The sequence below is a fragment of the Urtica dioica genome, chromosome 2 (assembly GCF_054948205.1).
Source record: "Urtica dioica subsp. dioica isolate 48M chromosome 2, U.dioica_male_clone48M_v1_H2, whole genome shotgun sequence".
In the NCBI taxonomy this organism is placed as follows: Eukaryota; Viridiplantae; Streptophyta; class Magnoliopsida; order Rosales; family Urticaceae; genus Urtica; species Urtica dioica.
In genome coordinates, this window is record NC_142757.1 from 55,110,931 (window position 1) to 55,165,305 (window position 54,375).

Here is a 54,375-nt window from a genome sequence, read left to right on the forward strand (position 1 = left end):
TGAACTCTACATGGCAAAATTTGATTGCACCAGGATTTTTTAGAGTTGGTTTTTTTGTCGAACACTCGGAAAAATGTATAATAGTGCTTTTCTTATATTGACGTGGTGAACGATCTTATTGGTATATTTTGATAAAAATACGTATAATATATAATCATACATATTTCGGACAAGCTTTCGCAATTATGAATAAAGAGGCAAATACAACGCATCTCTTGAAATTCGATTGTTTCAGAAGTAAAACACATTGAGAAAGAGAGAAACGAGAGAGAGAGAGAGAGAGAGAGAGAGAGAGAGAGAGAGAGAGAGAGAGTGAAAAAATTATGTTGTTTCTTTAAGTTATTTTTCTCTTTTTTTAATAATAGTTGGTATGTAGTAAATTATGGTAGTTATGTAAAATACATCTCAATATTTTGATTAGTGGCTATATTAGAATATATATATATATATATATATATATATATATTAGAATATATATATATATATAATAATAGTTGGTATATATATATATATATATATATATATATATATATATATATATATATCAAACGTTGATTATTTTAACGAAACTCAAGTTTTAACTTTTGAGTTAGTTAACTACAAAATCCATCTTTTAATTAGTGTGTATATTATTTAAATATGAGATTGTTTATGCGAAAAGGTGTACTTCATAAAAAACAAATTAAATCGGATGATGAACTTGCTATTCTTTATTTTATTATAACTAGAGAATGAGTTGTTGATCCATCAAAGAGATATTCGAGATACAATATCTCGAAGTCTAATAATCATAATGAGAGAAGATTCCCAAACATAAGGGTCATGTTTGTTTCTCCTCTCAAAAACTGTTTTTTAATTTTTGAGTTGAAAAAATTGAAAACATGTTTGGTTTAAGTTTTTGGAAAAAAAATTCAAATAATTTTGAAGTTGTTTTGGAAAAAAGTAAAGAAAACTGAAAACAAATAAAAGGTGTTTTTGAAAAAAAAATTCTTCTCTTCTCTCCTCTTTCTCCTCATCTTCTCTTTTCATTCTTTCAAAAACAAAAATGAAAACTATACCAAACACTTTTTTCAGTTTTTTCACTTTCTCAAAAACAAAAATGAAAACTGTACCAAACACCTTTTTGAAAACAACTACAAAACAGTTTTTCAGTACAACTACAAAAATTAGAAAACAGAAAACAAAAACTTTTTGAGTTAACTACCAAACACAACCAAGGCTTCTCTCTTATTTAGGCCTTAGGCCAATGTGGCCTCTAAGCCTAATTAAAACACGGTCATTGTCTTCACCTTTATTCTAATCCTTAGAAATTTCATTATCGTTTTTCTTAAAGAGTTAGAGCACGTTAACTCTTTGAGAATTACAACACACATGTTCGTGTGAGAATTAAAGACAATATGTCGCTGATAGATTCAATAAATTTTTTGTACTTGTAAGTCTCACGTTACATATGGTTATTAAATAAGCGCGTTGTTTTAAACTTCACGAATATGGAGCCGGGAAAAATGAGAATCTTGGTCGCATATACTAAACTTCACGACTATGGAGTCGAGAAAAATAGGAATGTGACAAGCTCAATGACTAATCCTTCACGACATCGCTCATATGCGTTTTTAGGTATCGGTTGAGATTCTAGTCAAATCGCTACTTTCGAAATCAAACACCATCAAGTTTCAACTTTTGGGTCCAATTTTTTTTTATTGCTTGTAAAAGTAAAAAAAAAAGTAATAACAATAATGAATTTTTTCCCAAATGTATCAATTATTGTCAAATGTAACAAAAGATGACACTTTTAGTAAGTCAAAGGACTCAACTGCCAAAAGTATCTATTTGCCCGCAACTCGGTAAATATAAGAAAGCTGGGGCTTGTAATTTAACTTCCCGGTGATTTTTATTTTTATTTTATTTTATTTTATATTTATTTATGAACTTTTATCAATGTTACTCTTACACAATCACAATATATCCCTCACTCTCACTGAAACACAACATCCCTGAGCTTTTCTCGGTCTCTCAATCTCGACTTTCTCCGTGAAGAAAAGGTACGATTTCTTTGCTATCTCTCTCTCTATCTCTCGCTTTTCAATCTTCTGTTACTCTTGAAACTTTCGTTTTAGTGCTTTTTCGCGTTCGAACAGTGTAGGTTTTTCCTGTGATATTAGACCGAGAAAAGCTTTGCGAATCGTAATTATTGTGGAAATAATCGAAACTTCAATGCCGAAATTGGCGAGTGATGAACTCGGAGGAACAATTTGTATTTCGTTTTTTGTTGCCACGCATTTCTTTTAATGTATCACTCGAACTCGTTATTTGTTCGCGAATCGCCACCATTACAGTAATTGACAGAAATGAGTTAAAAGAATTGATACGATATAGTCCTTTTTCTCTCCAATAGTTTTGTTCTGTGCGCATTGAATTCATCAGAGGAAAGAACTTGGGGTAAAAATCTTGAATGTTAGAGATAATGTTGGAACTCGAACGCCAAAAAAATTGAATGATTTGGCTGTATATGACTCTCCGTTTGTTGTAATCTAGCATTTTAAGAGAGAATTCAAACTTCGTGGAATGAATTTTACAAACGGATTTATTTTATTTCCAATAAAAATAAATAAATGCATACAAATTAGCTTGAGCCTTTTCGTTGCTCATGATTTCTTGCTTATGTGGTTGGTTACTAGGATAATGTCTAGTGATACGGCAAAGGAAGATGCTTCGGTTGTTGATTCATCGGCCACAGAGTGGAAACAGGACATGGGTAATCAAACTATTCTATGATCAATCAATCAATCAATATGCTTTTATAGTTTCGTAATCTTCGAATTGTTAGCGTTGAATAATTGTTCGAAAAGTTTGATTTACCAATGGTTTAAATGTTAGTACAATGGAAGAGTGGGCTTCTTATTAAGATCAGATTACTGGAACGGACATTCTTCAACAATTACTGTTATTGGCATGTCATGAACAATGAGTTGAATATAAAGAGTGTATATATTTTTTTATAGCAATTATGCGACTGAAATCTGTTGGTCACGACTAAAGCTTTTGTTATTTAGGATTCCGTAATTCAGTGTGTGTTCATTTGCTTTTTCCCTACACTGTTAGTTTTTGTTGTTCAAAGGTACGCTGAGAACATCACTCAAGGTTACTCGTTAATCTTCAAACTGAGTAATTTTATTTTGTGGTATACATTTGAAGTAATTAACGATGCTGGTTTTTGGATTTTGTATCCTGTTACTTATGCTACATTTGGCACTCCAAGACTTGAATCTATGATGTGTGAATTATGAATATTTTCTTGTAGAGAGCCCAAGTTATAAGGGTAACCAGAATGGGGAACCTTGTAGGGTAAAAGACATGGGTGAAACTCGTGAAAGGGGTAGATTGTGTGACACTAGATATTTTATCATAAAGAGTTTGAACCACCAGAATATCCAACTATCAATTGAGAAAGGAATTTGGGCAACACAGGTGATGAACGAACCGATTCTGGAAGATGCCTTTCACGTAAGATTTTTCGTGTCTTTTTTACCTAATTGTATAGATCAGGATTTTTCACGGGCAGAGCGTGTACTTTGTTTTTTTGCAGAACTCGGGGAGAGTGATATTGATATTCAGCGTGAACATGAGCGGCTTCTTCCAAGGGTACGCCCAAATGATATCCACTGTTGGGTGGCGGAGAGATAATGTTTGGAGCCAAGGAAACGGCAAATGCAATCCTTGGGGGCGAAGTTTTAAGGTCAAATGGCTGCGACTAAACGACTTGCCTTTTCAAAAGACTCTTCATCTCAAGAATCCACTGAATGACTATAAACCGGTCAAAATCAGCCGAGACTGCCAGGTATGTTTTGTAATCTATTAAGTGCATGTGCTCTCTTATCCTCCATTTGCGCCACGGCTATTTGTTAAAACTATGCGATAGAGTTTTGGTGACCCAGACGGCCCGCGATGTGACAGAATTTGATATTCACGGGGCATCGTTAGGATTTGAACCCAAAATCCGACCTAACCATAAAACAATCAAATAAACAAAGAATAAAGCATACACACGCAGATTTATAATGGTTCACTCTCAATGAGAGAACTACATCCTTTTTGGCTGCAGATTTTACTAATAAAAAATCAGGTATTTGTGTACATTTCTTAAATCGGCGCCCATGGAAAGTTAGCGTGAACACGAAACAAGCCTGAAATTCCCAAAATAACCTCCACTAAACAGCCTTACAAAATAAAATTCGATATGCGTGAATTATTGTCTTAAGGTCTTGTAGTGTCGGAGAGACTCTACACCTCAGCAATAGTTGTTTGATGAGAGATTGGGCCTATAGGAATTTATGCCTAGGGTTTCATCACCTTTTCGCCCCTTTTTTTTCGAAAACTTTTCCATGATAACCCATTTTCGATATGTGAATTTCTCTCCTCTACCCATAGTGTTATCACTCTTGGGTTTTTCACATACATCTATTTTTGTGTGTTCTGTTTTTTTATCCTTCGTATTCTTAACATTTTATGGTCATCTAAATATAACAATATGATTTGGTATCGTGGTTTTTTTTTTTTTTTATCAGGAGTTATCTCCAGATATCGGAGAAGCCCTCTGCGAGCTTATTGACGTGCAGAGTAACGTCGATGGCTTGCAGATGATGAGGTAGTTCTATTTATGCAGATCTGAAAGGTGTCACTACCCTTTATATTTTTGTTTTGATTTTTTTTTTCTTTCTAAAACTATTTTCGCAGGGATAATTTTCCTTCGAAAAGACCCTGCGCAGAAACACCATGCTCATTGGGAGACGAAGACTATAATATGCCGTCGGGTCATCCTTCGTGGTCTCAGTCTCAGACACATGTGCCTTATTCTTCATTAGCTTACCAGCAACAGAGCGAAGCTATCGGATATCAATTGGGCTACGGAAGAGCAAACGGGGCTGCTTTCTCGGAGAGCTTCAACGTAAACTATGTAGCCCCAAAAGGTACCGAGGACAAGAAACTCTTGCGATAGTGTTTATCCACCTGAAATATACACGTGGAGTGGGTTTTTTGTCTCCTCGATTTGATTTTGTGGGGCCCAACTGCAGAAAGTCCGCGGGCGAGTGTGCTGACCGACGATGACTTTCTCGAAATGGTATTTCTATTCTGGTTCTAATTTCAGTCTTTTTTTTTTTATTGATAATCTAACCAACTCCCATGTTGTTCCTTTGACTCGTGAGTTTGCAACATACATCTATGGCAAATTTTCTGCTAGGACCGTAAGGGTAGTATCGTTATTAGAAACTAATAGTTAATTAAAGAAATTACTTAGTATAAAAAAGAGGGTAGTGAAGGAGAAAGTTATGCGAATTATAGGTGGAAAAGTTGGGATGTTTCCGAGGGAAAAGAACAAGAAAGCTTGCAATATCTTATCTTGTACGCCTTATTTTGTGAGCAATGAAAGATTCAGGTTCTTATCATCTTCTTGCAATATTTAAAGAGATGCTCTGTAAAGTCATATAACTAGAAGTTTCAAACACAACTTTTTCCTGCGGCAAGAATCTTCTTATAGTGTCAGTAATACTGGTTGTGAATGAGTTAGAACTCTCCGTCGTTTCTTGATCTTTCATTGCAGTCTTACGAGGAATACCTTGAGGCTCATAGCAGAAGCAACAGACAGTTATGTCGTCAGGTTAGAATATATTATGTGCCTGTTATATATATATATATATATATATATATATATATATCTGATGGGTATAGGCAGATCAAGTATATCAATCTATGTTACCAATGAATTCAAGTCCATCTCTATGTTAATTAGGAGTGTTTCTTTTGGCTCAAGTTAGGTTTTGTAGAGCATGCTCAGATAACATGAACGAAGTATTTTTTTTGCTTAACTTCACTCAGATTAGCTCAAACTTTGGCCTTACAAAAGATTTTGAAATTGTATGTTATTTATGTAGATTTAGAGAGAGCTATAACGTAATGGTGAAAATACACGAGCCAAGAGAATGGTGAAAGACTAATCTACCCTTTACGCCACAATAATAACAGTTGAATGCTAATAATTTACTTATTTTATGAATAAACTTTTCAGATGAATGCTAATAATTTACTTATTTTATGAGTCAACTTTTCAGACTAAAGATGGGTTAAACCATTAACCGGTATAAATTTTCTGGCTAACCGAATTTTGAGTGGTTTAAAAACCGATTTTCCCGGTCAATTAAAAATACATTTGCTTCTCTTTTGGTCAGGCTTCTTCTGGGCCGCCGCAAATGAAACAAGACTCGGCGAGAAGTAAAAGACACTGTGAAGATCAGTAAGTTCACGGCTCTTTTCCAAAACGAAGATCTAAATCCAGTAATTAAATTTACCTTTTACCGATGATGGATGGTATGTTCGGCAGAAACCCTAGTTTCGGAAGCGACCGAGGTGGCTCAAGGAAGAGGGCTCACAGTTTGTCGAGGCAGCAGCTATAATATACTTTGAACTTTTTCATGATAATCTTAATTAGTGTTGCTCTAATCTCTCCAATGTTGAGACTTAATTTTATCCTCAATGTTGTACAATATATGTACTATGATGGTGATATCTAAACCTTTACTAGTTAACGGAATTGTACAGAAGTTTTAGAATTGGCTTCATTGCTTGTTCTTATTCTTATTAATTGCTTGAATTTGATCAGATAAAATGATTGAGAAATTACAATACTAGTCTGTCCGTCTGTCTTACATCTCAAATTTTTATAATATATTTTATGTTTGGTTTTTGGAAGCCAATTACATTATAATTATCTAGAATCTTGTTAAATTTTTATTATAAATTCAGTCTATTCGTTAGAAATTATTAAGCTTCCAAATTAAACTCTTAATTTCCTTCCGAATCTACCATTTTTTCAATATAAGAAAAAAATTATATTATATGAATGGAAACGACATTTTTTTTATAAATAAAGTAATTAAATGAAAAGTGACAAAAAAGTGGATAGAGTTTGGGGAAACTATATATAACTCAGAAGCGAAATAAGCAAAGCAAAGCGAGCTATAGCTCAAATGGCGGAATTGAAAACGAAGATAACCAAAGACGACGTCGTTGCGAAGCTCAAAGACGACGGCGATTTCGACAGGCTTCGTCTCAGCATCATACGCAAGCTCAAAGACCATGTATTGATTCTCTCTCTCTTTCAGTAATTTTTTTTTTTTTTTTTTTTAGGGTTCAAAGTTCGCCAATCGTGCTGTTAGTGAAAGATGTGATTTTCGGAACCGGATTCGAATCCCTTAACCATTGAATTATCTCTTGAACAAGCCGATTGATTCTTTTTCTTCCTCTTCTTCTCAGGAAGAGCTTAGGGAAAGTCTGAGGACAATGGTGAGGCAATCGGCGGCGATTAACCGTCCTGGAGCCGAGATTATGAAACCTAGACAGCTTTCCGACGCAATTTATCAAGAAATCGGGTATGTATGTATGAATGTATGTATGTATGTATGTAATGTAATGTATGCCTCGTGGCCTTAATCTTCCGATCGGAATTTGTGTCTCATAGTGTGTTTGTGTTGCGTGGTCAGTGAGAGACTGACCGGAAAACTTTCCGACGGCGTTTGGGGAATCATCCGATCGAGCGATGGCGTGAAGAGCGATATTGCAGAGACCGTGGAGTCGGTCTACAACAGGATGATCGGCGGCGGCGGCGCTGATGGCGTGGCGGCTCGGGTTTCCGACGGGATTGACTGTGCGTTGAGCGAGGTCTCGGTCAACGAGCCGGTAGAACAGCCGGCGAACAGTGGTGATCGGAAGAGGAAGATCGATGATCCGACGCAGCCCTTGACCTCGCCGGAGAAGAAGATCTCCGGCGGCGAACATAGGGGCGAAGAAGAGGACCCGGATTTGCCTCCTGGTTTCGGATAATAAGGTGCTACATGAAAATTTTCTTGTAGAAATTTCTTAAACTAGAGCTTCTAACAGGTCTTGATTAGAACTTTAGGTCTTGCTTAGAACTTTACCAGGAATTTTTGGACCATTTTTTACCCTTAGAATAGAACGCTCTACGAATATTTTTTAGTTTGAACTTTGAACGGTATATTTGTCTAAATGAATGACAAAAGTCTAGTTTGGATGAAGCTCAAGTACTGAGGCTAGTCATGAATTAAGACCCTTGAGAAGGTCTATATTCTATGAAATTTTCGAATGATGTGTATAGATATAGTGTTTTAAGATAGGATAGTATGTGGAGACTTAAATTCTACGGTGAAGAAAATGTTGCAAACCAGAGAATCGAAAGCCGAGAAAAGCTGTAAGATCACGGTGAAACGGAATGAACTTGCAGTTGATTTCAAATTCCGAAATCCCGGTCGAATTTACGAGCCTAACCTCGGGAAATTCGAGAGTCTCTTAGCTTGGCTCTCCCAAGGATCAGAATTTCTTCACCGTCTTTTTTTTCCTGACCAAATTCTCTGCTAATTCCCCTTTGTTTATAGTCCAATTAGTATTATATATTTGACCCTTTACGTGTCTACTAATTATCAGATCATACTCTCTAATATCAATAGAGTCCTAACTAAAAAAAACCAGTGGATTCAAATGTATGGAAATTGTGTGTTGAGCTCTGTATCTCTTTAATATGCTTTGCTTGATGACTGTGAAGCGTAAATCACTACGAATAGGAAAGAAAAAAAAAGTGTGAATTGGTGTTTTTCAGATGGGATAGTATATGAAATAGGAAACAGAACTAGTGTTTTGAAGAGTCAAGTGATTATCTTCGTCTCGTATGAACCAATATATCAATAAAAAACCATTGTTATTGCTTGTGTCATTCTTTTCAAAAGCTAAGATTCTTTGCTTCTTTCTTTTTGTTTCCTAATTTCTAAACCCCCAAAACCTTCACTTTCTATTGCATAAAGATAAACCAACGGTTAAATTTACTAATAGCCAGATCTTACTTTGTCATATGAGAAAAATAAAAATCATTTAATTTAAAGCTTTTGTTATCATATGCGCTAATCCAAAGTTTGATGCTGATTCGGTTTTCTTTATTTGGTTCTTACTTTTTACCGGCACTGTGAAGATGCTCTCTTTCCTGAGCTTCTTTCTGATAGTAGGTTGGGAATGTTGACTCTTCTTTAGATTTAACTTGTTGAATTTGTAATTTTCATTTTAATGAAATAACAACTTTACAATAATGAGTTGTTGCTACTTCCAAAAAAAAAAAAAAAATTGTACCTTCAATAATTGGTTTGATGGAATAACTTATTAGATGAATTTGTTACGATATTTTTTGATGCGATGCTAGATATTATTAGATGACATGAAATTCAGTAATAGTCATATATTAGGGAAATATTCTTACTATTAGTAGTATTATTATTATGTGTTAAACTATGGACTGAATAATTTTTGGTTTTTTAATTTTACTACACCTTCTGTCGGATGTAAAATGAAATTCAGATCTTATTCGTCGTAAAATGAAATTCAGATCTTATTCGTCGTATTTTTGCAGTTCTTAGCATAGTTTAGTTGATAATTTTGCACCAGAGATCGTGCCACTCGCAATAAAATTGCCTTAAAAAAATATCTTATTTTGTTTTTTATTAAAAAAGTATATATATATATATATATATATATATATGTTATGTATATCATTACACTTTTTAAATTTTTAATGTTTCTTTTATTTGGGTCGTAAAGCGTCGTGGGACTCGCGATTTTTAAGGCCATGTTTTTATGATTATTAAAATAGATATTAATATTTTGAAAGCACGTAAATAAAATTATCCCACATGATGCCAAGAATCTGGAACAGCACTACGCCACGAGTTTACTCGAATGAAATGAAAACACGATAAGTTAATCCGATCCATTTGTTTGACGTGAAATTCAATTTCTGTGAGGATATCGAAAGTGACAATATAAAAGATATATTTGTGTTGTGTGATTATTTTGAGCATATACCGAAAGTGACAGTCTTTTGATTGAAGACAAATATTAGAAGAGGCTGTTTCTTTATTAATTTATTTCGCTTGTCGTTTTTGTTTCTTTTCGAACAAAGGGCCTACGATGATAAAGTTGTATTGGGAAGGTAGTTGGAGAGTAGTTGTTACAATATAGTGTTTACCAACCAAATCCCACTATATTTTATCTAATTTAAAATTATTTTTTATATTTAGAGTTCTATATACTTATAGTTAAACACAAATCATTAAATTGTCAATATATAAATATTTACGATGATTTTTTTTTATTTTTTTTTTACAATGTGTTAATCAACAAATAATCTGGTCATTCTAATCAAATCGTCAATAAGGTTTGAGCAATTACAAGTTCAAGCTCTCAAAAGAAGAGAAGAATGACTAATCCATAATTTGTTGATGAGAAGTGAGAAACCTAGAAGAACCTAATCCAAAAGTAAGAATAAGCTCAAAACCCTGCAAGTTGAAGATTGAAACGCAAATATAGACCGCGGACACTTATTCGATTTTTACCGCTTGAAATAACGAAAAAAAATCGTGAGTCTAATCAATCCACAATCCAAAAATAAATATACCTTACAGATGAAAACTCGGGGAAGGAAAAACATAAGCTCTCAAGCAAATATTCGAACTCATCAAATCTTCTCTATCACACAATATCCTTGATACCTACACTTTTTTTATCTCTCTCTTTGTAAAAATTTGAATATTTCCAAATGCATTTAAAACTAGATGATTGATGGTCACATTTAAATCAGGTGAGGAAAACAAAATATTTGGTGAGCTAACTGTCACGTAACTTTTTATTCGACCCTTCAAAAGTTGAGTTTTTACTCACCGAACGTTCATCGTCAAAGTATACTTTGTCCCAAATTTAAAAAGAAATCTTCCCCCAGAAAAACCAATTTTTTTATCACCCAAATGAGTTTGGAACTATAGTCAGGATGACTTTCTCGTATTTGACCATAAAAATTTCTACATGAAAGCATTTTTGTTAGATAATATGGCTCTGAATGATAACCAAGTAAAAATGTGGAAGTTCAATTTAAGAGAAAAATCTAAGATCGTTGCCAATGATTTATCTATAAATTATATATAAATTTGCCAAAATTTTCATCTTGCTTGGCATATTTAGTGCTTGATACTTTGACTTATCTTTTATTGCTGGTAAGTTACTTTGAGTTTGCATCAAAACTGATATTATTATAGTAAAAATCATGTGATATATTAAATAATAATGTAAATTCAAAATAGAGTTATATTTTCTATATAAAAATTATACCAAATTTGGTGTATGTATTAGAGATGTTTTAAAACTAAAACATTTATGTTCGAGACTAAAATATTAGACAAAAATAAATCAAGTTGATTAAAAAAATGAGATAAATTCATAAAATATATATTTAATATATTATATAGGAATATAGGACGAATGCACACTCTTTTTTCAAAGTAAAAAGAGTTAAAACTAAAAGAGATTATTCCAAAACTACGACTATTTAGAAGACAAAAAAAAGTACTAATTTTTTTTTCTCTTGTCCATAAATAATTGTGTTTATTGACAATAAATCGGTATTTATTGACAAATTTTGTCATAATTTTGGATTAAAAAATATTTATTGGATTTTGATAAAAAATTTCGTAAATGATTATAGGTTTAGAATAATCACAAACTAATAGTAATCTCACACATATTTCGTAAATGTATATTTTTTTAAGATTTATCATAAATTATTAAATTTTGCCCAATAATATCATGTACATTTTACACTGTTAATATATCATGTAATCTTAATCGATAATAACCCTTATCGAAAAAAGAAAAAAAGAAATCCCAAACTAAAAAGAAGAAAACGTGAGACAAATAAAGAAATTAAAGCAAAAGAAACCCACTCACTCTGTATCTCTCTCATCTCTCTAAGTCTACTTTACTTTGATTCTCTCTCATAAAAAAAAAATTATATATATAAATATTTCATGCTTCTCAATTCTCATTAATTACAATTTGATTATTAGAGATATTAAAAATTATTAGTCCCTCTCTATCTCTGTATGTGTGTGTGATGATTGATGGCTTCGCATTAAAATAGTAGAAAGGAAAGAGAAGAGAGAAGAGAGAAGAGAGAAGAGGAGAAAAGAGAAGACCAACACAGTTTCTGAATCTCGTCTTCCATGGATTCATTCTTCTTCCAACATTGCCATAGTAAGTCATTTCTACTCTACTTTCGCTGAGCTCTTTTCTATTTTCGGCTGTGTCGTAAACCCTAGTTTCTCTCGAGAGTTCAATTGGATTGTCGCGTCAATGTCTGTGAGAGAAAAAGAAAAAAAAAAACCTTTGTGCTTGCTTTTAGATCCAACAATGGCGAATCGATCGAAATTACATCTCTTTGTTCGTTTGCCTCTGTATTGTTTCGATCCTTTAGGTTAAAAGGTCCGACGAATTTCGCGTTCTCAAACAGACTGTGTATACGAGCTTCACAGATTCCAATAGGCGATCAGATAGAGAGAGAGTTTTTTTTTTTTTTTTTTTTTGATGAGCTCGAGTGAGGGTTCGGGCACAGAATGTTCTCCGAGAGGCTGACCAGAAGTTCGAGCCAGAAGCTGAGGAAGAAGAGCCATAGCCATAGCCACAGCCATAGCCGCGGAGGAGGATTCGAGGAAGAAGAGATCGACGGCGGCGACGGAGAAAAGTGGAAAGCTCTGAGGTGTCTGAGTCTGTACGGCCTCGGCGGCGGAGGCTGTAAAGTCGGCGCCGACACCGACGCCACCGGAGAGGAATTCTCCGGCGATCTCAGAAGGAGGTCCGACTCCGGAAGCCACGAAGCCAAGGCCGCCGCGGCGGGGCCGGGATGCAAATCCATCTGCGGGACCCACGGCGTGAAGGACCATCACCACCACCACCGGTTCTGGAAGAGACACGTCAGCAACAACCACCACCGAAGCGAAGCCGTCGAAAAAAATCCTCCTCCGACGACGATGGACTCGTTTTTCTTGCCGGACGATGTGTTGGAGATGTGCCTCGCGAGGCTTCCTCTGACGGCCCTCGCGGCGGCTCGGCTCGTCTGCAAAAAATGGAACCGGTTGAGCACCGCGGCCCGGTTCCTCGAGATGAGGCGCGAGGGGTGTTATCGTAATAACAGCGCTTGGGTCTTCATCTTCGGGGCGGTGAAAGACGGGTTTTGCTCGGGCGAGGTTCACGCTCTCGACGTTTCCATGGAGAAGTGGCACCGGATCGACTCGGGGCTGATCCGGGGCCGGTTCGGGTTCTCGGTTGCGGCGGCTCGGGAGGAAGTGTTCGTGGTCGGTGGGTGCTCGAGCCTGAGCAGCCTCGGGAGAGTCGACCGGAGCTCGTTCAAGACCCACAAGGGAGTGATATCGTTCAGTCCGCTCGGGAGATCGTGGAGGAAAGTCTCGCCGATGAAGCACGCCCGGTCCGCGCCGGTCCTCGCGGTCTTCGAGCCGCCCCGGGATTTCGTCCTCGCGGCTCATAGCCACCAGGCTCGCCGGCCTCGGGCTCGGCTCGCCGCCTCCGACGTGTACGGAGACCCTCACAGGTAAAGACGGGCATTTTTGACCGGTTTAAATTAACTGAACCCTTTGATTTGCATTTTATTCGGTTGAAATTGACTGAACGGTTTATTTTTAAGGGTTCATTAGGTAAATAGTCACATTTACGGTTTGACATTGTTAAATAGTCAACGTTTCGTAAATCTTAAGTAAATAGTCACTTCCATTTATTGAATCACGTCATATTTATGACTATTTACCTAACATTTTCGAAACGTTTGTAATGAGCAATTCCAAACGTTTTAGTTGGCTGTTTACCTAATCTTTTTGTTGTTTTAACAGGTTATTTCATAGTTAAACTAACTACCAACAAAAAAATGATATTGAAACTAACGGTTATTTGGTTAGCCGTTCTAAAATGGTTAAAAGGTTTAACCGGTTAACCATTTTGCCCACCTTTACTCACACAGGCTCTCGCTCCGGCGACACGACGAGGCCTCTTCTCCGCCGCCTCAGGCGAACAGAAAATCGTCTCATCGGCCGTCATCTTCGAGCAGCAGAGCGGCGGGGAAAAGCAGCGGAAAGAGGTTTCTTCTGATCTCGGTCGGGGGTCGCGGGCCGTGGGACGAGCCGCTCGACTCCGGCGAGATCTACGACTCGGCGTCGAACAAGTGGACGGAGATCCAGCGCGTCCCCGTCGCCGAACTCGGGCCGGTCTGCTCTGGAGCGGTCTGCAACGGGGTGTTCTACGCGTACTCGGAGACCGACAAGCTCGCGGGTTACGATCTCGAAAAGGGTTTCTGGGTCCGGGTCCAGACCCGCGACCCGTCCCCGCCGAGGGTCCTCGAGTACCACCCGAAGCTCGTGGCCTGCGACGGTCGGGTCTTCATGCTCTCGGTGTCGTGGTGCGAGGGGGACGGGCAGATCGGGCGGCGGAACAAGGCCGTCCGAAAGCTCTGGGAGCTCGATCTCGGCTGCCCGGACTGGGCAGAGGTCTCGGTTCACCCGGACGCTCCGATGGACTGGAACGCCGCGTTCGTGGCCGATCGGGGATCAATCTTCGGGGTCGAGATGTTCAAGATATTCGGCCAAGTGTTGGATTTCTTGACCGTGTGCGACGTCGTCTCGGGCGATCGCCGGCGAATCAAGTGGAGACACGTGTCGAGGAACCGGGTCGGGCACGGACACGACTTCGACGCTTCGTCGTGTGCGACGAAATCCATGGCCGTACTACACTTGTAAAGTTTTTCAGTCTTTTTTTTTTTTTGAGCTTCCCATTTTCCCTCTGATGATAATAATAATGATAGTAATTGCTGTTTAGTGATTTACTTGCCTCACATCACATGTAACCTTTTGTATTTATTTATTGATTTATATTATTCCCCGCCTATATTTACGTTCATTTATAGTGAACTTCTGTTGTAATTGAAGATAAAAACACTGTATCTTGTATTCTTTGATTACTTGGTCATCTTCTTTTTAATACTTCTCTTCATCACAACTTATTCACACTCTCAAGTGTCTAATTATTTTGTACTTTATTGTACAAGCCGCGAGGCTTAGTAATTATTCATATTATTTATTGTTTATCACAAATGTTAAAAAAGAGTAGATATTTGCCGATATTATTATTGACTTTAGGTTAACATCGAACAAAATGAACATAAAAAGAGTAGACTAATAATATCTTATTAATTTAGACTACTCTTGATCAGATTAATTAACACGCGCAAAGTCAATTTAAATATTTATCGAACAATAAATTTTTAGCGCGAACAAGATAATTGAATATATGATTATAATGTTTTTATAAACGCATAGGCAACATTTTGACCAAAACTTAAAAGAAGCTATAAACGATATATATATTCCTTGCTACTACTATGAGTGAAATCAAAGAGAGCTATTGCAATACACAAACAGACGAGTTTATCAAGGATTCAATAATCATATAAGAAGAAAATCAAATTGCTTGTATACACACAAATATTAATAAACACTTACAATAAAAAGGCAAAAAAAAAAAAAAACAAAACGAATAAACAAGGTTGAATCCAAAACTCTTTCTCTCTACAAGTTGGGAACAAAACAAGAAACATGTATATGTACGCTCGAAATAAATTTTATTTTATTTTTCACCGAAGAAGAATCACATGTTGGGGAAAATCCCGGAGAAGTTGGGCAATCTATCGACGTGCTTGAGTGCGCGCTCGGCGATCTGGCGGGTGCGATAATCCCCGTTCTGGAACGCGTCGACTAGGGCGGTGCTGACGTTTTGGTCTCCGGAGACGTCGTACGCGATCTCCTCGGTCCGAAGCAGCCTCTCGACGGCCCACACGGCTCGCCTCCACAGATTGTCGGTCCTCTTCTCGAGCAGAACGTCGAGAATCGGCCGAATCCCGTCGACCTCGCACAGCACTTTCACGCCTTGCTCGACGTCGACTCCGTCGTCGAGCAGAGTCGAAATCGCCGCCAGAGTCGCCTCGACCACCCTCTCGTTCGTGTGGTCCAATAGCGCCACGAGCTTCTCCACCGCCCGACCTTCTAGAAGGCAAAAGCTCTCCTTCAGCGAGCACGTCCCTCGGTGGACCCTGGACCACGATCGGTTAATTTCAACCGGTTATTTCATGATTGACTGTGGTTAACCAAACCACTAAGAAAAAATATAGCTAAATAGCCAAGGTTTATCTAAAACCGGTGAAATAACCAAAACGTGCAAGACCCAGATTTCAAAAAAATAATTTGATCCTAGGTTAATTTTTTTTAAAGTGATATAATAGCTTATAATAATCGTCAATTTTTTTTTTCTTTGACGGTTTTGTTGAAAGCTTGAAACTTTGGCTATTTTGCTAATCAATAAGTTTCAAATGGCTATTTTGTATTATTTTTCCAAAAAATATTGCAACGAACGGTTGATTTGTTAACCGTTCTAAAAAAAATCAGGGTTAATCAGTTTAACCTTTTGACCGTTTTTAAACGGTTGACAATTAACCGTCTAAAATCGTAAAAGGTTTTATGACCGGTTTAATCATTTTTTGCCCACCTTTACCTGCACAGTCCGCTTATCACCGCGGGTTTCCCGAGGCACGGGAAAATGGAGCCGCAGAAGCTCGGGGGTGGAACGTCGGGGAGCTTCGTGAGGTTCTTGGACTCGTTGGAGAGGTTCTCGAGCGCGGTCGCGGAGCTGACCTGGACGTTGTCGAGCCCGTTGGACTGAAGGAGCTCGAGGAAGAGCGCGGCGAGGTTGCGGTCCCGGCAGAGGTTCACGGACTCGGGCTCGTCGGCGAGGACGAACGTGACCCGCGAGAGGACTCGGACGAGGCCTTCCATGAACGGAGTCACGAATCGGATCCCTTTGGTCTCGCCGTGTCGGATTCGGACGACCCGGTTGTAGACGAGCTGGAACGCGCCCTCGTCGAGCATTTGGCGGGTCAGACCCAAGTCCCGCTCGGGGAGCTCGGCGAGGAGACCGACCGCCGCGGCCTGCTCTTCGGTGATCCCCGAGTCCTGCTCGGCCACGATCCGGATCAGGCTCCCGAGCTGGCCCACGGTGCCGCGGAGCGAGTCGGCGAGCTCTTGACCCATGTGCGGGGCGAGGTTGTGGAGGAGCTTGATGCACGAGAATCGGAGGTCCCGCTGCGGAGCCTCGACGAACTGGACGAGGCTCGTCGTGGCTCCGGTGCTCTTGATCGCCGAGACGACGCTCTCGACGGAGCCGGCGGCGAGCCCGACGAGGACTTGGACGAGCTTGCACCCGATCGCGGGCCCCGTGTTGCTGATGAGCTGGAGGAGGCTGTGGACGATGTCCTCCGAGAGAAGGGTCTGGTTGTCCGGGCCCGCCGGGACCGACCCGAAGTCGTGGCCGGAGTTGACGACGCTGGCGAGGATCGTGGCCGAGACCTCCTTGAGGCGCATCGGAAGGTGGTTCGCTCCGGCGGCGAAGAGGTCTCTGACGAGGAGTGGGAGGATTCCGGCGGAGATCATCACCTTCGCGCTCGCCTCGCAAGTGATCTGGTTCAGCGCTTTCAGAGCCGACTCCCTCGAGTTCATGTCGCCGCTTCTCATCAGGCTGATCAGAGACGACCCCACCGTTCTCGCCACGTGGACCTTCACGTCCGTGTTCAAGACCAGCTCGCCCAGAAAATTCGCCATCGACAGTTTCACCTCGGGAGGGCCTGTGTAATCACCGCACCATAATAACGTAACATTGAATTTTATTAAAAAAAAAAAAACGGTCTTTATTCATGAATAGACTCACTAGTTGAGCTATGTCAGATGTAGACCTTTTTGAATCGTCTAACGGGTATTTCTGTCTAAAAGAGGGCCAAAAGTCTAGTTTTGAAAAGGTTCAACTACCGAGGCTATTCAGTAACTAAGACCCCCAAGAAGGTCTTTATGAAATTTCTCTTCTTGTCCGTTTTTTTGTTTAGAAAATTAGGAAAATAGCCGACTTAAACGTTTGACATTGCTAAATAGCCAACGCTTGGTAAATCTTAGGTAAATAGCCGTAAATAATGACGTGGCCTAATATATGGAGATGACTATTTATCTAAGATTTACGCCTGTAAATACGTGAAAATAACTATTTATCTAAGATTTACCAAACGTTGGCTATTTAGCAATATCAAACGCTTAAGTTGGCTATTTTCCTAATGGACCCTTTTTTGTTCTTATACCTAAAATGGAAATAACGCAGTCGATTGTTACCTTCAAGAATCTGAGTCAGAAGAGGATTAAGTCTACCACTCTTCGCCATTTCGAGAACGTTGTTGTCAAACTTCTCGAGATTCTCGAGCGTCTTGTCGGCCTTCTCGACGGCCAAAAGATTCTCCGATTTGCTCGAGGTCATTCCGACCAGGATGAGAATAGCGCCGCTGACCGAGCCAATCTTCTCGCACAGCACTTCGTACTTCGAAAGCTCGTACAGCAAACGCACAGCTTCTTCGCGCTCTTTCGACTGCTCGGTAGACAAGAACTTCACTATTGACCGGACCGTATCGCCCTCCACCAATATCTCCTGCGAAACAGACACACAGAGAAAACCAAATGAACCATATCTTTCAAAAAAAAAAAAATATATGTACGTGCTTTGCTTCTATTCAATAACTGCTTCTAACTTTGCTTCTAAATTATGTACGTGCTTAGTAACAATATTTTTCGGCTAATTTGCATAAAACCCTGAAATTTGCAGATAGCGGCAGATTGTCAAAAATTAGTCCAGAGGTCACGACTGTCAAGTTTTCAAAGAATAAGGACCAATCTGCTACAACACGTAAAGTTCACGAGCCAAGACAGTTCAAAATTAAGAATATCTAAAAATTCAACAATCAAAAGAATGAAGAAAAAAAAAAACGCTACCTTGTTCTCATTGTTGTCCTCGACGACGATGCGTAGGGTCTCGAGGGCCTTGCATCGGACCCTCCGGGAATTGCTCTTCAACATGTCGACGATCAACGGAATGAGACCGGCGGTTCGAGCGATGTGCTTGTTGGCGAGGCTCTTCTGGCAGATCTCCTGCACGAACTTCAGGGCGAGCATGACCTCATGCTCGGCGGGCCCGCCGGGGCCGAGGTGGAGCGATCGGCGGGCCATGTCGAGCTGCGCTGCCTCGTTCCTTGCGTTCCACTCCTCGATCGTGTTCCTCAGAGCGATGCTCGGCTTCAGGTCGGCGGTCCTGAGCTCCTTCAAGGTGAGAGGGCAGACGAGCCTCCGCCGGCTCTCCCGGCACTCTCTGAACCACTTCTCCACCGCCTCTCTCTCGAAAGTCTGACCGTTCTCGAGTGTCACCGGGTCCCGCATCACTTGCTTGGTCAACGGGCACACGAACGCGTCGTAGATCGGCTCCAGATGCGTCTTCTCGAAGTTCCGACTCTCCTCCGATTCGTAGCTTCCGTCGTAACTTCCCGACATTTTTTTTTTTTTTGTGTGTGCCCTGATCTGCCATGAATGAATCGCTAACGTGAATCCCAGCGACTACGTATAGAAAGCTAAATTTTGAATTACGAAAAATATCTAGTCTAGACGCTAGACATAGTAGAAAGGTCGAGAATCGATTTGTTTCAAAGTAGACCGACAAGTTCAGGGGATATTTACTTAAATAGGAAGGTAACGAGTTCGTTTCAAGCGAATCTCTACTCTAAACATAGTAGAAGGCTCGTGACTTTGAGACATGGTTTCTTCTTCTTTTCTTTTCTTTTCTTTTTTCTCTTTTTTTGCCCTAAGCTACCATGAATGTACATATAGAGACAAGGATTCCAACGAACATTACAGCAGATTCACCGTTCTTTCCTTGAACAGGAAGGTGAGGATTTCGTTTTAGGGCGAGCCTGAATTAATTACCATACCAAGCCTATCTCTAGAATACAATAGAAATCTCGAGATTGGATTCGTTTTGTTTTGTAGTAGATAGACAAATTTAGGAGAAAGTGACTTGTATAGAAAGGAAACTTTGTTCTTTTTAAATACTATAATCTGAATTATAATAGAAAGCTCCCCAGAGCCGATTTGTTTGGCATTCAAGAGACAAATTCAGGCAAAAGTGACTAGAATAGAAAGGTAAAGACTTCTATCTAAAGCTAACCTGAATTAACGAGCTTGAGAATCGAATTGTTTCACAGTTGCAAACAAATCCAGGCAAGAGTGATTTAAATAGAAACGTAAAGAGTTCTTTCTAAAGCTAACCTGAATTACCGAGCGATCACTAATTCAGAGGCAATCAAATCGTTTCACAGTAGACAAGCTAATTAAGGCAAAAGCGACTGAAATAGAAAGGTAAAGAGTTCGTTTCATAGCTAATCTGAATTGCCGGACTAAGACAATTTGTAAGCACAATTAAGAGCTCAAGAGACTCGATAGAATTCACAATGTAGACCGACAAATTCAGGCAGAAATTACTTAAACAGAAAGGTAACGAGTTCGTTTCAAAAGCTATCATCTGAATTACCGTTCTATTGAAAGCTCGAAAAATCAATTCGCTCCACAAGTGTACGGACAAATTCAGGCGAAACTGACTTAAATAGAAAGCTAACGAGTTCGCTATAAAGCCTCACCTGAATTACAAAACTACGACGATCTCGAAGAATCGATTCGTTTCACAGTAGACAAGACAAGACAAATTCAAGCGAGACCAAAAAAAAAATGAAGCTGAAATGTGAAGAAGAGGAATTAATACCTTGCGATTCAATGTACAGCGTGGCGATTCCGAGAGACGAGCTTCGATGAAAAAGCTTTGGCTCTCTGCTGATTCAGCTCTCGAAAAGAAAGATTTGGGAAAAACTGAAAGAGGATTCGAAGACGAAATCGAAGAAGAAAAAAAGGAGTGGACAGCTGAGAAAAAACAAAATAAAAATAAATGTTTTTTTATTTTATTTTAATATTTTTTTTGGAGAATAAAAGGTTATTGTTTACAGAGAAAGACAGACAGAAAAAGGTTGACTAAATAGACATGGTCGTCGGGGCTCGAAGCCCAGCGAGAGAGAGAGAGAGAGAGAGAGAGAGAGAGAGAGAGAGAGAGATTTGTTTGTGGCCAAAATCTAGGAACCCAAAACCGATTATTACATCAGATTCAACTCTTGAGTACTAAGCTTCTTCTTCTTCTTCTGAATCTGATTCATTCAACGCACCAGAAAAAAAATAAAAAAAAATTAGTTAGAAATAGAAAAATAAAAATAGAATTTGCAGTTATTATTAAAGTAGAAAGGTATTTTATTTTGCCTAAGCTAAACTAAACCGTTGGATTAAAATTCAATGATTGAGCTGCCCACATTTCTCATCAAATAAAACTCTCTCGAGGAATTTTTATTATTATTATTTTAATTTGGCTTATGAATTACGCATGTTATTTTAGCATTTAGGCTCCTTAATAATAGATTTGGTCATTGGAATTTTATAACAAATGTTTTTAACAATTTAAATCGCAGTAGCAATAAGTTTTCGTTGAGAAATGACATATATACATGACATTTAATTAAAGAATTACGTAAAATAGCCTACACCGTATAACCTATACGTGTAGGTCATACACATACCACATGTTAACTTTTACTTAATTAAATAATTCTTAATTTATTGAAAATAATTGGTTAGAGAATTATATCAACCAAAAATTAATATTTGAATAAGAAAAGCATATGAGAATCTATGTCTAGCAAATTGTTAAGATTCTAGAAATTTTTTGAAATTAAGCCATATATAAAAATAAGCAAATGTGGACTAGACGATGATATATTTGGGTTAGCCGGACCTGCTTATCAATGATCTCATCTCTTCTTTTCTTGATTGTCTGATTAATCTGATTGAGAATAACCAATGTGTGTTGTTTATGAAAACGTGATTATATATTTATGAAAATTATTTGTGATAGTGTTTCTTTTAAACTAATTGCAAAAATAACGTGATTAATATTTTGACTAAAAAGTAATAATTTTCAAGTTGTGAATAGTTATTTTTTTTATGTTTATGATTTTTTTATATAATTTATTCACTTGTTTTGAGTTATATTTAATTTTGTTTAGTCCTTACTATTTACAGCATCATTTATAAATAAGTAAATATTGTTTTTTAGTTAAAAAAAAATACTCCACTTTAAAAAAAATTAAAACACACCATCAAAAAAATTAAAACACTCACTATATTTATTACATTTTAGAAACATTATCCCTATCACTTTTCCATAATATTTTGACTAGTCATGCAGACCATCAATTAAGATTTTAGAGCAATTGATCATCTGGCTTTTATTTTCATCAAATTTGACGGTTGACATTCCAAACCTACCATAAGCGAAAGAGCTTGACCGCATATGTGTATACTGTATACGGAAGGAATACCTTAAATAAATATAAAAATTAAAAAATAATAAAAAAATTTGTGCACGAAAATGTTTTAAATGTCTAATAGAAAAAATCCGAAGATTCAAGAATAAAATGGAGAAATGGCATTTTTCAGGTCAGTGGCTTCATCAACCGCCATTATAGCATCCTTTGCTTTACCTTCTTTAGCTTTTGCTCTCTCTTCTCATTCTTCTTCTTCTTCTTCGTCATTCAAATTCTCAAGAACCCAAAACCTTTCCTTTCTCTCTCTCACCCCAATCACTCCAATCCCAAAGTCAAACTCATCTCTGAAAATGGCTTCTCCACTATCAGAACCCTCCAAGGTAAACAAGACTCAATTTTTATTTCCTATGATTGTAAAAGATCTAATCTTTTTGCATGGTTCTATTGGTTTGTGCTATAATCTGAGTTCTGAAGTTTGATGTTGCTTCAATTTTTGTTTGATGGGCAGAGCGAAGATTCTTTCTTGCCTGAGCTTCTGGTGAGTCTTACTTAATTCAAGTTTGATCAAATATTTTTTTTTTTGTGTGATTAAATAAATTGTTGGTGAGTGACAGACAGAGTACATGGTGGATATGAAGTGTGAGAGTTGTGTAAACTCTGTCAAGACTAAGTTGCAAACTGTTGATGGTAGGTTTTTGTCTTGTAGAATTGATAATAAATTTCAACTATAATAAATAAAAATTAATTGATTTCAAATTTCTTTCAAAGGTGTTAAAAGCGTTGAAGTGGATTTGAGGAATGAGGTGGTGAGAGTTGTGGGGTCAACGCCGGTGAAGAAGATGACCGAAGCTTTGGAAGAGACGGGTAAAAAAGCGAGGCTGATTGGTCAGGGTAATCCTCAAGGTTGGTCCTTTTAGCTTTCTTTCTCATCCGATTGAATTTATTTGACTGAGTTCGGAGTTCTAACATGAAACCATTATCAAGATTATGCTCTCGTGGACATGGTTTTTAGGCTTTGTTTGCTACTTTAGATTCGAAATGCGACTAGGAAAAATTCCTATGTGTTAAGAGAGAGAGAGAGAGAGAGAGAGAGAGAGAGAGAGAGAGAGAGAGAGAGAGAGAGAGATTCAATCTTTAATGGATGGATGAACATTTCATTAACTGATGGACGCAAAATAGGCCGAAAATTTCAGGTTAAATGATATCAGTGTTAGCTTTAATCAGAAGCTGTGCGTTAAGACTCTTGAAAAAAGGTTAAGCTAGTGATTTCACGTAGTGTAAATAAGTCGTTCAGATTCATGAGAAAATTGAGTGATGGAATGCGTTTAGTCTCGAACTGTATGACGATTTGTTATAATAATCTCTTTTATTATCAATAAAAGTATCATATAGTCTGATTATCCATAAGTATTGAGTCCTTGGCTTAGTTAACTCGTGTTGTAGGAAAAACTCTTTATATATTTTCTAATAGGAAAATGTTAAAAGAGAAGATACGATCTTGAGTTGATGGATGAAATTCTCAGAAGCGTGTTTTACCTACAACGATTTAGGCTCTTGGGAAAGGTAAACTAGTAATTTTTCACTTGTTCAGTCATGTTTTAGTTCTCGAATTGTAAGGATGGTTTGTTGTAATCATGTGAGTTTATTATCGATTAAATATATATATCTTCCGTTCTAAATCATCCCCGGTTCTCCTATGACTATGACATCATAAGTATCGAGTCCTCGCCGTAACTAACACGCAATCGTTCTCACCGTGTGGGTCAGATTTCTTGGTATCCGCTGCCGTAGCAGAGTTTAAAGGCCCGGAGATTTTTGGGGTGGTTCGATTGGCTCAAGTGAACATGGAATTGGCTCGGATCGAAGCCAACTTCACCGGATTGTCTCCCGGGAAACACGGCTGGTCTATCAACGAGTTCGGCGACCTGACCAAAGGCCCAAAAAGCACCGGAAAAGTCTACGACCCGAATACTACCAAACTACCTGCCAATAAGGTTGGCTTTACGAAAAATCAAACGAATCATTTTCCGTTGACTTTGTTCTTGGAGTTGACTTTTTTCGTTTCTTTTGACAGCGACAAGTGGGTGACCTGAGAACATTAGAGGCCGACGAGAAAGGTGAAGCCTTTTTCGTCGGCGCGAAAGAGGGGCTGAGAGTGGGCGATCTGATAGGACGGTCGATAGTGGTGTACGGTACAGAAGATAGATCGGACTCGGGTCTCGTGGCGGCGGTGATCGCCAGAAGCGCCGGCGTCGGCGAGAACTACAAAAAGCTCTGTGCTTGTGATGGAACCACCATTTGGGAAGCCACAAACAATGACTTTGTGACCAGCAAGGTTTGACTTTGAACAACACACCCTACAAAGTTATGTGCTTTTTTATTTTTTTTTTCGGTTAGCGAAGATGTTACGAAATAAAGGGTTTTTCATCCATCAGATTACCTTAAAATGAGAAATATATGAAAGTGAGGAAATAAGGGTTTTTCATATTATCTTTTCATCCATTTGATGGATTACCTTAAGTATGCTTTTCATATAACATTTTCGTTACTCGGATTACCTTAAAATGCGATAATCTGTAAGTTACGAGATAAGGGTTTTTTTTCATATTACCTTTTCATCCATAGGATTACCTTAAAATGCGATAATCTGAAAGCTACGAGAGATAAGGGTTTTTTTTCGTATTACCTTTTCATCCATGTGGTTACCAAGTAATGTTGAAAAACAAACATTAAAAAAAAAAAGAATTATACATTATTTTCGATTAGAAAATATATAGAATAACCTAGCAAGAGAGCTAGGTTTTTCCGAACAAGCTTAGGCTTGTTTGTGACGAGGCAAAAGGCCGTGCTTTTTGGCCATTTCGTAGAGAGCGATGGCCATTAGAACCTTCGCGTCGGTTGTGATTCGCCAGAGTTGGTCGTAAGATACCACGCGGACCTTGATGAGCTCTCCGTGGTCTCGAAGACCCGTTTCTTTTCCTTGAAGCTGTGTTATGATCTCCTTCTCGACTTGTCCTCGGTACAGAAACAGGCTTAGCTCTTCGTCACACCCTCCCTGGGAATCAAACGGGACATTCGAAAGAATATTCAAATCTGTCATCGGGTTTAATAACTTGTCTATATTAGGTTTTGATCTTTCTAAAAGAATTAGGGTTTTCTCATTAATTGTAATGGAAATTTAGGAATAGTAGTTTAATTTTAGACACCAAACTTTAGTCCAATTAACAATGCCTGCTTTAGTTACTGTCCGGAGTTTCTGTAAGTTAAATCAAAGTTAGAATCTAAAATATTGCATAATTCGTTATTTAGACTGTTATTTTCAATAAAATTTGGTATCAATGCGTAAAGACCATTATTTTTGCTTTTGATATGAAGACCTATTTATGATAGATGGTAAAAAAAAATATTAACTATGGTTAGTAAAAAAAAAAAAAAAAAACACTGCGTTTGAATTCATTTTTAAAAGAGATTTAATTTTTTTAATTTGTGTATTTTCTTTCACACGCGTTCTCACGAATGGACGTGACTTTAAACCGGGGAAAAATGGAATTAATACCGGTGCAAAATATACTAATTGTAAAAACTAAAAAGACAACTTAACTCACTACATGACCTATCACTCTTAAGAATGCAAGCTTATACTCTCTCACAATTCTGATTCTGCTTTCTTAAAATTTTCTATTAAGGCACACATTAGCAAAAGATTATGACTTACCGGAGAAGGAAAAGCCCGACAACCAGTGGACGGGTCCAAGAAGGCCGTGAGATCTACCATGTCTTCTACATTTAAGCTTATACCAACCTCCTCTTCAACCTGCCATTCCCGATAGTATAAATATCGATCTCGGCTCAATTTGTTCGATTAACACTTAGATCACGAAAAAAAAAAAAAAAAAAAAAAGACAAGACCTCTCGAACCGCGGTGCCGACGAAATCGCCCTTGTCATCGTCCAACATTCCGGCCGGCAACTCCAAGATGAGTCGACCGACCGGGACTCTGACCTTGATTCGAATTTTCGTACACAAATTTTAGACACGGGTTTAAGAAATTGTCGCTTTTAAAGAGAAATGAACCGAAAACCTGTTCGGTGAGAACGGCGTAAGTCTCGTCCCCCGAGTCCAGAAGAATCAGAACGGCCACCGCAGGTCCTCGGGCGAACACCAAGCCTGGAATCTGAACAAGATTCAGTCGAAATCGAAACCGAAATCAGGACATTTATTTAAGCCCTAACCTAAGATTAGACACACACACACATACACACAAAAATTCAGATTTTTACGTATGAGACTAGTTCAGTAGAGCAAGATGAGTTCAAAATATCAGATTTCTTCTTTAAACCAAGTCCGATTTCAATCTCGGATCTCTTTGGAATTCAATTAATTGATACCTGAATTCTACTTGTAGTTAACATGAATACATGATCAAGATTATTCTCTCTTCAATCTTAATGAAGTGTTCATGGTTTTTAAGCTGTGTTCGATATGAATAAGATTTAGTCCAAACGGTACATTTCTTAAACCCTAATAACATAAGATTAGACACAAAAAAGATCAGATTTTTATACAAGACTAGTTAATTAGAGCTAAGAGAGCTCCGATAATAAAATTATGAAGCAATGTACCTTCTTCCCGGTTGCTTTATCGGAAATGTCAGCTTTGAATTTCAGAAACCCTATGCGATTTCCAAACATATCCACTCCCTGGAAATGTGAGCTTAATTAATTTGAAATTGGTTATCGGTTTATAATGAACTCTCTGAAACCCTAACTCGGTCGTTTTAGTTGCCGATTCTACCTGAATGACGACTTGTTCGAGGCAAAACTCACCGCGAGCCAAAATGCCGGTCTCGCTCTGGAGGTTCTTCAGCCATTGCTTGAACAGAGACGATTCTATAGCAATCCTGAAATTCAAATTTAAAGCTCTTCGTCAATCCCACTAGGGCGTGAGAGAACGACGGGGGAGAAAGAAAAAAAAAAAGGAGCGAATGTCTCGCCGGAATTGGGCGGCGGAGACGCCGGGTGAGGCGAGGATCTGGACGGGGCGGGCGAGTTGAGTCGGGAGAGAAACGGAGTGAGTTAGGGTTAGCGAGTCGTCGGAGGAGGACATGTTGAGGCGGAGAGAGAGAGGTCTGGTTTTGGAGGAAAGAGAATTGAATCGGCTTTGCAGACGAATCGGAGCTCGAAGATGAAGAAGAAGCTGACTCATCATCGTCCTCTGGCTTGAAGATGACACGTGGCGGCTTATTGCGAAAGTAGCAAAAACGCACAACAAATGAATTTCACATTATGATTTTCATAATATAGCATTGAGAATTTATTTATTTTTGTATATATTACAAAATTATAATATAAGGTTCGTCCAAATATAAAATTATAATGGGCGTGTTTGGCACAGCTTTTTTAAGGCTGTTGTTGCTGTTAGCAAAAACCAAACTGCAATCTTACTGTTTGGTAAAACAGTTTTTAGAAAAAATTTCAAAAACGATTTTAAAAATTGTACATGAGTCACAAAAGCTACGAATCTTAGTTTTTAGAAAAAACGTTTTTGTATTTGATATAAAATTACTTTAATATCCCCACGTGATTATCCATAGCACTGTTAAATATTTATTTTATGTCTATTTTAGTCTTTTTACTATAATATATTTATTTTACCAAACGCAAAATCAGTTTTTGTTACCAGCAACAACTGTTTTATAAACAGTTTACCAAACACCTGTCAGTTTTAAAAAAAAACAATTTTTTCCAAAAACTGAATCTAAAAGCGTTTTTTTTTAAACAAATCTATGCCAAACGATGCCAATACAAAGGTTCGTCCAAATTTGTATTTCGACAAAATTATAAGGTTCGTCCACATAATTGAAATGATTTTTCTCGTCACATAAATATATCATATCATTTCAAGATTGTTTAAATATATATATATATATATATATATATATATATATATATATATATATATCATTTCAAGAAGAAAAATATCATACTGACACCCCATTCAGATAAGATATCATATCATTTGAGGAAAAAAATATACAAAATCTACCCCATTCAGATAAGATATCATATCATTTGAGGAAAAAAAAATATACAAAATCTAGCCAAAGTTTCATGTTTTTCAGCAAAATTAGTCGCACACAAAACAAAACCAAAAAAAAAATTTACAAAAGTTAATCACATGATAAAAAAAAAATTATTGAAAACTTTTATTTAAACAAGACAAACTTTGATTATTTTATAAATCAATAAAATTCAATTGACTATTTAGCTAAAACACCCTTAAATACAAAGAAAAAATCACCATTCCAACCTTTTATTTTTTCTACTTCGAATAGGTACTAAGAAATGACAGCCAAATACAAAATATATATATATATATATATATATATATATATATATATAAAATAATATGTTTGTGAACTCATATAAATCCGTACGCATAAGACTGCAATAGACATCCAATTAACAAAAAATATGCAACTACATACGTCGTTGCATGGCAAAACAGAAGCGATTATATTGTTGAAGACCCGTATATTCAATTAATACTGGTTCTAGTTCTAGACACAGTGATACACTATATAACTACTATTTTCGAGAGACAATAATCGGCGTCAATTCTGAAAGCTCTGCACATAATTTAATACGACCCATACGTCCATAACTAACGAGTGAGCCTAAATCGATGAAAACAAATGATATTTTTTATATTTTTTTAGTATCAATGGGTTTTGGTAACGAATAGTTTTTTTTTTATCATATATTATATGATAAAAAAAGTATGATCTGTGATAATATTTTTTTCTGATTTTGTCGAGTAAAATAAATAAAGCGAAATCCTGTATAATGTATACTAAAATCAGATAGTGTGCTATAATATATCGTAACGATAATGCTTGGATTAATAATTGCAGATGTGAACTTGTTGTGGTATTATTTTTACAATTTATACAATAGTTTTAAATAACTCAAATCTTTGGGGATCTTCTATCCATGTGAAAATGAAAGCTTAGGTATAGCGTCCAAAACATTTATTAGACTAAAATAAAGAAGAGTGCGACTCAACTGTTCGATCTATATATACAAATTAATACTCTAAAATGGGAGAACAGTCAAATAAAGAAGGACAAGACTTCCAAAAGAGGAATCAGAATGGTGAAGGTAATATGGCGAGAACGGATTTTCCATTGTTGACCTAGGTCTCGGATTTCCAGGAGCGCGAAACTCCGTCGTGTCTGATTGTTCCGTCGACATCGAAGCGGTGATTCTCAATCAGAGAAACGAAGGAGAGCAATTGATAATCAAGATACTCGGAGAAAGCGGAGTTGCTCTGATACCATATTGATTCTGAGTATTTAATAGAGACGAAAGAAAGAGCTGAAGAAATCTATCCAATCAAATCAGAATAGAATGAATTTCATTGATTAAGAATGTTCTGACAAACAGGTATAAATAGACAAATAAAACAATCATCGCTCATTGTCCAAGGTCAACATGACACGTGGCAAAGCAGCTGAAAGGAAATAAAAGAATGACCAAAGAACTACAAGTCGCAGCTCGCTGGAGCGAGCTGAGGAGTGGAGCTCGCTGGAGCGAGCTGAGGAGTTGAGCTCGCTGGAGCGAAGCTCGCTGAGTTGAGCTCGCTGGAGCGAATTGTTTTGGTGAACTGAGATGAGTAAACACCTATAACTACAAAACGTATGAATCAACTATTTCCATCTAAATACTTTATTTTTTTATCCTCGTTAAACAAAACAAAATTACACGTATTAACGAAATGACAAGTGTAAATAAAAGAACAAGAAAAAATGAAATATTATGACTCAAAAGACATTAAATTTGTTTGTACCTAAATTTATCGAGTACTTGAATTATATGACTAAAGTTGGTCGTCGGAATTATAAAGAGCTATGAATTTTATTTCTGACCTTCCAAAACAAACCCATTAAAATTTTAGTTTCTAGTCGTTTTTCGAACCGGTACTTGGTGTAGTAAAAAGATCGGAACTGACATGTACAACTCAAAAGCGCATGCTTCCGAGATTGCACCGGTAAAATTTTACGATTTTTATTGTTTTTTTTATAATATAAAAATATGGGCTTTTGGATTTATATAAAGGGCTTCTTCCTCTCTCATCCACGTGTCAAATTCAGACTCAAGATCTCTCTCCTTAATCATAATCTTTAAGATAACAGAGGCCGAAAGCCACACAATCGACAGTATCTTAACAATCTTTCAAGGAGTAGTAGAAGAGTGACATATACGTGAAATAATCATTTTCATAACCTTTGAGAATGCAATGAGTAACGATGACATAATTAGATATTTAAGAGATATATCTAGTGCGGATCACAATCTTCTACGCCAAATATTTACAAACCATAACATTAACGTAGTCAAAGCCAAATATCCGAAACCTCCGATTTGTCTATTATCAAAATTAGGGACGTCATTATTAGTTGGATCAATATTTCAAACACTAGGGTAGACGAGCTGAAAACGTGTTACATACTCAATGACCTAGATGAGAGGATTTTCCTTCTCGACAATAGAATTAGGTGGAACTCAACAATAATGTTGATCAAGTGTTTGTCCCCAGATTGTTTCGAGGGGATCGTATCATATGTCAATAATTCGGATAATAATGGTACTAACCGATAAAGACGTTGCAATGGCTAAAGTTTTTTTGCGCGCTTGCAACTTGTACTTATTTGCGTGTATACATCAACCAATTGCAAATTTAAATATTCATGACGGTAAAACTTTAATAAAATTGAGGTGTAAGAAACCTTATATATATATATATATATATATATATATATATATATATATATATATATATATATATATATATGGATTCACCCCACACCCCGCATTAAATCTCATTCGATCGTAAATTGTGATAGACAAATTGAACATATATCTAATAATAGAATATTACTCATGATATAGATAATCTATATCAGGTCTCCGATATAAAATTTTCTTTTAAATCCACGATATTATTTAAATGGAATAAGTTAGTCGTGTCTAGCTCTCATTCTAGTCTATGTCGTCTATTGCCTTCATTTTTCTAGTGAATTCAAAGTTATTTTCTTCCTCTTTTTAATCATTTAAAGTGTTTTAAGAAGGATATTTAGGACATTTTTACCACGTAAAAATATAATTTTTCAAGTGTTCAATATAAAAATTTGATTTTTAAATGTGAGCTATTTGGTTTCTCCATATAATATTACTCATTACATAGTGGTTAGATGATCTCTATTATTTCTCCATGATATACTTTTTTTTAAAAAATCCACGATACTATTTAAATGAAATATGTTAGTCGTGCATGTGTGAGAGAGAGAGAGAGAGAGAGAGAGAGAGAGAGAATGGAGTTTGTACTGAGCTTAGCTCTAGCTCTCATTCTAGCCTACGCCGTCTATCGCTACCTCTTATCGTCGCCGGCGAGATCAACGAATCTCCCGCCGGGACCGAAACGGCTTCCGATCATCGGAAACCTCCACCAGCTCGGCGAAAAGCCACACAAATCCCTAGCCTCGCTCGCCAAGCTCCACGGTCCGATCATAAGCCTGAAGCTCGGTCAAATCACGACGATCGTCGTCTCGTCGGCCAAAACCGCCAAACAGGTCCTCCAAACCCACGACTCGGTCCTCTCGAGCCGCACAATCCCCGACGCGATCTTCGTCCACGGCCACGAGCTCGTCGGACTTCCCTGGATCTCGCCGTCGCCGCTCTGGCGAACCATGAGGAAGATCTGCAACACCGAGCTCTTCTCCAACAAAGCCATGGACTCCACCGCCGAGCTCCGCCGGAAAAAGCTCCGGGAGCTCTCCACGCGCCTCCAGCGCGTGGAGAGCGCGTCGGCCGACGTTGGAGCCGAGGCGTTCTCGGCGTCGCTGAACATGCTCTCGAACACCGTGTTCTCGACGGACCTCGCCGATCCGGAGTCGGAGCTCGCGACGGAGTTTAAGGAGGTAACGTGGATTTTATTTTTATTATTATTATTTTTTTGTATATAGTCCCCGAGTATTTGTTATTATTTGATTTTAGTTCTTTTGGTGCTTTCCGAAAAAAAAAAATTCAGCCTTAAACTACTTAGAACATGTTTACTAACTAAAATATTTGGTAATTTATAAAATAAAATAACAAAACTTATATTTTGACCTTAAAAACACGAGAAAAAAAATTAAACAATTTAATATTTTTAGAACACTATTTTATTTAAATTTTAATTTTAAAATTTAAAACAAGTTATTTTAGTTTGTAATATTGCTTTAAGTTGTTCAGGTGTTGAAATTTATTTTACAATATTTTTTTAACAAAATGACCAAAGAAGCTTCTAAATCATTAGGTGACGTGGAATATAATGAAGGAGGCTGGGAAGCCGAACGTGGCGGATTATTTTCCGTTTCTGAAACCGGTCGACCCGATTGGAGTTCGGAGGCGGATGCGGGTTCTGTTCGGGCGGGTCTTGGGGCTTCTGGGCGGGATCGTCGACGAGAGGAAAACGACAAAAGCACGTGATTGTGGCGGTGATGTGTTGGACACGCTTCTTCATATCGCTGAAACTACAAAAGAGATCAATGCTCATCAGATAGTTCATCTCTTATTGGTACTAACTACTAATTCTCAATCTTTAAGATTTAGTTCATATTTAAATTAGCGTAATATTTTTTTTTCTTCAAAAAATTAACAAAGTAGTCAACTTAAACGTTTGAATTTAGCAAAATAGTCAATTTAAACGTTTGAGTTTAGAAAAATAGCCAACGTTTCGTAAATTTTAAGTAAATAATCACTGCACAAGTGTATTTTTACAAAAATATTGATAAATAAGTTCAATTTTTTCGAGTATTTATGAGTATTTTTGTAAATATAAGTTTGTAAATAAGCATAAATAAAATGCAATGATTATTTATTAAAGATATGCGAAACGTTGACTATTTTACAAAAATAAACATTTAAGTTGGCTATATATATATCTAATGGACCCTATTTTTTTAAAGTTTTTTTTTCTGAATTTAAATCAGTTAATTTAATTTGATAAAAAAATCAATTAAACTAATCGTAAAATTTAGGTAAATTTTAACTTCATTCAAATACATATCTTTAAGTAATAAACTAAAGTCAAGAATGCTGGAATTTTAAAGTTGAATAATAGTTAATTTATTTATAGTTGACTGAATTTAAAATTAAATTTAGTCGAGATTTATGGAAGTCTAATCTAGATTCCTAATTGTTAATATATTTGCAAAACTTAGTATTTTTCTATATTTGTTGAAAACTGAAAATGAAATAGTACTTGTTTGTATGATACAGCTTGTATTATACAAACAAGCAGAATTTCATAGAGTTAAGATCACAGCTACTGCATCTTAATTTTGATGTGGTAGATAAGCTCTCGTGTTATTTATTTATTATTTATTATATTTATATATATAAATCAATTCATTATTGGTTTGACTTTGAAATTTACATTGGCATGCGTATCATAATAACGATATTAATTCAAGGAAATAACAATCTATTTAGTTGTGAAACATACAATTTTTTTATTTTTTTTACTACTTAGTTGTGAAACATACTTAAAAGAACGTCTATGTATTTATTTTAGCTAGTATATCATTTTACATTAAACTAAAATGATAATTATTCAGTTTTAGAATATTTATATATGTCTATATCAAACTGATATATATATATATATATATATATATATATATATATATATATATATATATTCTAAAACTGATGATAATTGGTTGTTGCCTTAATAACTTCTAGGGCAAGTGGTATATTTTATTCGATTGGTGATGTAGAGACAGTAGAGTATAGAGTATTTAATACTCTATCTATCGCTCTCCAATTTATTACCAAAGATTTTTCACGCCGATTTCTATATATATATACATATATATTCTAAAACTGATGATAATTGGTTGTTGCCTTAATAACTTCTAGGGCAAGTGGTATTTTATTCGATTGGTGATGTAGAGACAGTAGAGTATAGAGTATAGAGTATTTATTAATACTCTATCGCTCTCCAATTTATTACCAAAGATTTTTCACGCCGATTTCTTTAGATTAAATCATTTTTTTTATAATAAAAATATATCCTCCGCTCCAACTACATAGAGATAAAAGTTAACGTACAATTATCACCACATTTATTTATTTATCATTATTATTATTATTACTACTGATATAGTTTATCACCATACAATAAAATAATAATATTTTGAATAACAAACCAGGTTCTATTTGTGGCGGGCACGGACACAACGGCCACAACGGTTCAATGGGCAATGGCCGAGCTACTCCGAAACCCTAACGTGCTCTCCAAGGCACGAGCCGAACTCCACGAACTCATAGGCAAAGAAAACCCCATCGAAGAATCAGACATCTCGCGATTGACCTACTTACAAGCCGTGGTCAAAGAGACTTTTCGGCTACACCCGGCGGTCCCACTCTTACTGCCTCGAAAATCCGAGGCAGACGTGGAGATCGAGGGCTTCTCGGTCCCTAAGGGCTCACAGATTCTGGTCAACGTGTGGGCCATAGGGCGGGACCCGGACCTCTGGGCCGACCCAGAAGAGTTCAGGCCCGAGAGGTTTATTGGGTCGGAAATCGACGTGAAAGGACATAGTTTCGAGTTGCTTCCATTCGGGGGCGGAAGAAGAATATGCCCCGGGTTGCCATTGGCCATGAGAGTTGTACCTTTGATTTTGGGGACACTTATTCATCAATTTGAGTGGACACCCAATGATGGTAATGTTGACATGGAAGACAAGTTTGGGATCACTTTGGAGATGGCAAAGCCTTTAAGGGCTATTCCTAATTTTATTGCCTAATAGCTTGTTCATTTTATATATATAGTAGCCTTTTTTGTGTGTGTCAATTTTCTCTTTATTATAAAGTGTGGTCATTGTACTTTATTCTACAATCGATTTTCTTTTCTTTTATTACGCATAAATTATGAGGTTTGTGATATTTTTTCGATCGTTAACAAAATTTGTTTATGAATAAAATGACCGTCGGATTAATTCTATTTTAAAAAATTTCATACAAATATTTAAATTTTTTGTTTATGAAACCGAACATCGAAACCCCGAATCATAATTAGAAACTTAAATAACTGGTTTAGATCGAGCTAATTTGAGATAAACTTCTAATATCATATAACTATCGAAAGTGTGATTGTTCGTTGGAATTTTAATACTCCCAACACTTCTCGTCGGGTATCCAAAAACACTCCCTTTCATGTTTATGGACATGGCTTTGGACAAAACTTATACATGTTTATTTCCTCGATTGTTTAATTCTTATTTCTCACTAAAAAATTCCTGATCAACATGGCCATTATATATGTGTGTGTGATATAGAATTTTTTATATTATTTATATTTTTTTCATTGGATTTACTTAACATTTTATATCCATAACGTATAGAATGGTAAACATAATTTTCTTCTTGGATATCTAACTTCATTTAAAACAAATTTATTAAGTCCACTTTATTTTAGATCAAGTCAATAATATGAGTTTTATGCGAATGATAAGCAAGAATGCAATAACTGTCCAACTAAATTCATACATATAATGGACCCACTGTATTCTGTTTATCATAAATATGCCATTTTAGGGTACTTTGTTTTATGAAAATAAATGTCAATTCTTATTTTATAGAAATTTATGTAAACATGGTTTCGTGGTGTAGTTGGTTATCACGTCAGTCTAACACACTGAAGGTCTCCGGTTCGAACCCGGGCGAAGCCAACGAAGCATTCATTTTGAATTGAAGCATTTCATTTTGAATTGTATTAAGCAAGTTCGTCGTATATTTGATTCCAACAATAAATATGGACCATATGTCTCACAGCCATATTCTTATCTTTTGCTAGTGGTAATATTTTTGGTCTCTCAAAGTTTCATATGTATGAATTAATAAAAGAAAAATTTCACAAAACAGAAGACCAGTATGAGCGAGTCCCACATTATCTGAACGCTAATCATCCAAATAGAGAGAGAGAGAGAGAGAGAGAGAGAGAGAGAGAGAGAGAGAGAGAGATTCGTAGTTATGATGGAGGAGAATAGAAGAGGAGGCAAGAAGAAGAAGAGAAAGTCGTCAAAGCCATTTTGTGGGTTCACAATTATTCAGTTTGAAGAGCTTCAACTTCAAGCTCTCATCTTCAATTACATATCGTCCGGTCTTCCCGTGCCACGTCACCTACTCGTCCCCATTGTCCAAAGCTTCTCAAGATCCTTCCTTTTTCCCACTATTTCTAGTAAGTCACTCTAAACCATAGTCTATTATTTACATAATCTTCAGAAAATATGACTAATCTTACGCTAAATTTGATTTTCATTCCGAAATTAAAAGAAAAACTATAATGATTTGTTGGACTTTGGGACGGAGGCAAATAGTTAGCGGGGCAAACTTATTTTTTTAAAAAAATCTAATTTTAATATGGTTGTCTATGTAAAAAAAAATATTTAAAAGGGTATATGTGAAAAAATCACATAATTTTTGGACAAAATGTAAAAATTTAAGGGTCCTTTGTGCCCAAGAATAAAAAATCAAATTTGGCATGATCTTAGTTATATTTTATAAAATCTACTTTATCAATAGGGATGATTTTTTATTTTTTTTTATTTTATAGACATAGGATTATGTGGAATTAGTGAAGTGAAAAGAGACTAGGAAGAGCCGTTGAGGTGTAGAAGGACAGACGGAAAAAAGTGGAGATGTTGCAAAGAAGCTCTCAAACACTACAAATATTGCCACTCTCACCTCCACCGAGAAAGTCAACGGTCAAAAAAACTCATTTGTTGCCCTAATCCCACTACTACTTCAACCACTAACGGTAATCATAATAGTGGTGGTGTTGTGACTTCAACCACAAGCAACAATGTTGGGTCTTGAGAATGAGCATTTTTGACCCTATAATTTGGACTAAACTATTTCGATGGAAAATGTGTCTTGATTGTTTGTATATTCCAGAAGACTTTGTTTAGAGTTACTATATATATGTATATATATGTATATGTATATATATATGTATATGTATATATATATATATGTATATGTATATTCCAGAAGACTTTGTTTAGAGTTACTATATGCATAATTAATTAGTGGAAAGTGTGACTCCTCTTTGTGAGAGGTTAAAAATTTTCATAAGATTTTGGTCGACTAGTTGTCATGCTTTGTGAAAATACTCTTTATTTTTTGGTGAGTATTTACCTCTAATTTAATCTCTATTGTCCAATTTTCTCTTAACTAAAAAATAGTCATCTTTCTTGATTTTGTTTATTGATGTTTACAATTTTTTTAAAATAATTTGTTGACTGTTTTTTTTTTTTTTACTTTATTCAACTTTTATAATGTTGTTTGCAATTTTTTTTATATACGCCTCATTATCTTTTCATGTCCACATCACAAATCAATTCACAAGTTGACGAGTGATTCACTCACCACATGACTCACATGTATAACTCAAAAAAACATGTATAACCAAATATTAACAATAAATAAAACGAAACTATAATAACAAGTTTCAAGAGGACCACATGACTCACATGTATAATCAATTATTATTACAAGGAGATAATTTTATTTTATTTTTGCCAAATTGGCACGGTGTGATCTAATGGGATACGATATTCGTATGACAAATATATCCGCTACAAATGATAAGATATTCTAACATCTACAACATCTAAGCAAAAAAAAAAAATAATCTTTGTAGATTTCGTTAGTATTTAATATATCATTTAAATCGTTTGATTAACATTAAACGATTTTATTTTATGGGAAATACAAAAGGTAGTCTGTCCTTTAAAAAAAATTGATATTAGATAGACGCATGACACCTAAATAATCTAGTTTATAGCCTTTACCCTTAAATGTTATTCTTTTGGCATCAATAAAAGTGTCGTTTTCTATTTTCACACCCACACAAATCACAATTTAAACTTAAGTTCATATGTTTGCCCATATCTTCCCATCAAAGTACCCATCCATGTAATTAATGAAAAGCAATACTTTATGGGAGTAATTAATTTAGATCTCAACAACGTAATCCTTGTTCCTCTTAACACATGATCGAGTAAATACACAATCTTTTTCGCAAATGTATCCATTATTTTTATTTTATAATATAGTCCAAATTTATGTAATAGATTCACATACAAAACTTAAATACAATACTCACCCCCACGTGAAAAATATCATTAAAATAACAATTAATATTAAACTTTGATCTTACTCTATATTTTGTACAAATTACAGAGTACGTAGTCGTGTACAAAATATTCGCACGTGTGTCAGACGTGGATTATACTAGATTTACCACAGTGAGTTCACAGTAAAAAAAAAAAAAATACAAAATTAAAGGGCACAAAAAGTCATTAGTCAGTAACGGAAGCAGAGCCGTACAAAATAAAGTGGGTCCCACATAAATTTGCTAATACCGACACACTATTACGACTCTCTTCCCTAGCTAGGAATCTCTGTGCTCTTTATTTTCACTTTCTATCCCACTTTTCAGCCGAAATACCGAAAACACCCTCCTCCTAATCTGAAATCTGACGCCCCAGATTCGCCGATCCATATTAAATCTGAATCTCCACCGTCCGATTAGATCCGCTTCGTCGCCCTCAAATTCCCTCCATATCCAGATCTCACACAACTCCTATAGCGCTCTCTCAGTCACACTCTCTCTCTAAAAACCCCCAATTTCGAGGAGAGAGAAAGCTCCGAATCCCCTCCGATGGTGGAAGCGCAGTCATGGACGACTCGCCGGATGAGCAATCCGCGTCTGGACTCCGCCGCCGGAACGGGGAACTCGAACTCCGACCAGCTCATCGACATTCCGGCGACTCCTCCGGGAGAGGCCAGAACGGCTCAGAACGGAACGTTCTTCTCCTCCGCAGGTACGCTTCTCTCTCCGGCGACTCTAACGGCGGCGATAATCGCCTCGTGGTACTTCTCGAACATCGGAGTCCTCTTGCTGAACAAGTACCTCCTTAGCATCTACGGTTTCCGTTACCCGATCTTCCTCACGATGCTCCACATGATGGCCTGCTCGGCGTACAGCTTCGCCGCCGTGAGGTTCCTCGAGATCGTGCCACGTCAGAGCCTCCTCTCGCGGAGGCAGTTCGGTAAAGTCTTCGCTCTCTCCGCGATCTTCTGCTTCTCCGTCGTCTGCGGAAACACCTCGCTACGGTACATCCCGATCTCGTTCAACCAGGCCGTCGGAGCCACCGGACCGTTCTTCACCGCCGTATTCGCGTTCGCGATCACCTGCAAGAAAGAATCCGCCGAGGTATACGCCGCTTTGGTTCCGGTGGTGCTCGGGATCGTCGTGGCGAGCAACTCCGAGCCGTCGTTCAACCTCTTCGGATTCCTCGTCTGCGTCGGATCCACCGCCGCGAGAGCTCTGAAATCGGTGGTCCAGGGACTGCTATTAACCTCGGAGGCCGAGAGGCTTCACTCGATGAACCTCCTTCTCTACATGGCTCCGATGGCGGCGATGATTCTGCTTCCGTTCACGCTCTACATCGAAGGGAACGTCGCGGCGGTGGCTCTGGAGAAGGCGAGAGCCGACCCGTTCGTGGTGTTCTTGCTCGCCGGGAACGCCACGGTGGCGTATTTGGTGAACTTGACGAACTTTTTGGTGACGAAGCACACGAGCGCGCTGACTCTGCAGGTGCTCGGGAACGCGAAAGCCGCCGTGGCGGCGTGTGTCTCGGTGCTGATATTCAGGAATCCGGTGACGGCGATGGGGATCGCGGGATTCGCGGTCACCACGCTCGGGGTCGTTCTCTACAGCGAGGCCAAGAAGAGGTCCAAGGCTGTACAGAAATGAAAGTCGATGATTTCGAGAGGGAATATCGGTACTTTTTCTTTTTCTTGATTCTTTATTTTTGTTGAGTCGATTTGTCATTTTTTATGGTGCATGATACGGAATGCAAGGAAAGGGAAATAGAAAAAAAGAAAAAGAAAAAAAAGAAGAAGAAAAGATTGGTGCTTTGAGAAATGTATAGGAAAGTTTGTTGTTTTAGGGGGAAAAGGAAAGAGTGAATGTGCTCTTTGGTTATTTTTATTTTTTTATATTCCAAGATTTTAAATTCAATAGGTTGAGCAAGGGAAAAAGATAAGAGAACATTGATGTATAAGTTTTATATAAAGATGATGATGAACATGTACACTGGGAGTTGAACTTGAACCAGATACAAAACCTATGATTATTTTTTAGATTTCAATCTCTCTAGTGTATTGTTTCTTGAGGAGGGGAAGAAAAAAAATTGAATGGCGGTTCCGTTGCAGAATTTGATTGGCTCTAAAATAAGTATATTTGCAAAGCAATCTTGAGTCTTTCTTTGCAATTCTATGCACTGTATGTGTGTGTGTTCATCATTTCTTAATGTTAACATTTATTGCTCTTTCTGCAATGATTTGAATTGGGTGATTGTTAGAAAGTTTAGGTAGAGGATTTTTTTTTAGTTGTGGAATTTAGTTGTGCTGAAATCCACTTTTCCGTGAACAAAATATCAGCAATAACAGTATCTGTGAGGTACGTAGCTGATTTTTTCAATTTACAGACGTCATAAGAATCTCAATTTTATATTTTTATAAACTTTATATTTATTGATTAGCTAGTCAATATTTTTATTTGAATCTTATTTTAAGACAGAGATCAGTAATGTAGCCATTCTCGTTGTCATACGCTGTAACTCTCTCTGGCATTGCCGTTTCTAATAATATTTTTTGGTGTTTTTTTCTTTCTTTTAAGACTAGAATCACTAATACGAGTAAGTATAATATTTTTTTTAGTTATATTATTTTCAGCAACCGATATCTCTGCAAAATAAGAATGTCTGTATCGGTTACAAGCTCTAAACTTTGACTTAAGTGTGTTTTAAGAGAGAACTTGTTCTTGTGGAAGCTTTGAAAATAAGCTTTAGTCATCCTAAAGTGAATTGGTGTTTCAAACACATAGGAAATGTTGGTAAAAAGGTTCTTGGGTTCTGAGACTAGAATTAGACAAAATTTTATATTCAAGGTTTGTTTAGGACATTGTATGAGTTTGCCAAATATAGATAGAACTGAGCACATAGTTCGTTTGCATGGTGGTCTCAAATCAGTTGAAACTCGTCACTAAAAACCAATTCTGTACTATTAAGACAAAAAACAGTCCCTGAACTTGTGTCTGTCTCTCTTTGGAAATCAATCTGTCAGCATCAGAAGAAAGAAGACACCAAGATGATATGAGATATCTAATTAGGTCAAATTGTTTTAGTAGTAGTTGTTCAAGCTACATTTTCAGTTGCCTAATTAGCTTTGAGTATATTATGTTTGCTAAAGAGTAAAGCTTTATTTATCAGTCTCATCTCATCTCATGTTGTTGACTGATAGAAATTGACTGTTTTCAGGTCCTTCAAATTTAGCAAAGTCTTAGGTTTTTTTTTTTTTTTTTTTTCTAGTTGGTAGATATGTACCAGATTATATATATAATTAACGTAGATTCTCTTATAAAGTAACAAGTCCTCTGTGCATGTGTATATATAATTATATATACACATGCACAGAGGACTTGTTACTTGAGAATCTTTTTGGGTTAAATTTGTGCAGCTCTCATTTGTTGTTTTGCGTTCTCGCTCAGTGAACGAAATAATTAAATATATTGATTACAGGACAACCGAAATTGCTTTAAAACTTTTGGATTTATTCATTTTGAACCTGATCTGAAACCTAAGATTCCTTTGGAGTATATATATCGTATTATATTATATAAATTATTGTCTTGTTTTTACTGCATAGAAGATCTGTAAAAAAATTGAGAGCTTGACGGTGATAAGCAAATTTATTACAGTTTTTAAACGTTTTTTTTTTAACTCAATGAAACCTGATCCTTTTAAAGGACTAGACGACATAATATTGCCCACGAATGCCATAAACAAAATTATCAATTTGGAATGACGTGGAAGATATCAAGATATGGAAACTTCTACGCCATCATTACTTAACATGTTTATATCTTTTGGCTCAACTTGATAACCAGAAGAGAAAATGGCAATTTGCAATTTCGCAATCACGTCTTAGGGTACTCGACCGTAACTTGGTTATCAAGTAACAACCTTTACAAGTTTATATACACCATGTGCTAAAGTAACGTAATGTTATTTGTCAAATAAGCCTTGTTGATATAGCATGTCACCAAATGCCATGATACTAAATGGTAACAACATATTTTAATTGGTTTAATAAATATCATTTGCATGATATAGTTCCAATGTTTATTTTTCAATTCCAACGCTCAAATTAATCCATTGAGAAGAATCAAATGATCAAAGATGACATTATTGAAGATGGTTACTTAATATTATTTTTTGAAATACTGCTAAACTTCCCCAATTGTGTTGACAATTAAAATTTGCCCCTCATATAATATGCTTTTTTTTAACCCACGGGAGTCTAGAGAAAAGAGATCGCTTCATAAAGCCCCATAAGTTGTGTTAAAAAAAAGTTGCATTAAACTCTTCATATCATCTCCTATTGACCATGTTCATGAGATCATAGTACAAAAGTCTTATACTTATTGACCAAACTAGGCTTCTTTATCTTTTCCTTAGTTTTACCAAAACCTACAAATCCGTGATATATGACGAAACACATGTGGGAAGCTTTTTTTTTCTTCTAACTATCAGACTTTATTTGCATTAATTTTCAAGTTGGTAGAATCAACGAATACAAAACACTCAAACCACAAAATATTCACGGGCTTTCCCTCCAAAACTCACTTTATCTCCCATGAAAGCATTGGCTGCCATTCATCTACCAAACAACCACCACCTCTTACCACTTTTTGTGAAGCCTTGTTTAGTAGTTGTTACACGTAAACATGCAAAATGATATTTCGTCTAAAAAGGCTCTATATATGACTTAATGAGAGAAAAAAAAACAAGCAAAGAACACTCCTTTTTTCTTTCTGAAATTCAAAAATGGAAAACACGCAAATGCCTCCGAGCTCTCGTCAAAATCATCACTATCTCGATATTCATGAAGCCTTGCAAGAAGAGGAGGAAGAGGAAGAACAAGAAATGGAACAAGATAGTAAAAAGCAAGAGAAGAAGCCAATCAGCAAGCCCACGAGAGCTATGAAGAGACCATCAAATAGCCACAGGAGTTTCAACAGACAAGTCTCTCTGGAGACTGGCTTTTCGGTGCTACAAATGGAGTCAAAGTCCAAAGACGGCGAGAGAAGTGCTCTCCCAAGAAGTGGAAGGAGTCTCGGAAGGGTTGACTCAATGACGGGGATAGGCATAGATGGAAGGAACAAAGGAGACTTTAATATTTTCAGGACCAAGTCTACTTTGAGCAAGCAAAACTCTCTTTTGCCGTCGCGGATCAAAGAGCAGATGAGAGATCAAAAGAACGATGAGCCTCAAAAGACCAATCAAGGACCGGAAGCACTAGGAGAGTCTTTTAACGAGAGTGTTCCCGCCGGGAGATACTTTGCGGCTTTAAGAGGTCCTGAGCTAGATCAAGTAAAGGTAACAATGAAATCCGACCCCTAAAATAGAAAATTATTTTCTTTCTACCACTTTACTTGTGTAGTAAGTTACAAGATATGAAAGCACAACCTTGATAATAAACCCTCCATGCGAACTGATTTATATGTGCAGGATTCTGAAGACATTCTTCTTCCAAAGGATGAGAAATGGCCATTTCTCCTACGGTTTCCGATCAACAGCTACGGAATATGCTTAGGCGTTAGTAGCCAAGCCGTGCTATGGCTTGCCCTAGCGACAAGCCCGGCCACAGAGTTCCTCCACATAAGTCCCTTAATAAACCTAGTTTTGTGGCTCTTAGCTCTAGCGCTCGTGATCGCGGTTTCCATCACCTACGTTCTGAAGGGGATATTCTACTTTGAGGCGGTGAAAAGAGAGTACTCTCATCCGGTGAGGGTCAATTTCTTTTTCGCTCCATGGGTCGTGTGTATGTTCTTGTCCATATCAGTCCCCCCGGTTCTTTCCCCGAAGACCCTACACCCTGGGATTTTGTGCGCCTTCATGGGCCCGTACTTCTTCCTCGAACTGAAGATCTACGGTCAATGGCTTTCTGGCGGCAAGAGACGACTCTGCAAGGTGATTAACCCATCCACCCATCTCTCAATTGTCGGGAACTTCGTTGGTGCAATCCTAGCGGCAAAGGTGGGGTGGGAAGAGGTTGCCAAGTTCTTGTGGGCGATCGGTTTCGCTCACTACCTTGTGGTGTTTGTGACTCTATACCAGAGATTGCCGACGAGTGAGGCTTTGCCAAAGGAGCTACACCCTGTTTATTCCATGTTTATAGCGGCTCCTTCAGCTGCTTGTCTCGCTTGGCGAGCTATATATGGAGAGTTCGACAGCTTGTCAAGGAATTGCTTTTTCATCGCTTTATTTCTCTACATTTCATTTGTCGCCAGGCTTAACTTCTTCACAGGATTCGGGTAAAGATTTTCTAACGCTTATTTGTCATCAAATATAGGCAAATATGGTTAACCGTTTTACATTTGCAGATTCTCATTGGCGTGGTGGTCTTACACTTTCCCGATGACAACAGCCTCGGTCGCTACTATCAGATACGCCGAAGAGGTTCCTTCATTCGTAACCAAAGCACTCGCGCTGGCTCTATCATTTGTGTCGTCGACGATGGTGTTTGTGCTCTTCTTCTCCACGCTACTTCACGCCTTTGTTTGGTGCACTTTGTTTCCGAACGACCTAGCTATCGCAATCACCACGAGACGACAGGGCGGCAAGGACAAGCGGCCCTTCAAAAGAGCTTACGACATCAAGCGTTGGACAAAGCAAGCTCTCACAAAGCAAAGCCCTTCAAACAAGAAATCTGATGAGAAAGAGAGAGAGAAAGAGGGAAGCTAGAGGACATACAATGAGACTCTTAAGCATTGTTACATAAAGTACCCTAGACTCGAATACACGAGGGAGTTTAAATATTACATATAGCCATTCTCATGTCAAGAAGATACAATATTAGAATATTGGGGTAGGGAGTGATTGCAATAATTACGGGTTAGTATCCTGGCAAGTTCACATTTATTAAAAGCTCTACGAGATTAAGTTTAATTTCACAAATCTATCTTTGTATTCCATTTCATCATATTTTCTAGTCAATACAATATAGCTTCCTAACATACAACAGAAGTAGATATAAAAAAGAAGCTATTGGGGGTGAGATGGCTATACAACGCCCTTTTGAGCAATATTACTTGGATTTCAATTGAAAAGCTATTATTGTCGACAATGCACAAAGGACTTGGGACAAACCAGCTTTTTTTCCTTCCCTATTCGACAGAGCAAGACAATCTTGGACTCAGGTTCGCAATGTTACGAATAAAAAAACCCGATTTGTTCCGCCTCGATCTCTCGCCTTCCTTTCGATACTTACTTCACATTATCCAAAAGCCAGTTTGAATATGTAGTCCTGTTTTAACCCCAACGAATACCCCAATTCCTGAATATGAATCCAAGCAAAAAAGAAGTATTAAACCAGGAAATATTGAGCAGCGAAAGAATTGTTTAGCGAAAATTGGGTCGACTTCGATGGCATACCTTGTGTGCAATTTGTTACTGATTTCAGCGATGCCTCCATTGCTCCCAAACGGGACTTCTTTCCGATGAAATACGGAAGCTTTTTCCGTTGTATCTCTCATCTGTTGGACGTAAGAAATAATACATATACAGCCTTAAGACCCCACATCATAAGCAACAAACAACTCAGGCCAATAGAAAGAAAAGAAAAAAAAAACGTGGGGCGTATGAGATACCTTATTTTCTGGCTCGAAAGAATCCAATCTATTTTCTTTTGAACCCTTGTGCCAGAAAAGTACAACTCAGTATGGAACAAGGAAAAAATTTAGAGGTAACTGTTAAAGTGATAACTTTCTGAGAAAGCGCGTGAAAAAAAAGCAAGGATAACCTTTACTGACAGAGAATTAGACCGAGGGAATTTCATCCGAGGTCCAATGTTGTTTGACTGTGGTTCAGGCGCCAAAGAAAGCTGGGATAAAAAGAAATCAGCATTAGAAAGAGTTTACAGATGGGAAAATCAGCATTAGAAAGAATTCACACGGGAAAAATGAGTGTAGCTTTTTTTTTTTTTTTTTTACCAAGATTACCTTATCGAAAAGATCTGTTGGTACGTTTTGCTGAACTCTCCTCTCCGTCTGGAAATTAAATTCCTGTAGAGAATCGGAACGTGTTACAAGCTTTTATATAAGGTATGATCAGCCATTGATCGTGGTAAAAGGAATAAATCTAGACTACCATTGGAACTGTGGTTTCTCGCTTGTTATTTCGGAATATACCAATGTCTCCCTTACTCGTAAATATCTGTAGCGAGATAGGAAATAGAAGGAAAATTTTTAAGCTGTGAGATTGAGCCTCAAATAATACCGTTAACAATTGTAAAAAAAATACAAAAAAAAAAAAAAAAAAACTACCTTCTTATTAAGAGGTAATGCTTTGAATCTGTGAACTCCATCGCCGTCTGGTTTTAGAAATTCTGTTGTACTCGGCCTACAAAAATCAGCGAAATACATATTCTCCTCAATTGAGAATGCAAATAATTTTTTCCATTATTATTTATTTTTTATATATCTCAACTCCATTTTTGTTTATAAAAAAAATAAAAAATAAAATAAAAACCTTATTACCTTGTTTTATATTCAGTAGTAGTAGAAGTACTGGGTTTGTCCAACTCCTGCTAAACAGACTTCACATTAGTAATCTAGTTGCATTATATATATATAATTTTCCTAGTTGCATTGATTTAACTAGCTAAATAATCTGGTTGCATATATTTAACGAGTTAAATTTTCAATGCTTCTCTCTGATCAAACAGAAATTCACCTTGTCAGATTCCTTGCAAAGATTCGAGAATGAAACGGTCGGTACATTTTGCTTTGCCCTCTCCATAGTCTTTAGATGAAAAACCTTCAAATCCATGGCGTGAAAGGGAAAGTAAGCAAAAACCCTTTTTCAGAATATACAACATGAGGAAATTAACTATCAAAAGCATACTTGAAACTCGGGCAACTTTGGAGTACTTCTTTTCGGGAGTGGCAATGTAGGCGCTTCAAAAATCTGCAATTTTTATGATGCCAGATGTGATGAGCTAAAAACAAGGAGAAACTTGAAAGAAAAAAAAAAGAAAACGAAAAAAGAATAGAGTATGTTTGAATGTAGGAACTCACTTTTTTGTTGAATGGCCGTGCTTTGAATCTGCGAATAGTTGATTTAACTTGCTCAACTTCTGTTCCATCCCTTGGCCTGATGATGAAAGAACATCTGATCATATGACACTTAAGAAAAAGCATACTATTTTCGTCTTCTTTGCAAGACACAGTCTAGAGTATAAACATACCTAATCCTTTGAGCCCGGTGCGCCGTTTCAAGTTCAGGTTCTCTTGGTATAGTAAGCTTTAATTTCGAATGTCCGGTAACTTTATCTACAGTCTCGTCCTGCAACACAATCCACTCATGGTTTTAATAAGCTTTCATCGATTTATCTTGCTTACAATCGTTGGTGGTCAAAAGGAAAGCAAGTTAAAAACTATACCTTTTTGGGGATCTTGTGAATGAAATTAGTTTGCTGTTTTCCATCGTTGACCTGAAATACAGAAAGCATAATTGTAGCTGTGAATCTAGGACTAAAAATTATTTTCATCCAAAAAAAAATTAAAGAGTATTTTCAGACATGTTTAAGAATTATATATACTAATAATTAGACATACTTTACGCAAGTGACCTCCGTCAAGCTTTTGCCTCTTTGGAGCCTGATTTTCAACTCCAGAAGAACTACACAAGCTCTTCTCGTTGTTTTGGACCTGTGGCATCTGAAATCTAAAAACCACCACACGTGCCAGAGTATTAAAGAAACAATATGATTTGCGAAAAAAGTTAGGCAGAACTAAAGTGGTACAATATTTTATAGTTCCACATTGAAATTCCAAGAACCAAGCAAGCATATGTATACTTGAAATATCGCTGTTCTAAGAAAAGAGAATATGATAGCACAACCGTAATTAAGCTTTAACATAGGACTCGGGACTGCCTAGCATATAGTAAAAATATGAAATTACGCTTGGGATCTATGAAATGGCAATGAAATCTTCAAGAGCTCACCTAGAGCTACCACCAGCTCGAGGAATTCGATTCTGCTTAGCTAGCTGACTCGCTGTTGGCTTCATCAAAGTTGAGCTCCTCGGAAGAGATGACTTGGCAGAAGGGTTAGTTTTTTTACCATTTGTTTTATCGCTAGAAAAGTAATTGAATAATCCTGCAAAAGAGGCAGAGTAAGAAATAAGATGAAAAAAACTCGTTAAGCATATCTCAAGATTTTGTACTCACACGTTTTGTTTGAACTATTATTTTCTTCATCATCTTCTTTTAAAAGGCGTTATCTCAACTATTCATCAGCAATGAATCGCCGTATAATTTTCTAAGAAGAGCTATTCATTAGCTCAAATTCTATGGCATTGTCACCTACCCAATTAGAGCTATCTGTCAGGTTCTCCTTATTTTTTACAAAAAAAATGGGGTTTGGTATGGACTTAAACAAGCCAGTAAAAAAGATTTTCAAACACATTAACACACCCAATCCGGCTGAAACTAATGCGAAAATCAAACATTCAAAACAAATTTAATGACAACAAACTCTGTCCGAAATTCACCGAGGTAAACACAGCTACTGGGTAGGGAAGAAAAAAAAACAACAACTTGATTAAAATTACCTGTAGAAATTCCATGTGGCTGGTTGTTCAGAACTTTCTCTAAATTGCCAAATATCCCTCTTTCCATTACTTCACAATCTAGAGGAGGCAAATAACATACCCAAGGACAATAATTACACTTCAAACATATTGGTCCAATGTATACATAAATATACACACACATATATACATATATATCGAAAAAAAAATGTAAATCATTGTTATACTATACCTCTATTATTTACATCTTTCCCACATAATTCTTGTCTCCAACCATTACCAACACTATAACCACCGTATAGTGAAGAGCTAGGTTGGTTCTGTTTTGGCGATACGTTCACATTTTCTACTATAACGTCCTCTCCCAAAACCAGCTTCGTCGCAAAAGCTGAAAAATCACATTACCAACATAAATCATCACTGAAACAGAGCATTTATCACTGCAAAAAGCAGTGATCTTCGTCACTAAAATCAGTCACTTTTTTAAACGAAGCTCATTAAACGATTCGAAAGTTCGATACTTACGAGAAGGAGGATAGCTCTTGGCAGACTCGAACCAAATCTCCGCGTCTAGAGCCTCGTCGCGAGTCTCTTCTCTCGTGAAATCGAAGAACATCGATGCTTCGTACTCATACTCAATGTCGATTTCGTGAGCCTCGAAAACCGGTTCGATATCCATATCCTCGTCGGAATCCATTTCTCTACTCTATCGGTTTTTTATTTTTTTTACTTGCTTCGTCTTCTTCGCCGGAATCGATTCGGTGAAAGTGAAACCCTAGAAATCCCAATCTCAGAAGCTATCAGCTTTTTTATTTTTTTTTTTTTTTTTTAAATGCTTGCTCGAGAGTCGAGAGAGAAGAAGAAACTCTGAGCTTGTCTTCGAACAAGCGTTTTAAATTTGTTTTATTTTATTTCGTTTAAATACTTACTCTTTATAAAAATATATATTCGCAAGTTTGTAGCACAAAATACAGAAGGTACAAAAATGTAATAAAACCTTTTTTGAAATACATATTTGCGAGGAACAGAGCACCAGTGACCAATCCATTCATTTCCATCACTACCAAGTCCCAGACATTTTTTTTCTCTTTTTCTGAATTCCTAATACTGAAATACCGAAAACGCCCCTGAGGTCTCGCGTGAATTACGGAGCGAGCCGGGGGTTTTTGGCGTCTTGAATTGGAATGGAGGGTAAGGGTAGGAATGTCATTTCCGTTCTAGTAAAGAGAATTTCAGCGAGGGAACAGAGCCTTCGTTTTCCGGGCTCTGTGGTTTTGGGGCGAAGAGAACGTGTCGTTTCGAAGGCACTGAAATTTCGGCGCTCACGAGGCTTGCCCTCGAAGTTGGACCTAATTTACGAGTTTACCACTAGCCGTTGTAAATCGCCCTCTTCGTTCTTCCTTATTTTTGTTCTCTTCTTGCATGTGAGATCACGGGTGGGACCCACACTCTCTGGAAGGGAATTCAAAAAAATGGTGGGATTTAAGGCAGTGGATATATCAAGGGTAATAGTGGAGTTTCCTCTTTATTTTAATACATGTTTTCAGCTACTTAGCGATGATTGTGGTCCAAAATTAATTTGTCATTCAAGTCAGCAAATTATGACAATCTGAACATTTCTCTTTTTCTATTTTATGTTTTTTTTTTCAAATTTCTTGATGAGTAACATGGTAAATACAAAATTTGGTTTCTCAGCGATAAATTAGCATTTGATAGAAGTTTATTACATTGTAATTTGTCATTTTTGAAAAGTGATTTAACATGGTACACGTAAAACGATGAAACGAGAGCTTCATAACTAAAAGTCAACAAAAATGTGACACATAGACACAAACAAAAATACATAAAGGACATAGTATACGACTATATGTGGACTTTTGTGGGGGTTTTTTTATAGAGAGATTTGAAATTCAATTGTGCAAGGCGAAGTTAATTGTAAAAATGATAATAAAAAATATATAAATTTATAAAACTGAAAATAAGCTCACGACGCGACATTGTACGAATATAGAATTTGACTTATATGTTAATATATAATCAAAGAGGTCCCATAATTAATGCTAACCATCCGCATCTAAATGCAAAGTTAAATTTTCAATTTACAAAATTTGAATATCGTTCGTTGCTCCAATTATTTTTCCTAAATAGGTGGGATTTTTGTTTAGCTTTAGAATTATACCGTGTATTAGTCAAGAAAAATTGCACGTTGAGATTGCAAAATTAACCAAATGTTGGTAATTTATCCAAATGTGAGTTTGTATATGACAAGTTAACTACATAACTCATTAGTCAATGAGTTTTGGACGTATAAACCGATAGGCTTTATGAGTTTATGAAATGTAGAATGAAATAGGTGATCCATAATCCTATTGAACATGTTATGTTTACCATTAGCGTTCTGTAATTTAAATATATAAACATTTCTACATTGTTAATCCACTTAAACGTTCAACCGTTCAAACAATCTAGATACATACTTTACAATCGATAATCTCGACCTTGATTATATGATTATTACTCAAATATCATTGTGATTATGAGGCTCGTGGCTTAAGATGAAAATTCAATTAACCTAGGTTAACCTTTAACCAAAAATTTAAGTTAAAAGTTAACCTTTAACCGAATTTTTTTAATTAGGTTAATTGAATTATACGCATTACAAATGCGATGCTCTAACCTCTGAGCTATTTAATATATTTTATTTAACATTTAAATTTATTTAAGAAATTAATACCTTTAATTTAATTATAATTCAATTAATTAGTAAATTTATATAATTATTTTTTTAAAATTATTATAAATTTTAATAAATTTCAGTTAATTAAATTAAATTTTGTTAATAGATATTATTAATTATAATTAAAGTTAAATTAATGAATTTAATTTAAAAAATAATACATTGTATAATTTTTTGTTTAATAAATCTTATAATTTCGGTTAAACGAAAATTAACCGGTTAAAATCAATCGTTCGATTAATTTTAACCGTCCAATTTAGGTTAAAAAATAAATTAAAAGTATTTGTTTAACCGAATTTGCATTTTTACTCGTGGTTTATAGTGAAAAGTAGTTGAAGCTAAGTCACAAACCTCAATATCCACTATGTTTAAATATTAATTCCACATATCTATATATACTTCGATTATCCTCACCTCAAGTCATATCCGCATATTAATAAAAATTAAAAATAAAATAAAAATTAAAAAAAAAATTAAAAAATTGTCGTCTAGACTTTGTGCATGTCATCTGAATCATAATTTATGCTAACGGTTGGTAGTCCATCATTGATCAATTTTCTAGCAACAATAAAATTTTTAATATGTGATTTTTACACACACACACCAAAGTCCCTCTATATATGGATCAATTTAGTTGGCTGGTTCCTATATTATCATCGATGTAAAAGTCTAGATGATTGAATGTATTATTTATTTTTTGCTCCTTGGAGTCTACATATAGGTTTCTTAAAACTATATGCACAATCTAAAGATAAAAATATTAACACAAAAAATTAACATGAATGTAATTTTGTCGTGCTTAACTATTTATTTAGCCCAATTCCACAAAGAAATAAATAAAGATGAAAATTATGTTAATTTTTAATTGAAACATTCGAGACTTTAAGAGTTAGCTTAATGATAAGCAAACCACCCACCAAATGAAGAGATGAATCGTTTACACCTTTGTTTTTATAAAATAAATCAATTGCTAAATAAACGATAAAATGTGAATATGTTTTTTATCCTATTTCTTATCTTAAAAGTAATCTAGAAAAAACTTTTCCTATAAGGTAAAAAGTTAAATGGGAAGTGAAATGCTCTGTGGGGGTTGTGGGGTTTGTAGGTAGACATAAAATTACTTTGGTAGGAGAGAGTTCAGAGATTTGTAAATACAAAATTTATTCCATGTACTTACTTTGTAGTAGTTTCTTTCTCAATACCTTTAAAATTTTGGTCAATGTCTCTTAAGACATTGGATTCTTTTTCTATGACAGTCACGGATAAGAGAAGGGCTATTACAAATTCCAGTGCCGTACTGATCCACATTGCAATTATGATCCCAAGATTTGCACTTCGTTATGTCACAACAACCAACCTTTTTTTTTTTTTTAACTACTATGATATTATTTATTATTTTGTTTGTTCGATGAGAGATTGTTGATTTTTCCCAGCAAAAAAAATATATATAGGAGATTGTGGATTCAGCTTCTATTGGGAAGCAAATACATTCATTATTGTTATTAAGTGGTTATTAATTATCGGAGCTTATGACCATGTTCATGACCACGTGCGACACTTGTAATATGAGCATGCATGACTAATAATATAGTTAATGTCCTTAATTGTGTGTGTGTGGAAGAAAGCAATCATTTAAGATATAAAATCACTATTGATACTTGGGTTTTTTTTTAGGGAATTTACACATACTTGTCAATCACTAGCTATGCTCACGTGATGATGCGCAGATATTCTTGTGTTCTTGTTTTTCATGTAAATGGTAAACAATGTAATAATATAAAAGCGCCTTTATTTGGCAGGATATAAGAAGAAAGTGGGAAAGGCTTAGAGCTTAGATTGATCAGTTAATTTAAAAAAATAAAAATAAAAAGGGTATCACAATTGCAGACACAGGCCGGCTTAAGATATTTCGAGGCCTAAAGGAAAAATACAATACAATATCTTTTAATTTAAATCATATAGGTATGTTTTTCTTAATTTTATCCTATCCTGATTAATATTTCTTATTAATCATTATATTCAATCTAAGAAAAAAAAATGTTGACAATGCACCACAATTTAAAAAAAAAAAATCCTCACACAATTAATTTAAATATGAAAATTAAGAGGAAAAAAATGAAGAAAGATGGAACCTAAAAATTATAAATGAGGATATAAAGATGAGAATCAGACATGTCGCAATATTATTGGATATAAATACTTATGAACAGTAACTTTGTATTCTCACTTATTTTAGACCTAATTGGACAAAGAACATACATTTTATAAATAGATAAAAAAAATAGTAGAGCAAATATTTGAAAAGGAGATTAGGAAAATTAAGTAGATAGGAGTGTAGGAAGTGGAGTTGGGGCGGGAAGACGCGGGAGAAAGAACACGGAAGGAATGTAAATGTTAACGGGAATGTTGTAAGGATCAAGGGAAATGATGTCATCATCGTTGTCACCGGCCTCGGAAGAAGCAGTTATTTTGGGATTAAACTCACGGAGCTTCCCGGTGGCCAAGTTGTGGCAGAAACAACGACCCGTGACCAAGCAAAAGGAGAACATCACGTCGCCGTTACTTGGATGGAGGGCACAAGCTAAGTAAAAACGAACTTGACTTATGAGGCGGCGAAGATTACTATCTTCTGTGGCTCTGAAATCGT

At 36.5% G+C, this 54,375-nt stretch overlaps 11 protein-coding genes and 1 non-coding gene across 17 annotated transcripts; 9 read left to right on the forward strand and 3 right to left on the reverse strand.

Annotated features, from left to right (window-relative positions):
- Positions 1-1,949: 1,949 nt before the first annotated feature.
- On the forward strand, positions 1,950-6,596 carry LOC149405838 (YTH family protein). Of its 3 annotated transcripts, none has more exons than XM_089630006.1 (10): positions 1,950-2,042; positions 2,679-2,755; positions 3,302-3,504; positions 3,587-3,838; positions 4,566-4,645; positions 4,735-4,967; positions 5,073-5,119; positions 5,600-5,656; positions 6,225-6,289; positions 6,377-6,596. In XM_089630006.1, the coding sequence occupies exons 2-10, from the start codon at positions 2,683-2,685 to the stop codon at positions 6,447-6,449; spliced, it is 1,083 nt and encodes a 360-aa protein (XP_089486132.1). In that variant the 5' UTR covers positions 1,950-2,042; positions 2,679-2,682; the 3' UTR covers positions 6,450-6,596. The 3 variants fall into 3 exon arrangements, with proteins under 3 accessions (XP_089486132.1, XP_089486140.1, XP_089486148.1); XM_089630014.1 differs by having other exon boundaries at positions 3,412-3,504; XM_089630022.1 differs by lacking the exon at positions 3,302-3,504.
- Positions 6,597-6,987: 391 nt separating this feature from the next.
- Positions 6,988-8,569, forward strand: LOC149405839 (uncharacterized). The gene is made up of 3 exons (XM_089630063.1): positions 6,988-7,133; positions 7,309-7,424; positions 7,536-8,569. Exons 1-3 carry the CDS (start codon positions 7,023-7,025, stop codon positions 7,873-7,875), a joined length of 567 nt encoding a protein of 188 aa, XP_089486189.1. The 5' UTR covers positions 6,988-7,022; the 3' UTR covers positions 7,876-8,569.
- A 3,325-nt stretch (positions 8,570-11,894) lies between these two features.
- Positions 11,895-14,910, forward strand: LOC149405840 (F-box/kelch-repeat protein At5g42350-like). The gene is made up of 3 exons (XM_089630051.1): positions 11,895-12,135; positions 12,356-13,486; positions 13,910-14,910. Exons 2-3 carry the CDS (start codon positions 12,495-12,497, stop codon positions 14,679-14,681), a joined length of 1,764 nt encoding a protein of 587 aa, XP_089486177.1. The 5' UTR covers positions 11,895-12,135; positions 12,356-12,494; the 3' UTR covers positions 14,682-14,910.
- Positions 14,911-15,389: 479 nt separating this feature from the next.
- On the reverse strand, positions 15,390-21,080 carry LOC149405841 (U-box domain-containing protein 44-like). 2 transcript variants are annotated; one of them, XM_089630033.1, is made up of 5 exons: positions 20,611-21,077; positions 18,798-19,376; positions 18,147-18,456; positions 16,489-17,614; positions 15,390-16,030 (listed from the first exon to the last, which is right to left on the reverse strand). In XM_089630033.1, exons 2-5 carry the CDS (start codon positions 19,347-19,349, stop codon positions 15,589-15,591), a joined length of 2,430 nt encoding a protein of 809 aa, XP_089486159.1. In that variant the 5' UTR covers positions 19,350-19,376; positions 20,611-21,077; the 3' UTR covers positions 15,390-15,588. The 2 variants fall into 2 exon arrangements, with proteins under 2 accessions (XP_089486159.1, XP_089486167.1); XM_089630041.1 differs by having other exon boundaries at positions 15,898-16,030; positions 16,483-17,614; positions 20,611-21,080.
- Positions 21,081-22,324: 1,244 nt separating this feature from the next.
- Positions 22,325-26,119, forward strand: CCS (copper chaperone for SOD1). Of its 2 annotated transcripts, XM_089630075.1 has the most exons (7): positions 22,325-22,593; positions 22,722-22,751; positions 22,828-22,900; positions 22,982-23,116; positions 23,981-24,207; positions 24,288-24,548; positions 25,900-26,119. In XM_089630075.1, the coding sequence occupies exons 1-7, from the start codon at positions 22,372-22,374 to the stop codon at positions 25,921-25,923; spliced, it is 972 nt and encodes a 323-aa protein (XP_089486201.1). In that variant the 5' UTR covers positions 22,325-22,371; the 3' UTR covers positions 25,924-26,119. The 2 variants fall into 2 exon arrangements, with proteins under 2 accessions (XP_089486201.1, XP_089486208.1); XM_089630082.1 differs by lacking the exon at positions 25,900-26,119 and having other exon boundaries at positions 22,326-22,593; positions 24,288-24,815.
- On the reverse strand, positions 25,004-27,548 carry NUDX14 (nudix hydrolase homolog 14). Its single transcript, XM_089630095.1, has 7 exons — positions 27,207-27,548; positions 27,008-27,113; positions 26,836-26,913; positions 26,295-26,387; positions 26,123-26,215; positions 25,929-26,027; positions 25,004-25,268 (listed from the first exon to the last, which is right to left on the reverse strand). Exons 1-7 carry the CDS (start codon positions 27,419-27,421, stop codon positions 25,029-25,031), a joined length of 924 nt encoding a protein of 307 aa, XP_089486221.1. The 5' UTR covers positions 27,422-27,548; the 3' UTR covers positions 25,004-25,028.
- Positions 27,549-31,466: 3,918 nt separating this feature from the next.
- LOC149405844 (geraniol 8-hydroxylase-like) lies at positions 31,467-35,177 on the forward strand. Its single transcript, XM_089630108.1, has 3 exons — positions 31,467-32,192; positions 32,570-32,830; positions 34,470-35,177. The coding sequence occupies exons 1-3, from the start codon at positions 31,527-31,529 to the stop codon at positions 35,064-35,066; spliced, it is 1,524 nt and encodes a 507-aa protein (XP_089486234.1). The 5' UTR covers positions 31,467-31,526; the 3' UTR covers positions 35,067-35,177.
- A 739-nt stretch (positions 35,178-35,916) lies between these two features.
- TRNAV-AAC (transfer RNA valine (anticodon AAC)) lies at positions 35,917-35,990 on the forward strand. Its single transcript has one exon. It is a non-coding gene; the product is annotated as a tRNA-Val (tRNA).
- Positions 35,991-36,103: 113 nt separating this feature from the next.
- On the forward strand, positions 36,104-37,242 carry LOC149405846 (growth-regulating factor 3-like). The gene is made up of 2 exons (XM_089607884.1): positions 36,104-36,499; positions 36,920-37,242. Exons 1-2 carry the CDS (start codon positions 36,292-36,294, stop codon positions 37,135-37,137), a joined length of 426 nt encoding a protein of 141 aa, XP_089464010.1. The 5' UTR covers positions 36,104-36,291; the 3' UTR covers positions 37,138-37,242.
- A 1,640-nt stretch (positions 37,243-38,882) lies between these two features.
- On the forward strand, positions 38,883-40,487 carry LOC149405847 (Nucleotide-sugar transporter family protein). The gene has a single exon (XM_089630120.1). The coding sequence runs from the start codon at positions 38,987-38,989 to the stop codon at positions 40,082-40,084; it is 1,098 nt and encodes a 365-aa protein (XP_089486246.1). The 5' UTR covers positions 38,883-38,986; the 3' UTR covers positions 40,085-40,487.
- A 2,678-nt stretch (positions 40,488-43,165) lies between these two features.
- OZS1 (C4-dicarboxylate transporter/malic acid transport protein) lies at positions 43,166-45,207 on the forward strand. Its single transcript, XM_089630141.1, has 3 exons — positions 43,166-43,772; positions 43,905-44,710; positions 44,780-45,207. The coding sequence occupies exons 1-3, from the start codon at positions 43,221-43,223 to the stop codon at positions 45,138-45,140; spliced, it is 1,719 nt and encodes a 572-aa protein (XP_089486267.1). The 5' UTR covers positions 43,166-43,220; the 3' UTR covers positions 45,141-45,207.
- A 12-nt stretch (positions 45,208-45,219) lies between these two features.
- Positions 45,220-49,959, reverse strand: LOC149405849 (Cell cycle regulated microtubule associated protein). Of its 2 annotated transcripts, none has more exons than XR_016302024.1 (18): positions 49,517-49,959; positions 49,224-49,379; positions 49,013-49,090; positions 48,405-48,558; positions 48,014-48,122; positions 47,839-47,889; positions 47,644-47,741; positions 47,474-47,549; positions 47,301-47,363; positions 47,130-47,213; positions 46,934-46,980; positions 46,721-46,796; positions 46,545-46,610; positions 46,397-46,459; positions 46,208-46,278; positions 46,046-46,090; positions 45,831-45,931; positions 45,220-45,732 (listed from the first exon to the last, which is right to left on the reverse strand). XR_016302024.1 is itself a non-coding variant. In XM_089630153.1 (18 exons), the coding sequence occupies exons 1-18, from the start codon at positions 49,686-49,688 to the stop codon at positions 45,708-45,710; spliced, it is 1,545 nt and encodes a 514-aa protein (XP_089486279.1). In that variant the 5' UTR covers positions 49,689-49,948; the 3' UTR covers positions 45,221-45,707. The 2 variants fall into 2 exon arrangements, 1 of the variants encoding a protein (XP_089486279.1); XM_089630153.1 differs by having other exon boundaries at positions 45,221-45,732; positions 46,198-46,278; positions 49,517-49,948.
- Positions 49,960-54,375: the final 4,416 nt, after the last annotated feature.

What these genes read in the sequence shown, in the direction of transcription:
- LOC149405838 (XM_089630006.1), top strand. Translation starts at nt 2,683, where the DNA reads ATGTCTAGTGATACGGCAAAGGAAGATGCTTCGGTTGTTGATTCATCG. An exon ending in ACGATGACTTTCTCGAAATG is followed by an intron (nt 5,120 to 5,599) that starts GTATTTCTATTC and finishes CTTTCATTGCAG; the next exon opens with TCTTACGAGGAATACCTTGA. An exon ending in AAAAGACACTGTGAAGATCA is followed by an intron (nt 6,290 to 6,376) that starts GTAAGTTCACGG and finishes TATGTTCGGCAG; the next exon opens with AAACCCTAGTTTCGGAAGCG.
- LOC149405839 (XM_089630063.1), top strand. Translation starts at nt 7,023, where the DNA reads ATGGCGGAATTGAAAACGAAGATAACCAAAGACGACGTCGTTGCGAAG. An exon ending in TACGCAAGCTCAAAGACCAT is followed by an intron (nt 7,134 to 7,308) that starts GTATTGATTCTC and finishes TCTTCTTCTCAG; the next exon opens with GAAGAGCTTAGGGAAAGTCT. An exon ending in GCAATTTATCAAGAAATCGG is followed by an intron (nt 7,425 to 7,535) that starts GTATGTATGTAT and finishes TTGCGTGGTCAG; the next exon opens with TGAGAGACTGACCGGAAAAC.
- LOC149405840 (XM_089630051.1), top strand. Translation starts at nt 12,495, where the DNA reads ATGTTCTCCGAGAGGCTGACCAGAAGTTCGAGCCAGAAGCTGAGGAAG. An exon ending in GTGTACGGAGACCCTCACAG is followed by an intron (nt 13,487 to 13,909) that starts GTAAAGACGGGC and finishes TTACTCACACAG; the next exon opens with GCTCTCGCTCCGGCGACACG.
- LOC149405841 (XM_089630033.1), bottom strand. Translation starts at nt 19,349, where the DNA reads ATGTCGGGAAGTTACGACGGAAGCTACGAATCGGAGGAGAGTCGGAAC. An exon ending in AGGACAACAATGAGAACAAG is followed by an intron (nt 18,457 to 18,797) that starts GTAGCGTTTTTT and finishes TCTGTTTCGCAG; the next exon opens with GAGATATTGGTGGAGGGCGA. An exon ending in GTGATAAGCGGACTGTGCAG is followed by an intron (nt 16,031 to 16,488) that starts GTAAAGGTGGGC and finishes ATCGTGGTCCAG; the next exon opens with GGTCCACCGAGGGACGTGCT.
- CCS (XM_089630075.1), top strand. Translation starts at nt 22,372, where the DNA reads ATGGCATTTTTCAGGTCAGTGGCTTCATCAACCGCCATTATAGCATCC. An exon ending in CACTATCAGAACCCTCCAAG is followed by an intron (nt 22,594 to 22,721) that starts GTAAACAAGACT and finishes TTTGATGGGCAG; the next exon opens with AGCGAAGATTCTTTCTTGCC. An exon ending in ATGACTTTGTGACCAGCAAG is followed by an intron (nt 24,549 to 25,899) that starts GTTTGACTTTGA and finishes TTTTCTATTAAG; the next exon opens with GCACACATTAGCAAAAGATT.
- NUDX14 (XM_089630095.1), bottom strand. Translation starts at nt 27,421, where the DNA reads ATGATGAGTCAGCTTCTTCTTCATCTTCGAGCTCCGATTCGTCTGCAA. An exon ending in ATAAAGCAACCGGGAAGAAG is followed by an intron (nt 26,388 to 26,835) that starts GTACATTGCTTC and finishes AATCTTGTTCAG; the next exon opens with ATTCCAGGCTTGGTGTTCGC. An exon ending in GTCGGGCTTTTCCTTCTCCG is followed by an intron (nt 25,269 to 25,928) that starts GTAAGTCATAAT and finishes TTTGATTCCCAG; the next exon opens with GGAGGGTGTGACGAAGAGCT.
- LOC149405844 (XM_089630108.1), top strand. Translation starts at nt 31,527, where the DNA reads ATGAAATATGTTAGTCGTGCATGTGTGAGAGAGAGAGAGAGAGAGAGA. An exon ending in TCGCGACGGAGTTTAAGGAG is followed by an intron (nt 32,193 to 32,569) that starts GTAACGTGGATT and finishes CTAAATCATTAG; the next exon opens with GTGACGTGGAATATAATGAA. An exon ending in AGATAGTTCATCTCTTATTG is followed by an intron (nt 32,831 to 34,469) that starts GTACTAACTACT and finishes ATAACAAACCAG; the next exon opens with GTTCTATTTGTGGCGGGCAC.
- LOC149405846 (XM_089607884.1), top strand. Translation starts at nt 36,292, where the DNA reads ATGATGGAGGAGAATAGAAGAGGAGGCAAGAAGAAGAAGAGAAAGTCG. An exon ending in CCTTTTTCCCACTATTTCTA is followed by an intron (nt 36,500 to 36,919) that starts GTAAGTCACTCT and finishes GAGACTAGGAAG; the next exon opens with AGCCGTTGAGGTGTAGAAGG.
- LOC149405847 (XM_089630120.1), top strand. Translation starts at nt 38,987, where the DNA reads ATGGTGGAAGCGCAGTCATGGACGACTCGCCGGATGAGCAATCCGCGT.
- OZS1 (XM_089630141.1), top strand. Translation starts at nt 43,221, where the DNA reads ATGGAAAACACGCAAATGCCTCCGAGCTCTCGTCAAAATCATCACTAT. An exon ending in CTGAGCTAGATCAAGTAAAG is followed by an intron (nt 43,773 to 43,904) that starts GTAACAATGAAA and finishes TTATATGTGCAG; the next exon opens with GATTCTGAAGACATTCTTCT. An exon ending in AACTTCTTCACAGGATTCGG is followed by an intron (nt 44,711 to 44,779) that starts GTAAAGATTTTC and finishes TTACATTTGCAG; the next exon opens with ATTCTCATTGGCGTGGTGGT.
- LOC149405849 (XM_089630153.1), bottom strand. Translation starts at nt 49,688, where the DNA reads ATGGATTCCGACGAGGATATGGATATCGAACCGGTTTTCGAGGCTCAC. An exon ending in CATTACCTCTTAATAAGAAG is followed by an intron (nt 46,611 to 46,720) that starts GTAGTTTTTTTT and finishes ATCTCGCTACAG; the next exon opens with ATATTTACGAGTAAGGGAGA. An exon ending in CAACAGATCTTTTCGATAAG is followed by an intron (nt 46,279 to 46,396) that starts GTAATCTTGGTA and finishes TTTTTATCCCAG; the next exon opens with CTTTCTTTGGCGCCTGAACC.